The following is a 65,985-nucleotide window of genomic DNA, read 5'->3' as shown; positions in this document are numbered from 1 at the left end:
AACAGAGCACTGTAGCAGCACGTCTAGGAGGAATGCATCGTGCAAGGAGGGAGCATTGGAGCGTGGACTGCAAGGAGGGAGGAGTGAGGGTGGAGGACACTGGAGGGTGTGTGAGGGCTATGACTCTGCGAGGAGTGTGAGGGTGGACGATGTGCAGCCCAAGAGTTGTAATGGGGTGGCACATTGGCGACATTCTAGCTCGGTAGCTGGCAGTGTGTTGATTGCATTTCATGGTGTGCAGACTATAGACGTAGCATTTTCAAAATTTCCTCCTCCCTCCCCTCGCGACAAGTGGCAATTTTGCTCTCCCTCCCCTCACGATATGTGGCAAGGTAAGCTCTCGGCCCCTCACGACACATGGCAAGGTAAGCTCCTCCTCCCTCCTTAAGATATAGTATAGACGGGACTACACACGTATCCCATAGACCCCACTACAATCCAGACCTTTTTAGAAGTGAAGGTATGACCATGGCATCTCCAAGTAAAGTGCTATGTGTCTTGACAAAGGCAAACTCCATGAATTTTTGCATCTTAACCCGAATAACACAGACCTCATAAGGTCTATGCTCCCAATGATTCAAGGAGCAACATCTCCATGAACTGTAGGAGCATATTGTAGATACTCCATGAGAGCAAAGGTCAGAATGGAATCTAGCACGTGGTTGTATGGACTTCCCTCACAAGGGACCATGTCCACAAACTAGCAATGTCCAGCTCTAATTCCAAGGCATTAATACACGAGGCATTAACACATCTCTCCATGGAAGCATGAGCTTCGATGGTGAAAAAATACATACATTATTTGACATTTACAACAATAACAATCAACAACGTTGTACTTTGTTATTGGATGATACAACAACACCTCCCACATTAAGCGCATTACACCAGAAGCAAGAACGTTGTCATTATATGTGGTGGTCCAAGGAAGATGAAAGCATCTTGCATTGTCTCGTACATCAATTGCATAAAATTAATGCCCTTGACATTGCAAACCTATATTCAACATAGATCCCACAAGGAAAGTACAAGTTCGAGAGTGTGGTAAGAAAAATATATCAAATAAGGAGATAGGTCAATCATACAGGAGCCAAACGGGAACATGTTGCAGGCTGTCAACGTGTTCAGGAAGAGCATAATGAAGTCACATCAAACCATAGCACAGAAATCACTTTACAAGACATTCCTGGGCCAAAACATGGAAAGAGAAAGCTGTGTTAAACTGAGCATACATCTCTTACAAAAGGAAAATAGAGGATAGTCCAATGTTTCCATGCCTTTCTTGTGGCACGTTGACATTCAAATCGAAGTTGAGCCGCATGTTGATGACTAAACAATTCTTGGAAAGTAATGACTTCAGCATTAAATCAATAGACAGAAAGGAGCATTGTCTTTGTAGCATTTGCAAAAAACAAATACAAAAAAGCCAAGTGCCAACACTTTCAGAGAAGAACATGCTACTATCAACCGCACTACCATTGACGATGAATTTGAATAATGTCGAGGAACGGTTGGTGGCAATTAGAATACGGTTTGCACAAATTAGGGAGTTGTCCTATGATGGACAACTAGGGCTTCATGGTAGTGTTATAAATGTCTTTGCGGATGTACAAAACAAACTACCATGTTTCATTTTAGACTCGGGAATAGTGATGGTTGCAAATAAAAGGAAAATGTCGTATAATCATAACTACATTCGTGGTGTGGCTCGCCCAAACATAACAATGAGATCTTAGAATTTCTATTAACCCCTTTGTACATTGAAAACAATGTCAAAATGAATCGATTGTGGTTGGCACACATTAACAGCAACACCAAAATGACATTGAAGAGCAAGAGCAAGAAACGAATGATACCATCAAGCAAGTTGACGAAGAACAAATCCAAACTGACACATTGGTGCATGGTATATTCTCAACGCAACAAGTGGTTGACTGTGAGGGTAACCCCATATGCATAGCACGAGTAGAAAGCTACTCTCCCATGAGCATCTTTAAAGACAAACCCTGCGAGGAGTTTTCCTTTCCAAAATGATTTTATGGGTACCATTGGAAGTACAGAATTCCTGATAGAACATCATACGAAGCGATTGCGTGCTGGGAACTTACACCAAAGATTTGCAATGTCTATTGAAAACCTCTTCTTCAAGACAATGAAAGTACTTGTCCGATAGGTACTCTCGTCAACATGGGTCCGCATGCGAAGGATAGCTTTAGGGCAAAACTATAACAGCAAAGGAAGCTGCAATGGACACAAATATTGAGAAACTGCTTCAGTCCAACATTGGTTATCGAGACTTGAATTGTTGGCGCATGTCCTTTGATTACAAGCACAAATTGAAGAAGAACTTATTTGCCATGGTGCGGCAATTAGGCCTACCCACATTTTTCATTACTTTGTCCAACGCAAAGAAACTATGGCAACCACTTACAAATTGCTTACTAGAACCACAACATAAGCATAACGATGAAAACAGAGTGGCAGAGACCACCAACTTGTGACAACTCATCTGATTAGATCCCATAACAATAGCACAATCAGTGTTCACCAAAAACTTGCAAACCATATACAATGAACTTGCAACATTTTAATCTTTGCCCGTAAAACATATTTTCTCAATTTTGTAAAATTTGCAAAATTTTAGGCAATTTAGTTATATTTTAGCTAAAAATTTGATAAATTCTCAAGAAAAACCTTCAAAATTTGAAGCCCCAACTTTTATGATTTGTTGAGAAAAATGTTTTCTGTGAACACCGAGCACAATGATATGTTCATAGGCTCCAAGCATTGAAGATGCTTATAAGACAAGACACAACAATCCTATGTGAAGTTAAAGATTTATTCTTCGTGAGACAAAACTCCAAAACAAGAGAAGCCAACATGATCATGGGCTGGTTTGGATCGTCGAGCACCCACATTGCAAGGGTCCGACCTAAATGACATTGTTGATTTTATTGACAAGCACATAAGCATGGACAACTCCACAGTAGATGAACGGTTGAAGGACTTGCAAACTCACAAGCACAAGAGGACATGCAAGCAAAGGAACAAGCTCTATGGATTTCATTTTCCACACCCACCGATGGATAAAATAGTGATTTTGTTCCCATTCGATCATACCAATGAACAAGAAAAACACAAGAAGAACTTCAAACAAATCACTGAGTCAATGATTAATAGAAGCATGATGAATCTTCAATTCCAACAGTTCTTGCATTAGTTGCAACTTCGAGAAGAGGACTATATTTTAACATTGCGATCATCAATCACACAACCAACTATATTTTTAAAAAGAAATCCGTCTGACATCTATACGACCAATTTCAACAAAGAGGTAATAGAATTGTGGGGAGCAAACACCTCCGTGCAATTGATATTGAACCCACATGGAGTGGCAGTGTACTGCACTTTGTATATGATAAAAAATGGGCAGCAAGCGATGCCGTCAATGCAGCCATGGTTATTGCACAAACACAGATGCACCTAAAAATGAGAGAGTTCAAAAAGTAGGGAACGCGATACTGAATACCCAAGATGTCAGCATGCAACAAGCAGCCCACCATCTATGCCTCTCCCTCTCATTAACTAGCCGCACTCGGGATTTCAAATACATTGACACAAGCCTAATGGATAAAAGAACACTATTACTAAAAAGGAAGGCATAAGTGTAAGATATCGACCCAACAAGCACTGACATATGTTGTGAAGAAATACAAAAAAAGGCCACCACATCTCCACAACATTTGCCTAGCACAATTTGCCAACCAATATGATGCCGTGGCAATGAAAACAAAGAAGCACAAGCGTGGAAAAATATTCAATTTAACAATTACAACAAAAGGAAGGACCCAGAGAACCATTGTAGCGTGATGTGCCACCTATACCTACCAATCCACGTCACAGAACACTCCTTAATGATAAACACAGCAACATGGCACGATTATTATGTTGGGAATGAGAATACATTCGAACTTAATCATAGCAAATATACTAAGTTCATACCAAATGCATCCCACCATAAAAAACACAACATAGAGCTACTTAGGCGACATCATCTGGCAGTGAAAACATCGAGAAATGAAATTGTCATAAGCATAGAGATGAAACACGGCAAAGACAATGCCAAATAGAGCACGATGTTGCACAAGACATACACAATCATGTAAAATGTGGAGTACTATAAACAACTACAACAATTAAACGATGAGCAATGCCTAATCCTCATCGACATTCTCCTTGAGAAAAGAAAAAGTCCACAAAATAAAATACACTTGTTCCTGTTAGGAAACACTGGAATAGGAAAAACATTCACATTGCTCTTAATAGTGCAAGCACTCTTGTGTAACTATACACATCGTCACACTATAAACATCGAACTACCCCATGCACTATTACTTGCTTATATAGGAAAAGCAACACATAACATAGGGGGGACAACAATTCACTCCGCACTACATCTACCGATAATAATGGGCGACTACAGAAGCCTTGTAGCAAATACATTGCAGGAGTTGTCAACTTGATACAAGAACTTGGAGTTGCTAGTCCTCGATGAAATCTCCCTAATAGGGCAAAACACATTCATAGAAATAGACACGAGATTGCGTGAGATCAAGCACAACCATGACCAACCATTTGGTGGGGTGGATGTTATACTCTACGGGGACCTCAAGCCCTATGAAGTGTGCTTGGATCTTTTATGATAAGCTAAGCACATTTGCATTACTACCTTTATACTAAACAAGATAAGATCAGGGAAGTGAAACCGACATACAACAACTAAACAAATCCTGCCATAAGTTGCCTCCTAAGGGTGTTATGGTACCCCATTTGTTGTACACATACAAGGATAAAGACAAACACAAGGAAGATGTATTAAAAAATATGGCAACAGAGGCACACGAAATACAAGTGATCGACACAAGGCATAAGACATGTAGCAAAAAAGTACAAATACCAAATGACTCAAAACTTACTATAGGACTACATGGACAGTTACATCTAAAAAAGGGGGAATATGCTCAAGAAACCTTGACATTCCTAATGGATTGGTCAATGGAGCTGAGGCATCTTCATGCACTCAGAAACGAAAGAAACAAGATAAATTTCATTCATGTGGTTCGCCAAGAGAGAGAAAGAAGAAGAAGAAGAGAGAGAGAGAAGAAGGAGAAAAGAGATAGAGAGAAAGGGGGAGAAAAAGGTGAACAGTATTCAATGGGCATTCCCAAAGTGAGAGAGAGAGAGAGAGAGAGAAATGGAAGAGGAGAGAGAGGGAATGAATGCACGCCCAAAAAAGCAAACCTAAATTTAACACACAAACCAATCAAGGAATTTGCAAGAAAAACCACATCTCTAAAATGCTAGAAATTATTTTTGGCATCTCAAAGTTGAACCTTCACTAAGGCTACCTAACAATAGGCCCAAAACACCCATTGCATGGATACAATTTCAAAACACAAACATTGGAAAACAACCAAGAACAAAACATAAAAACTACTACGATGAAAACATTTCCCACTCCTGGGTGCCAATATTGAGAATTGATCGAGAATTCCAAAGCAGAAAAAACCATCTCAACACAATCACAAGGTGACAATTACCGATACAATCAGTAGTAGCAAGAACAATACATAGGGCGCAAGGATTGTCCATGGACAAATTAGTGGTTGACACCTCTAACATAAGCACACATGGAGTGGTTTATACTGCACTGTCACGGCATACATGACCCACAAAACTCTACCTTCTCAATGAAATTAATATGAAACAAATAAAAATTGATTCAACTGTCATAAACAAAATTGAGAGATTACGTACATGCACTCCATGGACGTTCGATCAATTAGACTTCTCCGATCAACCGCCACAATACTGTGTGTACAAGAAACACATTGCAAATGCAAAACGGATGTTTGTCTCCCTAACTTTCAACATGTGCACAGACATGAAGGCATGGGGATATGCACATATTACAAAAACAAAGCCAAAATACGGGAGTGCCACTATCATAACATTCAAGGAGCGGATGTATTACTCACAACATTTGAACTGCCAGAGCATCAAAAGATAGCAACAATAGGTAAACTTCATCGATGCCATCACACAATTGCTTCAACAACTACATGTACACATGGAAACAATCATCCAGGGAGACTTCAATATAGATTACGGCATGCACACAACTATAAAAAGACAAATACAACAAGCACTGGAACAATTAATTATTAACAATACAACAATGTATGGATCAACAATAGATCAACTATGGACAAACAACAAAAACAACAAACACTATGATAGGAACTAATTACATATACTAGTTTGACCACAGCCTCATATGCCATGCAATTAAAATAGGGCAGGCTACTTGAATATAATTCAACTTGTTCTCTCTCTCTCTCTCTCTCTTTCTCTCTCTCTCTCTCTCTCTCCCCTCTTGACCTCCACACCTGCATCACTCGTAATCCTTCATGCTTCCTCTTTTACTATTGTTGTTTTTTGCTGCTGCTTTTGCTTTTGCTTCTGGTTCCACCAACCTTTTGGACAAGCCTTATGAATGACAGGAGTCATTTATTTATTTCAAGTGTTTGCCTCCGCTGATTGAGACGTAGTCTAAGAGGTAATTCCCGCGTAGGAAATGGCTAGCATATATGCCAATGTTGCAGCGTTTAGGAGAATTCGTCCCTATGCCAATGTCAAAGTCTCGCTCATGTTTGCGATTCAGAGCAAAGTTGGGGCATGTCAGCGATGCAGAGGCAAAGGTGGACGTAGCAATGTGTGACATTAAATGGTATTTGCATAAAAAAGCACTCAACCCCGTATTGCCGGGGTGGAAAGGAAGAATTTCCATCTCCACGGGAGCAACGGCAATGCCACAATTTTCCAGGGGTTAAACACGGGAGCAATGCAAGCGATGGCATAAACCGGCAAATCTGACAGAAAATGCTCTAGCGAGAAAGCCCGGTAAAGTGATGTAGCCAACTTCCAACTTTGCAAGTCGATCAAATGCCAAGGGAAAAGTGGTCATTAAATGGAGGAAGCGTGGGGGGGTTGACGTAATATGGATCTACCAAGGGAATCTGGCCTACGTCAGATTCTATCATGCACCTATAAATATACCCACACCGCCTTTGCTTCTTCATCTTCTTCATCGTCTTCCTCAACAAACTCTCTTCAAAAACAACCCAATTCAATACACGCTCACACACGGTCATGGACCCAACTGCAGCGCGACGGACCTCCGTGCTCGCCCTCCACCTCTCCTCCCCCTCCGCCATAGCCCACTTTTCTCCCCTTCACAATTCCCCATGCTTCGAGTACATCCCCCCTGAACTCCACTGCGGTACTCTCTCTCTCTCTCTCTCTCTCTCTCTCTCTCTCGATTGTATCTGCAGTGTGTAAGAGATCTCCCGGACCAAACCCAATCAAGCAATTATACGAAATTTGTGTATGGGTGTGTTGGGAGGGGGGGGAAGCGGGGCGGCGTGTGTGTGTGTGAGAGAGAGAGAGAGAGAGAGAGAGAGAGAGGTTTGAAACGCTTAGAAAGTTTAATGCATAAGTTCGCCGCTCCATTCCGGATATTTATCAAATCCTCTCGGTATCACGATGCCTTCTTGTTGGTTTTAACACCCTTGAATCCCACTCATTATGCCATCTGGTTTCTTTAATCAAGCTTGCGCATTAATTTTACCTACTAAACAGCAGAGTCTCGCGTTCATCTTGATCAATATTTTCACATCACTTGATATCCAAACATCTTTCAGTTTATTTTCCAACGACTACTTCTAACCCGATGCCGGCTTTGCGATCAGGACCACCGGTATTTGACACTCCCATTATGCGGAAGCTATTAGATGGTCACAATGTTGAAGAGCGCGATGCTATATTCAATTTGATGGCTAGCACTGAGCTATTTCGCTACAAACAATTTGGGAAGGACATTTTTATTGGTCAGGATTACAACCAAGTAATGGAGGCTCATAGGGAAACGACTATGAAAAGGATTTACTTTTTGCTCAGCAAAGGAATTTTCAAAGGATGGCTCACAAACAGCGACCCTGAATCTGCACTCTCAAGAGCTGCTATATTTGAGTGCTTTGGGATTTTTGACCATTCGTTGGCGATCAAGCTCGGCGTCCATTTTCACTTGTGGTAAGGTTATGAAGCTTTAGTGCTGCGTGTACAGTTCTGAGTAGGGTAACTGGGTAGATGCCTAAGCTTTTTCTGTTTGTACGCTTGCATCTCTTTCTATTTCTTTTGCTTGTGTGGCGACTCCACATGCTGACTCTGTAATCTGGAGTTAGGGGGGGCGCAATTCAATTTCTTGGGACAGCTCGTCATCATAAAAAATGGCTGAAACCTACTGAGGATTACATTGTTAAAGGATGCTTTGCCATGACTGAGCTTGGACATGGCAGTAATGTGAGTCCAGAAGTCCACCTCAAGCTCTCACCTTGTTTCTCTTGAAGTTTTAAAAACTCTGCACCGTCTGCATGCCGTTTTTCTACTAGCTGCAATCTGGACTTGTTCTTGCTTCTATAGGTCCGTGGCATTGAGACGATCGCTACATACGACCCGTTTACCCAAGAATTTATTATAAACACCCCCTCAGAGTCTGCTCAGAAATACTGGATTGGTGGAGCAGCCAATGTAAGTGCAGTTTACCGGCTTGTTTCCTTTATGAGTGCTACCTTGCATATGTTGCACAGGTCTCAATATATCATAGCCTAACTTTTCTGTTTTTGATTACAGGATGCAACCTATGCAGTCGTTTTTTCACATTTGCATATTGGTGGAAACGGCGAGGGTGTTCATGCATTTATTGTGCAGATAAGAGATGAAAGGGGGAACGTGTGCCCTGGAATTCGGATTGCTGATTGTGGCCATAAGATTGGCTTGAATGGTGTTGACAACGGACGAATATGGTGATTTCACGTTTCTTGCACGTCCTCTTGTGTTTGTTTACGTGTTCAGGCTTCAGTGCCCTGCTGTATATCATGTATGCCTAGATTTATGAAGTCTCATAAATGCTATTGTATCAGGTTTGACAAAAAGCGTGTGCCTCGTGAGAATCTGCTCAATTCAGTAGCAGATGTCTCAGAAAATGGACAGTATATCAGTTCGATATCCGATCCTGATCAGGTACGTACTCTCTTTTCTCTCTGCACACTGAGTTCTGTTTGACTTGCAATGAGAGCTATTAGCAGTGGATATGCTACGGCGCTTTTAGTGCTCTGTCAAAGATGGTTGAGTAGTGTTTCTGTTGCACTGCAGAGGTTTGCTGCTTTCATGGCTCCTCTTACGTCTGGGCGTGTTACGATTGCAGTGAGTGCTGTCTATGAAGCCAAGGTATGTGCTGACGTAGTAGATGCATTTTTCTTTCCATCTAACATTTATGATTACCACTTAAGCAAAGGATGGGTTTTTAATGCTGTTTGTTGAATGTGTTTGGCAGATTGGACTGGCTACAGCTATTCGTTATGCTTTGACAAGAAGAGCTTTCTCTCTCACCCCCACTGGGCCGGAGGTTTTACTTCTTGACTACCCCAGTCATCAACATCGTCTTTTCCCTTTATTAGCTAAAACGTAAGTCTTTTGCTTTAATAAGTTTGGGTTTTGGTGGAGATCTGAATTTCAGATCAGGGAGGGTAAAATTCAGGGCAAGGAGACACACAAACCATAAAGTAGTCCTAAAGCCTAATGTCTGAAGAGTCAATTTCAAACAATCACTCCTTCGCTTGTGACTTTTCCTCAAAATCAGAAGATGTTGAGAGTTCACGCTCAACATCATGTGATCATGTGTGCATAGCACCATCACGTGATCATATGTGCATAGCACTAACCTTATAGAGTGCTATAAAGGAAAGGGTTAGATCCCCTTACCCTAACCCTAAAAGGGTTTGTATATATTCTATTTTTTCAACTAAATCTAGTGTACAGTTAGTCATTTGTGGTGTGCTCTCTAGCTGTGCCCTCTCTCCTCATCTCCACTCTTCTCCTCTCCCCTCTTCATATTTTGTCATGGTATCAGAGCTCCCTTGCCTTCCGCTGAGGCATTGTGATCCTTGAGAGTGCGAGAGAGATTGAGAAATTGAGAGGTTTCTATCTTTCATTCCGTTGATGAAAGATTTCCGTCCATTGAAAGAAATTGCAGTCATTGTTCTTGAGAGATTTCCATTGTGAGAGAGTCTGAGATTTGAGAGAATTTCCGTTCTCTTGTGAAAGTTCATTTCTTTTAGAGATCTAGTTTGTGAGACAAATCTGTGAGGAGTAGTTGTTCTTCTTCTTCTTAGAGGGAGAGAATAGACATCCTATTGTTTGAGAGAAAGAGCCCGAAGCTCTATCTACAACCATTTCAGCTTTGTTGTGAGAGAAACAGAGCTTTGTGTTGAGAGCTTTGTCTTGATTTATCAGCATCTCGATTGCATACGAGCCAACAAGATCAAAAGAACTTTGCATCTACGACACAGTAGTCAGACGGCAACAACACCTTAGGCTCCTGCAGCTCCCTGCGCCATCTCCAACGACTCAGCAGCAGCGGCGGCCTCCTACAATCCTCTACAACTAAGGCAACTCCTACCATCGACCAAAAGCTCACGCCGCACACAACTCAGCCAGCCGACTCTATCAACGGGCTGTAGCTCCTTCTAGCACCTCCTAGCTCTTATAAGGCTCCTAGCTTTGACTAAGCCAAGCTCCAGCAGTGACTAAGCAACTTGCGTCGCCTCCAATGACCTCTCCATTTGCATAGTTCGCCTCAACGTTCTCCAACGAGCCGGCCTAAGCTTCATCAACGACTCGAGCTGCAAGCAAGGAGCCCCACAGCCTACCGAAGGCTCCTCCAACCGGCAGCGAAGGAGCTCCAAGCTCACAACGCCTCTCTCCAACAAACAACTAATCTTTGGAGCTAGCGCCTGCCTCGACTCCATGCCGCCCTGCCTTTGCCATCGACCATCTCTCCAACCTACAGCCTCCTGAATCCGATGGACTCCCGAATTAGTCTAAGTTATCTGCCTTCCGCTCCAAACGCAACGACGGCTATCGGCCTTAGTCCAGTTGTAGCTCAACAATGAGAACCTTGCAGCGCCAACGAGCTTCACACACCGCCAAACGTTCTCTGCACCGACGAGTCGTCAATGAGCCTTCACGTCCACACTGACCAACGATCCGCTCAGCCGAACGGAAGCTCCAAAGCTCCTTCAACAAGCTTCTACGCCACAGAGCCTCCATCTGTGCCTCCATCTGCACACAGCTTCCAGCTCTCCAACTCCGTCGTCTTTCTTTCTTTTATCTATGTTTATAAATTATTTTGAATTCAATTATTTATGTAAAAAAATATTAGATTAAAAAATAGTATCTAGAAATATAAAAATATATTTGAACTTTTGAAATTTTAATTAATTTTAAATTTTAATATTTAAATATTTAAGTAGCAATTTTTTTAATATTTATCTCCCAGTATTATTTTTCATCTCCTCTTTTCCCACCCACCCTTTCCTCCAAGATGTTGACTGTACTCAAGATAGCTCAGAATAAGGTCAAGATCCTCATCTTACACACCTTTCCAGTTGGATGGAAACAACTACGGCGTATGGAGAGTGATGATGGAGTTAGTTCTGTAGTTCTACCTTCCTCGTGGGAGTTGCGAAGCCAAATCCACTTGATAAAACCACTTCCTTCACGCACATTTGCCTCTACATCGACGCATCTGACCCAGCACTTAAAAAGAACAAAAGAAAAGGAATTATTTGCTGTTCTTTCATCGATCGATGGTTGGTTTAGATCTAGATCAGAGTAGACTAGATCGCCATAGAGGGGACGCTTTGAATTTCCCCAAGTTGCCAATCTAAGCCATGCCCGAAATTCCCGACTAGTACCTACTCGGAGTCAGTCCATACGCTCACATACCGTTTCACATCATTACATTACCTGAAACCTTACGTTCATCAGTTCAGTGAGCAGACTTTCAGAGTTCAGAGGCATTGCAAATTGATTCAGTGGGCAGATAGCATTTGATTTCACACACACATGCCACCATTGTAAAGCCTATTCGGCTATCTCACGGCATCGTGCACATCATTTCAGCCTTGTAAAGCCTCTTGGCTATTCCCGGCATCATTGCCACAAGCCTTGTGATACAGATAATATTTTATATATAGCAGTTCTATCTTCACCGACGGTACAGAGATTTCACTTGGCATATTCAGTGTATTTGCAGTTGATTCATACAGAGATCTTCACGACACTTTTGAGTACATTTCTTGCACCATGTCGACTAGCAACCTCAATCTGGAGGCATCTGCTAAGTTAGACAACTCCAATTACGGTACATGGAAATACCGAATGGAGACCATTCTTGTGCTTCATGACAAATGGGAGTATGTCGATGGGTCTACACCTAGAGCATTGGTCGATCCAGCTACCAGTAGCTCTACTCCATCTGTTGTCACAGCACCAGCAACGGAATCTACATTGGGATCTACATCTACACAAATAGTTTTCGCACCAGTAGCAGATCCTACCATTGCCCGAGCTCAAGCAGAATGGGATAAGAAAGACAAGTATGCCTATCACCTGATCAAGCAAAATGTGCAAGATGTCATGCTAGGACGACTTAACACAGTCAAGACATCAAAAGAAGCATGGGATATGTTCGCAGCTCTCTACGAGTCCAAGAACACATCCAGGATTCTCACCCTAAGAAACCAGATCAACCAGAGTTTCCGCAACAGCAGTGAAACCGGTCATGCTTATGTACTCCGCATAAAAGACTACAACAATCAACTTGCATCAGCAGGAGAGACTATGAACCCCGCAAAAATGGTTCAAGTCATTCTGAACGGACTAGGAGAGGGATACGAGAATCTAGTCCAGAGTATTGCCATCCAACGGCAAATTCCGACACTGGAAGAACTTTAGTCAGTCCTACTTGGTGAAGAACTCAAGACTCAGGCCATTCAAGCACGTAAAGGTGATTCTAATGATCAGGCATTCACAGCTTCAGATAGAAGCAGAGGCAAAGGCAGAAACAGAGGTAGATCATATCAGAAAAGTGATCATCATCAACAAAATCAAAGTCAGAATCAGCATCAGCAGCAGCATCATCCTCAGCAACATCAGAATCAGCAAAGAGGAAATCATTCCAATCGAGAAAGATTTCAAGGACGAGGGAATGCATCCACCAATGTGTCAAACATTCAGTGCAACTACTGTCACAAGTTTGGACACTATGAAAGAGATTGCCACAAGAAGCAGTACGACCAAGGCGGTCAATCCAGCAGTAATCGAGGGAATTCCCGAGGAAGAGGAAATCATCGTGGTGGACATTCTAGTCACAGTCATTTTGCAAATGAACATGGGAATATGTTTCTTGCAGGCGAGGAACTGCATCAGACTGATACAATGCACCTAGACAATGCACCTAGACACTGATTTCAATCCCAAAGAGGATTTCAGCTATCAAGTCGACCAAGTGGAACAGGATCCTTGGTACATCGACAACGGTGCATCATCTCATATGACAAATCATCAGGAATGGTTCACAGAAATGAAACCATTAGAAGGTCAGAAAAATATCATCTACACAGCAGATAATACACCGAATCCAGTTCAGGTGTTATTCCTATGAACAATTTCACTAGTACAAAAGGATTAGTCAAAGATGTGCTATGTTCCGAAGCTCAGTAAGAACCTGTTGTCAGTAGGTCAAATGACGGAACACAATTACAAAGTCATCTTCGATGGTGATGAATGCATTATCAGAGACAAATCCAAAAGATGTTAGCTAGTAGCAAAAGGTGTCAGGGAAGGACGCTTATATAGAATGCTAGCTACAGTACCAGATAAGCATGCCATGTCAGTTCAAATGCAACAGATGCCACTATCTGCAAAATGGCACAAGAGATATGGTCATGTCAATTTCAAGTACTTGTTAGATCTCAGGAATCAGAATATGGCAATTGGGATTCCGAAGCTACAGTTTCTTGGAAAAGTTTGTGAAGCATGCTGCTTCGGCAAACAAAAGCGAACCAACTTTGTCAGAAGTACCTCTTGTGCACGAGGTATTCTTGATTTAATACATACAGATGTATGGGGTTATGTCCAGACCCGCAGCATCAATGGTTCGCTTTACTACTTGACCTTCATCGACGACTACAGCAGATATTGTTGGGTCTACTTTCTGAAAGAGAAATCTGAAGTGTTTTCCAGATTTCAAGAATTCAAAGCCATGGTAGAAAACCAGACAGGCAGAAAGATCAAGGTCATGAGATCAGACAGAGGAGGTGAATACATGTCTTCAGCATTCATGAACTTTTGCAGAAGTCACGGCATACGAAGACAATTCACATGTGCAGATACTCCTCAGCAGAATGCAAGAGCTGAAAGGAAGAATGGGACTTTAGCAGACAGTGCTAGAGCAATGCTTAGTGAAAAGCATCTTCCAAATTAGTATTGGGCAGAACCAATAGCTACAGCAAATTACTTGCTTAATCGGCTTCCTACCGAACCGATACAAGGTATGACTCCTTATGAAGCATTCATTGGACAAAAGCCACACATTGGGCATCCCCGCATATTTGGTTGCATAGCATATGCCCACATACATGATGATCATCATAGGAAATTGGATGCAAAGTCACGCAAATGCATCATGGTTGGCTACAGTGAAGAAAGCAAAGCATACAAATTGTATGATCCCATCAACCGCAAGGTCATTATCTCCAGAGATGTAATGTTTGATGAAGAATCAGAATGGAAAACCTCACCTACACAAGAGATAGAAGCATCGACTTCACAGTCATCTACAGAACAGGTTGATGAAGAAGAGCAAGAATTGCCAGCAACACCCCAAGCAGAGCCACAGTAGCGCAGACGGTCTACTAGGGAAAGCAGACCTCCAGCCAGATTGACATATGCTAAAAAAGGCAAAGCAATTCAGGTGGAAACCACCAACTATGCTCTTATGACTACCATCATGGCTACAGAAGAGCCAGTGTACTTCGAAGATGCAGTAGACAAGCCAGAATGGCAAACTGCTACGAATGAAGAAATGGATGCTTTGTATAAAAATATCACTTGGGAATTATGCGACCTTTCACCAGGAAAGAAGGCCATAGCCAACAAATGGGTATACAAAGTGAAGTACAATCCAGATGGAAGTATTCAGAGATACAAAGCCAGACTAGTTGCAAAAGGATTTGCACAACAATATGGTCAAGACTATGATGAGACTTATGCTCCAGTAGCAAAGATGGATTCCATACGGTTCTTGATATCACTAGCGACACTCAGCAAATGAAATGTGTATCAGCTTGATGTCAAGAATGCATTTCTCAATGGTTATCTAGACGAGGAAGGCTACATGCAACAACCAGCAGGTTATGTTGAACCAGGAAAAGAGAATAAGGTTTGCCATCTCAAGAAAAGTCTCAAGACTTATCTGCAGAGTTCGACATGAAAGATCTTGGACTTATGCACTATTGTCTTGGAATTGAGTTCTGGAGAGATTCAGATAGCACATTCATGAGTCAGCTCAAGTATGTTGACAGTCTCCTGAAGAAGTTTCATATGGCAGATTGCAAGATTGTAGCCACTCCCATGGAACATAGTTTGAAACTTACTAAAGATTCAGAAAAGCCTACAGTCAATGACAGATACTACAGGGAGCTCATTGGATCTCTTATATATCTGACAATCACACGGCCAGATATTTGTTATGCAGTAAGCTCACTAGCACAGTTTATGGCAAATCCAAAACAGTCTCACTGGAATGCAGCCAAAAGAGTCTTGCGATACATCAGAGGAACAAGACAGTTTGGGATAAAATACAAAGGAAGTCATCCACGGTTGCATGGATACTGTGACAGTGACTATGCTGGAGATCATGAGACCAGGAGATCGACACAGGGATATGCATTTTTCCTTGGTCAAGGTGCTATATCATGGTTGTTAAACAAACAGCCAATTGTTTCTTTGTCTTTGACTGAAGCAGAATATAGAGCACTTAGTACAGGTGCATGTGAGGCTATATGGCTCAGAAGACTATTGTCAGAAATAGATTACTTTGATGAGTCAAAACCAACCACAATATACTGTGATAATCAATCGGCTCAAGCATTGGCAAAAAATCCAATATATCACTCCAGGACAAAGCACATTGATGTCAGAGAGCACTTCATCAGAGAAAGAGTGTTACTTGGTGACATCACACTGCAGCATTGTGATAGCAAAGAAAATGTTGCAGACATCTTTACCAAACCACTCGGTAAAGAGCTATTCGAGAAACACCGACTAGCTCTTGGTTTAATGCAGAGGAAGGACATTCCCATTAAAGGGGTGTGATGAAATGTAATGCTCAGTCCTTCTTCGATTCCCCAGAATCATCATCTTGAGGGAAGGCCTACTTCATGATGTTGATCTTGAGGGAAGGTGTTGAGAGTTCACGCTCAACATCATGTGATCATGTGTGCATAGCACCATCACGTGATCATATGTGCATAGCACTAACCTTATAGAGTGCTATAAAGGAAAGGTCTAGATCCCCTAACCCTAACCCTAACCCTAAAAGGGTTTGTATATATTCTATTTTTTCAACTAAATCTAGTATACAGTTAGTCATTTGTGGTGTGCTCTCTAGATGTGCCCTCTCTCCTCATCTCCACTCTTCTCCTCTCCCCTCTTCATATTTTGTCAGAAGAGACTTAGGTGTTTTTAGGGGTTCGCAACCCCCCCCCCCCAAAAAAAAGAAAAAGAAAAAGAAAAACCCAAAAAAAAAGAAAAAAGAAGGAAAAAAGAAGGAAAGAGACTATATGATGCATGTTACCACTACCTGTTCCGGATGTACAGAACGTTCCATACGCTCAGCCCATTTGGCATGCGTATTTATGCAACCGTGGATATGGTGCTGGAGGGATCGTATAACTGGTCACTCCACAAACTATGCCCTTTGTTGTTGATAGGATGATGTGCAGGATACAGTGGCTAGCACCACAGCTTGCACAGTTGGGTGGCCTACTGTGTCAGCTGCTGAGACTGCTTGTGGGCATCCGGTTTGACATCGTTCATATCTATGTTTGGTGTGGTTTTGGGAGGGTTCTCATTGAGACTGTTAGCATTTTCTCGATGCCTAGCCTGTAGGAACCATTCACATTTTGTCAGATTGTGCTATAGCACGAGCACAATTTCCAGCAATCAACTCAATCAACCTAGAACTTAAGTAACCTTTAAAAGTAAAATACAAAATTCGGTGGACATTGGCACCCAATAGGGTGTAAATGTCCCACCGGTAAGCCCCCCAAATGAGGAGAGCATGTTGACATGAAGCCTGCATAACGCTGGGGGGCATGAGGAGCTGCCATGTGGGCATGGGACAAAGATTCCACACGGGCAGATCTGGGTGGAGAGGATTATCCATGATGGCTGCAATGTGGTCAGCTCAAAGGAGTGTCTCAAATCAGGAAAAGTGGACACTGGCACCCAATGGAATATGAATGAGGGTACCTCAAGTCAGGAACAGGCTAGTAGCGCGAATCAAAACCAGATGAGATCATCAGGCCAGATAAGTAGAAAGTGTCGGCATAGAGAATTTGCAAGCAGGAGAAGCCTAGATGTGTTAGCAAAGAGGAGAAAAACAAACTGCAGTTTGCCTAGGAATGTGTCTGCTCCTGCTATTTGCTGTCCATTGCCCAAATCAGCAAGTGTGTTCACTTTGTAGACTCCTGGAATGCTCAGCATAGTTCTTGGTCAAATCGCAACTAAGGAAAAGGGTTACCAGAGGATGCACATGTGTGGGGAGAGCTGAGGCATGAGTGTGACAGGCTGATGTGGGCTTGCAAGAGCAGGAAGATGCAAACAAGCCAAATCGCATTTGAGAAGGGAAGCTGAAAGCTGAATTGAAAACACTAATTTAGGAGCAAGGCAGCCTTGGAAAGCTGGAAAGCTGAAAGCCAGAAAGTAAGAAAGCTAAATTCAAAAATTCGACTTTTATATTTAAATATTTATTCCAGGTTAAAATATTAATTAATTAATTAATTTTTAGTTATCTTTTTAATATTTTTTCCCCATTACTTAATTTGGTTTCCATGTCTGTTGCAAACCTCTTTCTTCCCTTGTCTCTGTCCGTCTCATTTGTCCTTGTGCTCTTTTTACAAAATTTTGATTTGTGGATATTAGAACGTATGAAGGTTTATAATGGGATTTTTCAAGTTTCATATCTTTATTTTCTAACGTTGTGATGGAATTGGTTTGTGCTTTCTTTGTTGGAATGCATAGGTATGCCTTGAGCTTTGCAGCGAATGAATTGAAGAGGATATATGTAAATCGAACATCTGCTGATGCAAAGACTATACACGTCCTTTCAAGTGGCTATAAGGCAATGTTTTCATGGCACAACATGAGGACACTCCAGGTTATTTTCTTTCTGCTCATTACTAGTCTCTTTTGTAGCCCTTGTGATGATGCTGTTTTCCAATTTGGAAGGAGATTATGTTCTGATCTTTCTTACGAATTGATCTGCATGCAATCACCCAGCCGCTTTGTGAAGCAGATTTCATAATTTCATTAAAGGAGAGTATGAGCCTTTTGCATGGTTACTGAGATTGTGTTGGATGTGATAGGAATGCCGTGAGGCTTGTGGAGGTCAAGGTTTGAAGACAGAAAATCGAATAGGTCAGCTCAAAGCAGATTTTGATGTGCAACTTACTTTTGAGGGTGATAACAACATTCTCATGCAACAAGTAATTGCTTTTGGATGTACTTCAAGCTTTTAATCCTTTAGGATGCTCCATCTTTGGGGCTTTCCTTTCTGTATTACACTTGACATGTTTAGGTTGTTTATGAAGGTGAGTAAAGCATTGCTGGCAGAATACTTTGCAGCTCAGAAGAAAAGAAAGCCATTGGAATCTTTTGGAATGGGGCATATGAATGGTGCCCTTTCTCTCAGTCAAACTGCATCCGATACCTCTGTTTTGCGAGATCGAGATTTCAATGTAAAGTTGCTTCTCAGTACCTCTAGACTTACATTAAGAAAACTCTTTAAATCACGGCCATGGCTGAAGCTTTTCTTTCTTGAAAGCAGACCTTTAAATTTGGGTATCTTTGCTCAAAAGATAGTTACAGATTTATTAAATCTGTTCAAGTGGGGTGCTTTTTTCAGGTGTCCATGTTTCACTTACGTGAGCGAGATCTACTGCAGCGTCTAGCAGGAGAAGTTTCAATGAAGACCTCCAAAGGAATGTCCTTGTCGGATGCGTTGTTGTCTGTACGTCTCAACTCTTTTTAATTTTGAAACCTTTTTATCTGTGTAGTCCCACACACACACACACACTTTTTTTTTGTAGAAGAACCTTTCATTAAGAAGAATGTACATGCATAGCTGCCTCAACGTGAGACAGCTACTACTCATAAACTAGGAAAAAGTGAAATAAACCATCATAGCTGCTCCAGTGAAGGACAGGTAGACAACAAACCTAGAAATAATGAAACAACACTTCTAGCTGGGCCGCAGGAAAGTCGCCCATGAAATGCGTGTTCTGAAGGGAGTGATGCAAGAATGGAAGAAATGATGAATATCCACACAGGAGTGTCCATACATCCTAGAGTTACGAGCATGATATAAAGACCACAGTGTCCAATAATGACACCAACTGAAGAATTGAACATAGTTAGGTGTAGAGGCCAGTGCTAGGAAAAAAGGGGGGGGCTGAATAGTCCGTTTTTCTTTAAGTTTCAAAAGAGAGTTTGATTGAGTATGCTTGTGCTTTCTAAGTTAGGAATGTAGTTTTGCATCTTTGTAGGAAGCGGCACATACGTGTAAGGGGTCCATTTAGTTTTTTATGTTTTAAATAAGAGAGAGAGAGAGAGAGAGAGAGAGAGAGAGAGAGAGAGAGAGAGAGTTTTTATGGAAGATTTTGTTTCTTGATTTGCTTAGTCATCTTTCCTTTCTTTTTTATTTCTTGTTTTCTTTCTCTTTTGTTTATTTGATGTATTCTAGTAAGCACTAGGTTTGCCCAAGAGACTCCGCGGGTCTTTAGAAACCAAGTATAGCTGCTTATGCTTGGGCACTGATGACGACATAAGCGTTGCTTTGCTTGCTAAGTATGTCTTCCTTTTGTTTTTCAAAAAGTTTTTGTTACCTCTTTTTTCTTCTCTTTCGTTTTCTCTTTTATTTTCCGTGTAGATTTTTGGACTTTAGAACAACAGAAAATCTAAATTTGTATGATTGGATATATTATAGTCTTACAAAGGTATATTTTTCCCAGTCAGTCAAATTAAGGAAAATCTCCAAGTCATGCCATTTTTCAGTCTCAAAAAATACACATTTGCCGGTTTTTCCACTAAATATTCAAAATCTCAGCCGGTATTCTAAAGGCACTGCAAAATTTTAGTTGATTTTATTCAAATTTAGCTGGTGCAAAATACACTAACGGGCAGTTTTTTTCTAGCATTGGTAGAGGTATATCTCCCAAACATCCAAAACTACTTGCCAAAAGTGATGCGAGGAATCAGGCACAAAGATAAGTCCCCAATTTGGAAGAAAATCACGGGCAACTGGGTAAGTTCAAAGCAGATGCGAGACTCTATCCCTCGGATGTGAATAAGATGGCCTTCAAAGAAGCCCATATGCAAAAACGTGCACACTCTTTTTTTTTTGGGTAATACTTTATATTACTGCATGAGAACAAAAAAGAAAAGTACAAAAGCAACACGTATCTAGAAGAGACATGAGATGAAAATAACAAGAAACCAAAAGGGAAAGGAGGAATATATGAAGTTACACGCCTCCAGGTGGCGACATAAAAACAATATCCTCCAATGTGATCCCGTGTTGAACCAGAAAACTATTGTAGTGCCATCTATGAAATGCAACTTCTTTTGACCCTTGTGATTCTACTTGACATAAGTAGGAAGACGGAAGCTTTGAATCACCAGGTCAAAAACTTGTTGTAGCTGAAAAAGTGCTCCTCTGACTCCACCTCATGGCGCTCACACAATGTGTATATACAACTCTCCCTAGGTATCCCTCTGTTCGCCTGCTCTTGATACGGAGTTGGTAATTGTCCAAGGGCAATCCTGTCGCGTGCGGTAGAGGTTAATGATAGTCTCGAATGCTGCATCTAACTGCAGTGGGGATGCTCCAAACTCAGCCTGAATGATTTGCTTAGGGACAGATGGCTTGTTGCGTATCATCTGCGAGAGTAGGAGAACTTGTAATCTCTCCACTCGAGTCCACTCTGTGTTGGAGAGGTTTGGTCCCCAACAAGTGCTTCCATACATGCCCACAGGTTGGACCAAGGAGTCGAAAAGAAGAACCTTGGTCCTGAAAGTGTGAGTGGAAGCACTGTCTCTCCAGTCGGGCTAGGGAGGCATAACCTCTACTAAGGCATGCCTGCATTGCCGGTCTCTTCATGAAGATAGGTCCAGAAAACAGAATCCCCAAAGTATGTGTATGATGAAACGATCTCAATTGGTGCCTTGTCAAAAGTAAACCGCTTTCTGTGTGCAGCCGCCTTGGAGGTGTTGAAGATCATAACCTTAGTTTTACTCAGGTTGACCTTCAAGTCATGTGACTCTTAAAAAGCCAGTAGTACATCTAGGTGTCTCTGAAGCCCCTCAGCAGACGAGGCTACCAATACCACTTCATCAGCGTACAAAAGAATTTGGAGCAAGTAACGGGTAAGAGAGCAACCAGCTCCAGTGTCCTCATAAAAGACTTAAGCTCATCTATGTAGAGGCCAAACAAGGTCGGTGAGAGTGGACAACCTTGTTTGACCCCAATGGTGCTCAGGATCTCATCTATCCATCCGCCCCCCACCCGGACCTTGCCAAAAACCCTCTCATAAAGTGCCATAACAGCCCAAACTACCTCCGGCCCATATCCCAACTCTTGTAAGGCGTGCTTGAGGCATTGTGTCAAAGGCTTTGCGAAAATCGACAAAGCAGAAATATACCCTCTGTCTCCGTGTCCTGGCCTCCTCTATGACACTCCTAAGTGTTGGGATGTGATCCATGGTCCCGTGGTCACGTCAAAAGCCTGCCTGTCCATCTGCTCTGAGTCCCTGCATCTCTGCGTAGCGACTGACCTCCATATCTAGCACTGAAGCATATATCTTGGACATGACATGCCCGATCATAATGGTCCTGTAGTTACTTGGATCCATGGGATCCCCTGCCTTGTGGATAGGTGTGATAGTGTTGAGGGTCCAAGTGCGTGGGAAACCAAGACAAACTACTTTATTAAATAGCTTTGCAAGGATAGAGGCTAGGATATCAATCCCGTATGCAACAAACTTGGTGCATAATCCCTCATGATCCTTTGCTCAGCCATTATGAAGTTTCATGACTGCATCTTTGATGCCCCCCTTAGTGATTGTGTCAAACTTGAGTGTCTGTGAGTGGTGAAGTGGACCGCCATTCAAGAAATCTTTGCCAAAAGTCTTTGGAATTATTACTGAAAAGAATGTTCAGTAATTCATCCTCGTTTTGGAAGGAGAGAGAGAGAGAGAGAGAGAGAGAGAGAGAGAGAGAGAGATTAACGTCCTCGGAAGACCTCGCGGGTCTATGGGACAAAATACACACACCAAAAAACTTAGAGACTGAGAGTCTGTGGGGGAGCACAACAACTCAGCCCCATATTATTATAATAGCATAGCATAACTACATTCAGGTATTATGTAAGAGTGATTTGATCAACATCTGTTTAAGACTGAGAGTCTTTGGGTTTAGGTTTGAAATCTCTTATCAGTGCTTGCCCATCTCGGTAGACCGCCCATTTACCTTCCTTCCTTGCTTCTTTCACCTTGATGAGTTCATTTGCCCATTGTTTGAGTTGGGCCATAGTGAGCTCTTTAGATATCCAAATCCTAGTACCTTTCAGCTTGTTGGTTTGTGTAAGGATCTTGACCCTTGAGCTTTTTTCTTTGAAGTAAATCTGTGCCTGGTTACCCTTTCTAGTGATGAAGCTTATGTCATTCTCATCCCAATCAACTTGTGGTACTGGCTTCTTGAGTTGAATGATCTTGCTCTCATCAATGTGTTCCTCTTCCTCTTCCATTCCAAAACAGCTAAGGCAGCTGTCTTGCAATCCTGCAATGCGTAAAATCTTCTTGTTACTTACTATGGTTTGCTGCTCTCTTACCTCAGTATAGAGATCACATTTGTCGACCTTGTTGTGTATTGCTGCTGTAATTTCCTGTCCCATGGATTTGAGCTGAGTGTTGACCATTTCTTGGACCTTGACTACGAGCTGTGGTGTCGGAGCCGCGGTATTGCATTGCTGTAGGACTTCTTGTATTACCTCTTGGCTGCCTTCATTCTTTATTTCTGAAACTATCTTCTCCAAAGAAGCAATGCGGAGCTTTGCATCTCTGAGTTCTTGCTGTAAGAAGTAAATCGGTTCGTGTGGATCAAGCTTACTTTGAAATCTGTGATAAGTCAGAGCATAGGGGGAAGGCGTTGATGCCATGTCGGCGTAGGATGGCTTCTTGGTGGCTAGAGTCAATGGGAAAAGCTTCGTTTTCGGGAACTCCATATTGAAAAAGACCTGTGCAATCAGAGAGAGAGAGCATTAACTGAAAAGCCATTCAAAAAATTATCTAGATGCCAGAAAACCCACCTAAATTCAACATGATACATCTGAATAGCCCCTTGATTTTTCAAGAAGCATCATCAGAAGGGAATGTATGCTTCTTTGAAGGGTTTGCCTCTGAACATGCCTTGCCAGGCCCAATTCCAAACTAAATATAAAACTTTCATAACCACCTCTTTCCAAGAGGAGAATATTTGTGCCCTGAAAGAGATTGCTCCAAAGATCTTTTCAAGTAGAAGGATCTGCTTGATGGTTTTCCTTGTTTATCGAATTCCAAAACCACATCTTTCCAAGAGGAGAATATTTGTGCTTTGAAAGAGATTTCTCTACAGATCCTTTTCAAGTAACAAGATCTTATTGCTTGATGGTTTAACTTGTCAACTTTAAGGGTTAGACAATCAATTCTCATATAGTTACATTTCCCCCTTCTTGCTGAATAGAGGATAACATTTAAATATCAAGCTTTTGTTTATTTTCTCATATTTTATACTGGCATTGAAAAATAATATTTGGATTGTGGAGAACTTGTATGATGTTGTATATCCAAGTGCAGAATATTTGAGGGCTGAATGTTGTTTGATGTAGAGCTATCAACTTGCTGAAGACTTGGGTCATGCTTTCTCGGAACGATCGGTGTTGGAGACTTTTGTAATGGTAGAGGAAAACCAACCAATGGTCTCTATAAAGGTCTGTTCAAAAGAGAGCATCCTTGCAGAAGATACTTATTAATTTGTAGGGATTTTGAATTTTCAGTTCCTAACAATTTTCTAATGTGCAGTATCTGCTAGGTCTTCTGAGAGCACTCTATGTTTTGAGTTCAATCGATGAGAATCCTGTCTTTTTAAGGTAAGCATCACAGCAAATTGTTCATTTGCTTGCAAGCTTTCAGACATTTTCCCAGTAGCCTATTCATAATTGGTTGATAAACACCCAACCTCACAATGCTAGGTTAGAGAGCCTTTTTCCCATCAATCGAGTACTTGCAGCACTAGTTTGTGGTAAATTTAATCACCCAGCATAACGATTGATTTGTTGTGGCGGAGGCATATTGTGGCATGGGAGGGGACAACAGAAATTTTGTTACTCCTAGAACTATAAGGCCCTTATCTAATCCACACATGCTTCAAAAAAAAAAAGGGTGCACAAAGTATGCGTGGGCATTGCCTCCTAGTATAGTGGTAAAATGAGCAATGGGAAAAAGGAAATGATTTTTTTAGTGCATTAAAGGATGATTTAAAAAAAGGTGGTTGAAAATCACAATTGAATGAACTTTTTGTAAAAAGTTCATGTGGAAATTCACAAAAAGGAGAATCCAATTCTGCACTACCTCTAAGGAGGCATTACTACGAGGTTTTTTCCCACGATATGCTAGCATAACAAAAATGCCATGGAATGCCAAGGAATGAAATGATTCACTTGTTCTCGCCTATGGCCCCAGATGTGTTGATGCCAAATCTGAGCACCTGCAATGCCCTATTGGAGACGTGAAAAATCACTCCTTAGACATCTCTTACATCCAAAAATGGGGAAAAAATGTCGCTAATGTTAGAAAACCTCTTTGATCTATCCTACAGTTCTCTTTGTAGCCTCTCTGACCTTGTTGTGGGGAATGGATGCTCTGCTCCTTCTGGCTATGCCAAGAGCCCTGGCATATTTGCCGACAAGGCCATCCATGGGAATGTACCTCTAAAATCGTGTTCCTGTGATATGCCAGGCCAGCAAAATGGCCAGAAAATGCCACAGAATGTGAATGCTTGAGCTGTTCCTGCCCATGGCCCCTGAAATTTTGATGCCAAAGCTAAGCATTTGCGATACCCCATTGGAGATGGAAATATCCCTCTCCACGTGGGCATTCTAGGACTGAGGCAAGATATAAGGCCCGGTGCACTCGAAGCCCATAGTGCGGCATTGGTGGCTAGTTTTGTACATTACAAAAAAATCGACTTGGAAGTGGAGTGCCACTGGTTCTAGAATTTCCACCTCATGTTGGAGGCTGCATTTTTGGGTAACAGTTCTCTATTTCCACTCCAACCAATAAGAAGCTCGCATGTTGCGCTCATAGTAGGTGGACGTACATTCAATGCTCCCACAGAGATACAGAACTTGGTGGGTAAACCAATGAAAGATTTTTTAGCACTAGTGCTCCATTTCTGCTCCAATAAATAAGAAGCTTGCAATCATTATGGAAACAACCACCAAGTTTGAAGACATGATTTTTATCCTTAAAGGTTGACCTCATCCTCTTTAAAGGCTTCATTATCACTCTCATGGTATTCATCCTCCACCTATTTGGTACCATGTCTCCATGCTCTCTTGATGTGGAGGCTTACAGGTGGGACAATGGACTTTAATTTCTAACACGCACTGACATTGTCACACTTTGGGTCCTCAATGACCCAAAAGATGTACATACTCGAAATGTTTTGAAATCAAGTCCTGATACCAACATGTTGTTTACCTCCATGTCCAGGTCCTTGCATCTCATAAACCAAGCCGGTACATGGGGTGCAACCACAACACCATCCTCTACTAATGGCACTATCTTATGCCATCACGAACATGTCTGGCTCACCATACAACTCAGGTACAACCTCTGAGTGCACGTAGATGTCTCCCTTTGAATTTGGGAACCAACCAAACCTTGAAAAGCACCAAGTCCCATGGGTTTGTTGCAACCCTGTTATGCAACCTGCATGGGCATCCAACAACCTGAAATCACTCCAGGATGTCTTTAGACACAAGCTTGAATTGAGCTCTTCTCCTCAAGTCCAAGCCATGAGTCCACCAAGGTACATTAGTACTCCTATCGATAGATGCCTTGGTCCTCCTTGAGAAGTCTTCATCATCAGTATCACCTGAAAGTACCAACTTTGAAGGGCTACCCATGCCAACTAGGTCCACCAACCTCCAAGTGCCTCTGTCAAATTGCTCCTCCTATATCTGTTTGAAAGGTTTTCAACCTAACAAGCGTTAGAGTGCCAAGCATACTACTGTAATCATCACTTCAAGGTGCTATATGGTGTACTCACCAAGAACTCGTATAACATGAGCTGAACTTTAGGTTCTTCTCCCTTGGACTTCTCCTTTTGCTTCCTCTTTTGATCAGCCTTTTCTTCCAGTAAGTCTCTTGTCATATGTCTAGGCATATCACAATAGTAGCACTTCTTTGGGCTCTCTTTTGTTCTTCTTGTCACTCTCGGAAGTGTCCTCATTCTCGGAAGTGTCCTTTTTCTTACTGGGCTTGCCTTTCTGTGACTTGCCCTTCTTTACCTAGCGATAATGAGTCCTTTTTGTTGGAATCGGAGTCCTAGTGTGTGTGGTCCTAGAGTCCTAGGAGTGTCCTACAGTTGTGTGAGTGTGAAGAGTCTTGAGGCCACTTGTGCCACCTCATGTGGTAGGTGTGATTCCTCCCCTAGATTATAGGATCTAGATTCTCTTGTGTGTGACCTCATCTATGAGGTGTCTGTGTGGGAAGATAAGGCTTGCCCAGCCTATAAAAGAGGCTATGTACTTGCTGTGATTAATCAATCAATCAACATCAGTTTGTGCCTCAGCTCTTGTCTCCAATCATGTGTCTCTCACCCTCTCCCCATTTTCAACAGTTGGTATCAGAGCAGGTCTTCCCTGACTGAGCCTTGCCTCACCAACGGCCAATCCTTTAGTCAGCTCCGAAGCCTCTTCATCGACCTACAAGAAGATCGTACAACCCATTGCAAATCAGCCGTATAGCCTATACGGCTTGACTGCCGTACGTTTTGTCCTGCTTGCCTGCCGTTCGTACTGATGGGCCATATTGTCACAACTACTGCATGATCTACATTGACATGTGCTAGTGATACTCACGCTGGATGTGCTGCCCATTATCTTCTTGAAGATGTTGCGCACCATTATCTCTAGTTACTGCCCGACATATCCTTTGAAGTTGCATCGCTTATCTACAGCTATTCATCGCGTATCTCTTGGGCTGATCTCCTGAGTACAGGTAGCGAGGTAGGCAAAGGTTTTCTACATGGCTGCTCTGCGTTTGCATTCTTCCCACGCTTTCCTCTGCAAACTACCCAGTTCGTGATTACCTAATTTGCAAGCTGGAGTCTAGATTCTGATCTAATGACGTTCCTCTTTCTCTATTTGGAGCTACGCTGTTGATTTTCTTCAAACGCCTCCCTTGCAATCTGCTCATGCATCCCTTGTAATCCTACCCGCTACCTCTCTCCTCCGCTGGGCCACTCTAGTTCTCCTCTCCTTCCTCGAAGCACTCCCTCTTCTTCGTTTGCCTCTCCACATGAGCTCCTACCCAAGCCTCATCATCGATTGCTCTTTAGCCTCAGCATCAATGTACAAGAGCCCGTATCAGCCCGGACCTATGCCTCTCCATTGACCAGCAAACAGGCCGTACAGCCGTACGGACTGTACGGACTGTTGCGCCGTACAAACAGGCATGCTGTCCGTACGCTTTTGCAGTACTGTCCGTACAACCGGCCTTGAAATGTGCGCTATCTTCTGCAAACAGTCCGTCTGAGATATTCTGCCTACTCTCATGCTCACACTTTTCCTGCTGCATATCTGAGCCCAAAACCCTAAATTGCGCTATTCAAGAATTTTGCCTCATTTTGGGTGAATTTGTTGGGGCTTTTATGGTCTGAAGCTTCCCTAGTATTGCTAGAACACTATGCTCTAGGAAATTTTGAAAAGCCCCAACTTTCTGCAAACCCTAATTTTGCAGCAACCCTAACCCAAAATTTAGGGCTTCTCTGTCCTGTGTCTTCCTTTGGCATAATTGAAGCTTCTACCATGTAAAATTTGGGCCTTTTTTGAAATTTGAGTAAACATTGTAAGGGATTTAGACACTGGCTGTAATAACAGCTAAGACCTTCCCACCAATGGATAGCATCAAAAAACTCCTCGTTCATCGATAAATTCTTAGGGAGCAATTTCCCAACTTGGCAGACGAAACTCCGGCTTCTTCTTATGCGAGAAGGGATATGGAATATCACCAATGGCAAGGAGCCAAAACCCCAAAGTGATGATGCTAGAATCAGTTGGTGGGAGAACCAAAATGATAAAGCAATGGCTATCATTGGCCTAGCTTTAGCTGACAACCTTATCCACCATGTGGATTTTGATAAGACTGCAAATGACGTTTGGGAAAAATTAGAGAATTTGTTTGGAAATAAGATCAATAATTCCAAAGTATTTCACAAACAAAAACTCTTCAAGCTCAAGATGAAGGAAACTGAAACCCTCAATGAACACTTGAGCAATCTTGGGTCAATTCGGTCAATTCTCCAACAATTATCTGCCATCCGAGCCATTGTTGAAGATGATGATCAAGTCGCTGTACTTCTCTCAAGTATTGAAGACATTTCCAAGTACAATGAGATCCTTGCTGTCCTAAGAGTCAGCCGCAATATGAGCTTTAAGGATATGGTAGCTCATCTCATTGATGAGGACCGTAGGTTTACAGAGAAAGCAGAATCTTCCTTCGAATCTGGCAAAGCATTCTTTCTCAAGAATAAGCCCAAGAAGAAAGAAAAACCTCTTAAATGTAATTACTATCAGAAACTTGGCCATCCAGAGGATTTTTGCTTCAAGAAGATGGCAAAGGTACAAGCCAAAGAACATGCCAATTTGGTTGCGGAGCCGAGCGAGGACGAAGATGATGAAGCTACACCTTCTGGACCTGAGGAACAAGCCTGCACTGCTGCTGTTTCTGGTCTATCCCTCCATGAGGTGATAGATGAAGAGTGGGCTTTCTAGAGTCATGTGTGTTAGGTACTCTGCCTTGGGTAGTCCCCCTAAAATGATGTAATAGTTTGTCATTTTGTGTGCCTTGTCCTATAAAAGGCTCCACTTATTTCCATGTTAGGAGACAGGGGGTTGTTATGTCTTTCCTTTATCAGGCCTGGCCGAGTTCCAGGATGTTGGTGTACTCCCTAGACCTATGAGTTGGTCATGCATCCATGCTTAGATTTGAGTCTCTGATCACGTTGACACCTAAGCCATGAGAGTGCTTGGTTCAACCTCTGAATTATGCTCAGCTATTAGCCTCTGAAATTGCCTGGGATGCACAGTCTGGAAGATGTCATAGTTTCTCACCTCACCCTAGCTCCGAAGGGGGGTTTGTTGGAATCGGAGTCCTAGTGTGTGTGGTCCTAGAGTCCTAGGAGTGTCCTACAGTTGTGTGAGTGTGAAGAGTCTTGAGGCCACTTGTGCCACCTCATGTGGTAGGTGTGATTCCTCCCCTAGATTATAGGATCTAGATTCTCTTGTGTGTGACCTCATCTATGAGGTGTCTGTGTGGGAAGATAAGGCTTGCCCAGCCTATAAAAGAGGCTATGTACTTGCTGTGATTAATCAATCAATCAACATCAGTTCGTGCCTCAGCTCTTGTCTCCAATCATGTGTCTCTCACCCTCTCCCCATTTTCAACACTTTCTTGCTGCCATCATCCTTACACAGCCTCTGCCTTGCTTCCCCTTGGAGGAATAAGGGACCAAGCTCCTCGAAGGTCAACGGCTTTGATCTCTCTCCAGCTATTAGGGTTGTCACTAACGCATTAAAGCTCCTTTGCAATTTACTCAGCATGAGAGCGGTCAAATAATTGCTGTCCAGCAGCCCATCGATCCTTGAAGACTTTTACTTTGCCTAGATGATCACCCACTTGGTCACCTTCTTCCCGATCCAGCATGAACAATTGACTTTGGAGCTCTATGATGTGATTGGTATTCACCGTCTCATACAGCATTGTCCATGCCTGAATTGAGGGTTCCACTAGTTGAAGTGCGGAAGCACCAAATCTGGAGTCGTCCGCAATGAATCAGCATCCTTGTGCATCCATTCTTTTACGTCATTAGGATCTGTCCTCCGAGTGATCTTTCCCGACGCATCCTTTTGATCCACCCATTTTTTATATCTCAGCCTTTAGTTATATCCCACAGCCCATGTGCAACCATGTGACTCCGTATCTTGATCTTCCTGTTCGGGTAGTTTGTTCCATCCAGCATCCTCGTCGAACCATTGGCATGTGGGTCACCGTGTGCATCTGTGAGATTTTACTTCAAAGGGTTCTTTAAATAGACACTGACCTTATTGTTGCACCTTAATGATCAGGGGTCACCTTCCTCCTCTAGTTGTCGAAGTCAATCTCTTCATAGATGGCGATCACCAAGGCATATACCTCCTGGCTTCAGATCTCTCCTCCACTGAAACCCTAGTCTCATAGATCTCACTTCCAAGCACACCACTGTTGCATAGCTTTCCAGATAGGTAGTTATGGCTTTGATACCATGGTAGAAAAACCTAGTCCCTATGGCTAGTTTCTGAGGAAATAGTAGATGGTTAAGGTGTGTGCAACGGAAAAATTTGGAGAGAGAAGGGAATGCTTTAATTCAAATCGTTGACTTTATTTGTTGACAAGATAGGACTCACAAAGACCAAACCCAAGAGATAGACAATAGTAGCTGCCCTGGACACTCAATGGTGAGCACAAACTCTGCTCCTAGTTGTCCTTGCACTCTTTTGACCTCCATGAGCTTCAGTGACCTTTGTAGTGTGTGTGTTTTTTTCCCCAGAAAAAGGTAAACTTCTATTACTGCTTGAAAAACACCATATAACTCAGCTTCCAAAAGGAGCGAAGGATGGTAAGTACAAAAAGAAACAGCTGGCTATCGGATAAGAACCAGCCTGTTTCCTAGAGAACCCAGCACAGTGCCTAGGGAATCTCCAGAATAGGGGCTAACGGCCAGGGTGGTGGTCTATGGATAGCACCCACGGAAAGGGTGTAAAGATGCCTGCAGACCAAGCATTGCAGAAGGACAACACCCTCCCGCAGACGTGTGCTCTCCTACTAGCTGTAGGTATGCATCAAGAACTGTTCCAAGCAGCAAGGGCTGCTTGACCCCACCTGTAACAGCTGCTATAAATGGCCCAGAACAGGCGCATTTTGTGCCATGTGTCGATCCTGCTCCAGGTGCCTTATGCTATGATCCTGGCAGCCCCGATAACCTGTCCAAGCATGGAGTCTTCTGCTTCAGGCTGGTGCTGATATCATCACAGTTATATGCCAGCTCTTCCTGCTGTTCTTACTGTCCACCTCTGACAGTGGACCTCTTGGCAGCCATGTGGATGATCCTGGCATCCCTGAAACCTGTCCAAGCATGGAGTCTTCTGCTTCAGTCTGGTGCTGATATCATCACAGTTATATGACAGCTCTCCCTGCTGTCCTTTACTCTCCACCTCTGACAGTGGACCTCTTGGCAGCCATGTGGATGACCCCTTCCACCACCATGTCCCCATGCTCTCCTCATGTGGAGGCTTGCAGGTGGGACAATGAACCCTAATTTCCAACACTCCTATCATTGTTATAGGTCTTTTCACTACACTTGGAGCCTTTGCCATCATCCAAAGGTTTTGAAGACTTCATTTTGGGAAATTTAGGAATAGGCTAATTGGTGACTGTCAAAGCTGTAGGATGAGTTCCAAAGGAAGTATAGGTCTTGGTGAAGGGCCTCTTATAAAGTGTCTGTCCAAGAAGGTTTGCTGAAATGCCCAATACCTGTTGATTTATCTTTATATTCAAACTTGTCATCAACACTCTTGACAAATAAAGATGACCTCTAGAATTGATGTATGTAGCCCTAAAACTTAGCCCTGCTGCATACGATGAGCATGCATATTTGTCATCTCTTGCTTCAGCTCATCCCATGTGGATTGAGCGACTGTGGACATCATGGAATTATTGCCTCCACCAAGTTTGAGCATACTCCTTCAAATATAGGACTGCTGTACGCCTGAGCTTGAAATAGTCTTTTAACGTACCACTCTTCCAACTCAATGGGTGAGCTGGTCTCCCCGTTGACTTTTTGCAAAGTGATCTTATCCTTATAATCGTTGCCCGAACCCATGTCTTTACCCAGGTCCTGCTAGATATCACTGGAATAGACTTGACAAACTGGAGTAGACTTGACAAACTGGATGTCACTGGAATAGACTTGACAAACGCATAAAGGACACGGCAGACCCCACATCTGGGTCCTATTGATTATACGTCTTAAGCTGATGTGAAAATATCTTCCCTCGCTTGAGTGATGCTTATCTATACCATCCCTGGCTGTGTTTGGAATTTGTCCACCTTTTAGATAAAGATTCAAACCTGGAGGCACATTTGCACAAGGGGAAATATGTGTTGGCCCAGGAGGCTTCTGCAAACAGCTCTGGTTGGCCTCATCCATCAATCTATACTTAGAATCCTTCACGATTCACAACATGATAATTACTTTCTATTTGTCTTTAGGATGTATCATGGTAAGGTGAGATATATAGGCTTCTTTCCCACACAGTTTTGAGCAAGAACTTCCCCATTAGTGTATGGGCTATTTGGGTGATTTTGATTACCCCAAGGCTTCCTTCCTCTTGGCATCTTGTAACACCCCGGCTTTCCTTTCTCTCTTCTTAGCTGCATTAATCTCAACAGTCTTCATGCTAGGCATAGGGGCATGGAGTCAGTGAGAGGGGTGTAAGAAAATTTGAAGTACAAATTTTCTTGTTCGAATATCAGTTTGTCTAGCTTTTCTAAGGCACCCACTCCCTTATCTTTCTTTGAAGGATGACCTCAAACCCCATTGAGACTCTCCAAAATGTAAAGATAGCAGCTAGCTTTGTTAAACTCATTTTAGACAGGTTGCAGCGGCAAAGAGCCTATATGGTAGATTTGTATACGAAAATGTGAATTTCTTGTTGGAATATCACCCACTCCCATATACTTTCTCGAAGGATGACTTAAAACCCCATTGAGACTCTCCAAAATGTAAAGATAATCCCTTTGAGGATCAGCCTGCACCCCTATTCAATGAGCGAAGCAGGAGGAATAGACTTTGTGCTATGTATGTTATTTCTACTTTGTTTGATCATTGAGCATGATGCCTTGCAAAAAAACTCTTGAGCATCTGTAATTGCTCTTAAATTGTCCTCATCATTTATTATGTTGGAATTTGTTTTGTTTGTATGTCTGTGAGCATCCAATGTGTGTGCCCAAGCCTGAATCTTAGTTCAGAAAGTATGTAGGAAGCCCTTGAATAGGTGATTTGAACTTTTTAGTCTTCAAGGAAGATCTTGTGTACCCACATTGCAGACAATAAGGATGAGGATGTTGATGACTGTCCTAGACAAATAGAAGATTGACATGGTGCCGTGCGGGGTAAAGCCACGACCATAGAACAGTTTTTTAAGAGTTGAAAATTTTTGGAGTTTGGTTCCGACCAAAGCAACATTTAGGCATAGATCAGAAGGATGGCTGAGAGTATTTAATCTAGTTGTGAAGCTTTTGGAGCTTAATATCTAAATTGTGTTGCCTTGTTTATGAATCATCTTCTAGTTTCTTAAACCAAATCCGCTAAAGTTTTGGTCTTTAGAAATATGGATGCAGAGGATATTGTGATGGTTTTCAGAAATATCAAATAATAAGTTTCAATGGGAAATGTATGGGTCAGAATATTTGTATTTGCATTATACTTTTGCTCCCTATATGGTTGGCTGGAATATTAACTTAGTTTTGTATATTTTGGGTTTTTTCCTGCTAGTTTGTGCACATTTTGATTAATGTTCTTTAACTAGATGTTTCGCTTTGGTGGTTTTGACAGATATGGTTACATCACAACACAGCAAGCCCAAGCCATACAAAAAGAGATTACACAACTTTGTGGTGATGTTAGACCTCATGCATTGGCGCTTGTGGACTCTTTTGGCATTCCTCAGCCATTGCTTGGCCCTATTGCATTTGATTGGATCAAATATAATTCTTGGGATCATGTAGAAAGCTCATCTACATGAGTCGAGATCAACTGCTTGGTAACTTAGAAACGTGGCTGTACTTGATCCTCCTGATTTCAAATCCTGGTACAAAGAGAGAGTAACCATGCCTGGGACTGTTATTATTCACATGCTTGCATATTAGCCGGAGGAGAAAACCTTGGCTTACCAATCAGTGTAGGATTCTAGCTGCTGGTTGCATTGTATTATCTTTCTAATTAGCTGGAACATGGGGTAGGTCCTTACGAGTCATAGGAACATCATGCTGTATTAGCTACCCAATTCGTCCTTAATGCATCTGTGAAAACCACCAGCTTTTTGTCTCTTGTGAAGTCACAATGGCACACCAAAGAAATTGCTTAGGATTTCCGTGAGCAGATGTATATTAAAGTCAACAAGTTCAATAAAAGGAATCAGAAGCATTCAATCACTGTCATGAACAAAAAAAATCAGGATAAGGTTAAATGGAACTTCGATAAAGTTTACACAATGCACGCACAAGATAGAGGAGTCAAGACCCTCCCTTTCTTGGATTTTGATTTTTTAGTTGATGATACAATTGCTGTAGATTTATATGATGGTCAGCAGTTAAGTGAGCACCAGTTTCTATGTTTTTGGGCCTGTTGAGGTTTGTTATAACTAGATTCGAATGTAGATCATTCAGCTCTTGGATATGTGGGATTCATTGCAGCCAAATTCAAACATGTATCTCTCCCAGTGAAACGGGAGTTTGACATGAAAAGGTTGGAGTTCTTCATTCAGTCTCTTGTTTTTCTGTCTCATCACAATTGAACGTATCCATCTATTGGAGAGAGAGCATGCAAATTCAGTTGCCAGTCAAGTTAGGTAACGGTATACGAAATCTTTCCAGGTTTAGTTTTAATCGCAAATAGGCGCAGAAACTTATATTCTTCTTCAACTTTTAGGACTTGATATACCTAGGAAAGGTCGCAATGTTGATTTCCTGCTTTGGCTTTCTAATTCGCTGCATGGTCATTTACTTTTGTCAACTTTTCGGCCTTGATATACGTAAACTTTTAGGCCTTGATATACGTAGGAATGACCCGAGAGGGATTTTTACATTCCACAATAACGGGCATTTAAGAAACAATACAAAAGTGCCGAACATTGAAGACTACCCAACCAAAGGTGACGAAGTCAATCGATTTGAAAATTCCATCCGATGATCCGTTCGTTGTTCGGAACAGATATCAAGGCCAAAAAGTTTACGTATATCAAGGCCGAAAAGTTGACAAACGTAAATGACCATGCAGCGAATTAGGAAGCCAAAGCAGGAAATCAACGTTGCGACTTGCATTGTTTAAACGAAATCAGATAGCCAGCAACTAGGTGAATTACTTCACTGCTGTCTTTTAAACTTGTAGCTTAAATTCATCCATGCATAGACACATAAGGTACATTGTATTCGCTACATAATCGAGTATGACCCTTTTTTCAGGATGGCTTGGATGACCAAATTCTGTAAATGCAAGCCAGAGATAAGGGATTACTGGTCAGCATAAAGACCAGGCTACTAGCTATCGTGGTGCTCGTTCTTTCAGCATTACTAATGGATCTGAAAGGGCCTTTGTATGGATAGACTCTAGGATGGGAGAAGAGTTGAAAACTCAATCACTATTTTTGCGGAGAGAGAGAGAGAGAGAGAGAGAGAGAGAGAGAGAGAGGCCAGAAAAAATTTCAATGTTCGGGATCTTGGGTGTCTTATACGTTCCTAGAATTCTTGGAGATCCCAATGTTAGAGCTCATGTCAGGTGTGCTCGAGGCGGTGATGCTAGATTGAAAGAATCTCGGATTGGATGAGTCCTTGTCGGCCCTATAGCCAATCTTTGTCCTTTTAGGATTATTGATGGATCTTTGTATGGATAGACTATAGGATGGGAGAAGAGGTGATCAAGGAAATCAATCACCATTTTTGGGGAGAGAGAGAGAGAGAGGGCGAAGAAAAATTTCAATGTTTGGGAACTAGATATCATGTGTCTATGCTTGGTGACGATAAATAGAAGAGTGCATGTTAGGCTTGATTGGAATGATTGAACTCATATCTAGAAACCCTTGTCAAATAGACAATGGTGTTTGTCTTGGATCAGGATGTTTGGAGTTGGCCCATGACTATGTGCTTGGTGTGTGAGGTCTATGAGATACTCAACTGTTTGGATGAAGCCATCCTTAAGTGATATTAAGGTATTAGAGAGATCCATGTTTGTGGAGTGCTACTATTGTGTTATTTATGGAGCATCAAGGGAGTGTTGGTATGGAAGGGTGGTGTGTCAAGGGACACGCCCGAGAGTTGAACCATTCGGTACTTACATACCCTCCTCATCTCCATAAGCTAGGAGCTACATAGACTATGAGCAAGTTCTCTACAGTCATCTCTATCTAGTTGCATCATGTTTTCATTTACTTTCTTGCTCTAAAAACTTAGAAAGTATGATATCATGTGGAGTACATCTCTTCTCTCGAATCACGCATGAAAAATCATGACTTGCAATATCTTTGTCGCAATCCCCTTAGGCTATATGAGGTCTACCCCCAAAAAGCACTAGCATAACGATGCTACAAGTTTCACTAAGGAATTAAAGAGAAGGGACTATGTATTGAAATGCTAAAGATGGTTGGAAGCATTGTTTCTAGATTGTAAGGCATGCCCTCTAGTCAGTTGGGCTCAAATTATTGATTTAATTTTACATTGGGTTTTATGAAGATGCATCATGAGTATACATAAGATGTGTCAATCTCAATTTGTGCTTGTTCCAAGGTAAATGCCTTTTGTTGGAGTGGGCATTGCTAGTGGTTTTTATCAAGGTTGGCCTTCATATACTGGCTATCAAAAAATGCACAAAATGCTAGTTGGCTTTGCAACCCTAAACTCTGGGAACTAGTAATGGCAAAGTAGAAGTAGCATGAGTGTCCACCAAGTGATAAACCCTGTTCTCTACCAAGTAGAGTAGAAGTAGCATGAGTGTCTACATGGTGATAAACCCTATTCCCTTAACTATCAACAAAACATTTATGTTTGCGGAGGGGGATAGAGTACATCCTTTCTTCACAATAATAGTTCAATAGTTGCCAACGTCCATAGGGTCTCCTACTTTATGAATGGGAATGATGGCGTTGGTGGTCTAAGATGTGGGAAAGCCGTTAAAGAAAGCCTATATTAAAGAGCTTAGCAAGGATTGGAGCAAGTGTTTCTCAACCATAAGGGAATTTTCTTTAAGGCCTTCATGATCTTTTCCATGTTGTAGTTTTTAATTGTTGCACTTATAATTTGTAAAATTTGAGTTCTTACACTTACTATTGAAAGAATATATACGTATGACAAAATATTAAGAGGGGAGAGGAGAAGAGTGGAGATGAGGAGAGAGGGCACAGCTATAGAGAGCACACCACAACTGACTAACTGTATACTAGATTTAGTTGAAATTGTAGAATATATACAAACCCTCTTAGCATTAGGGTTAGGGCATCTAACCCTTTCCTTTATAGCACTCTATTGGGTTAGTGCTATGCACATATGATCACTTGATGTTGAGCATGGTTTCTCAACACCTTCCCTCAAGATCAACATCATGAAGTAGGCCTTCCCTCATGATGATGATTCTGGGGAATCGAAGAAGGACTGAGCATTACATTCCATCACACCTCTTTAATGGGAATTTCCTTCCTCTGTGTCAAACCAAGAGCTTGTCGGTGCTTCTCGAAAAGATCTTTACAGAGTGGTTTGGTAAAGATGTCTGTAACATTCTCTTTTTTATCACAATGTTGCAGTGTGATGTCACCAAGTAACACTCTTTTTTTGATGAAGTGTTCTATGACATCAATGTGCTTTGTCCTAGAGTGATATACTGGATTCTTGGCCAATGCTTGAGCCGATTGATGATCACAGTACATTGTCATTGGCTTTGATTCATCAAAGTAATCTATTTTCGACAATAATCTTTTGAGCCATATAGCCTCACATGCACCTGTTGTGAGTGCCCTATATTTTGCTTCTATTGAAGACAAAGAAACAGTTGGCTGTTTGTTTGACAACCATGATATATCATCTTGACCAAGGAAAAATGCATATCCTTATGTCGATCTCTTAGTGTCATGATCTCCAGCATAGTCACTATCATAGTATCCATGCAACCTTGGATGACTTGCTCTGTAATCTATTCCAAATTATCTTGTACCTCTGATGTATCTCAAGACTCTTTCTGTTGCATTCCAGTGAGATTGTTTTGGATTTGCCATAAAATGTGCTAGTGATCTTACTACATAGCAAATATCTGGCCATGTGATAGTTAGATATATAAGAGATCCGATGAGCTGCCTATAGTACCTGTCATTGACTATAGGCTTTTCTAAATCTTCAAACTCTGTTCCTTGGGAGTGGCCACAATCTTGTAATTTGGCATATTAAACTTCTTTGGGAGACTGTCAACATATTTTAGCTGACTCATAAAGGTGGTGTCCAAATCTCTTCAGAACTCAATACCAAGACAATAGTGCATGTCCAAGATCTTTCATGTCGAACTCTGCAGATAAGTCCTGTTTCAACCTTTTGATGAAGCTATCATTGCTTCCGGTCACAATCAGATCATCTATGTACAAATTGCAATAGTAATGTCTTTCCCTTGAACGTTGTAGTAGAGAGTACGTTCTACATTGAATTTCATGTATCCTAGATTAGCAAAATACTTGTTGATTCTGCTGTACCAACTTCTAGGAGCTTGCTTTAAGCTATAGAGACTTTTCTTGAGAAGGAAAACCTGATTCTCTTTTCCTAGTTCAACATAACTTGCTGGTTGTTGCATGTAGATTTCCTCCTCTAGGACCATTGAGAAATGCACTCTTGACATTTAGTTGATACACATTCCATCTGCTGAGTGTCGCTACTGATATCAAGAACCATATGAAATCCATCTTTGCTATTGGGGCGTAAGTCTCATCGTAGTCTTGACCATATTGCTGTGCAAATCCTTTTGTAACTAGTCTGGCTTTGTATATTTGGATGCTTCCATCTGGATTGTACTTCACGTTGTATAGCCATTTGTTTGCTATGGCCTTTTTCCTGGTGGAAGGTCGCATAATTACCAAGCATTATTCTTGTACGAAGCTTCCATTTCTTCATTCATAATAGTTTGCCATTTTGGCTTATCAACTGCATCTTCGAAGTACACTGGCTCTCCTGTAGCCTTGATGGTAGTCATAAGAGCATAATTGGTGGTTTCAACCTGAATTACTTTGCCTTTCTGAGTATATGTCAATTTGGCAGGTGGTCTGCTTTCCCTAGTAGACCGTCTGAGTTGCTATGGCTCTTCTTGGGGTGCTTCTGGCAATTCTTGCTCTTCTTCATCAACCTTTCTTGTAGATGACTGAGTAATCAATGTGTCTATCTCCTGTGTATTTGAGGTTTTTCATTCTGATTCCTCATCAAAGATTACATCTCTAGACATAATGACCTTTTGGTTGATGGGATCATACAACTTGTATCCTTTGCTGTCTTCACTATAGCAAATCATGATGCATTTATGTGACTTTGCATCCAATTTTCTGCGATGATCGTCATGTATGTGGGCATATGCTATGCAACCAAATATGCAGAGATGCCCAATGCATGGCTTGTGTCCCATAGCCTAAATCGGTTCGGTCGGAAGTCGATTCAGCAAGTAGTTTGCAGTGGCTATTTCTTATGCCCAGTACTGATTAGAAAGATGCTTCTCATTGAGCATTATTGTAGCACTGTCTGCTAAAGTACCATTCTTCATGACATGTATTCACTTCCTCTATCAGATCTCATGACTTTGATCGTTCTGCCTGTCTGGTTTTCTACCATGGCTTTGAATTCTTGAAATCTGGAAAAGACTTCAAATTTCTCTTTCAGAAAGTAGACCCAATAATATCTACTGTAGTTGTCGATGGAAGTCAAGTAGTAAAGTGAACCATTGATGCTACGGGTCTAGGCATAACCCCATACATCTGTATGTATCAAATCAAGAATACCTCTAGCTCGAGAGGTGCTTTTGCTGAAATTGGTTTGCTTTTGTTTATCGAAGTAGCATGCTTCACAAACTTTTCTAAGAAAATGAAGCTTAGGAATTCCAATTGCCATATTCTGATTTCTGAGCTCTCTCAAGCTTTTGAAATTGACATGTCCATATCTCTTGTTCCATTTTGCAAAAAGTGGCATCTATTGCGGTTGAGCTGACATGGCATGCTAATCTGGTACTGAAGCTAGCATTCTAAACAAGCATCCTTCCTTGATTGCTTTTCCTACTAGCTGATATCCTCTGGATTTGTCTTTGATATTGCATTCATCTCCATCGAAGATGACTTCATAGTTGTGTTCCGTCATTTAACCTACTAACAAGAGGTTCTTGCTGAGCTTTAGAACATAGAGTACATCTTTCACCAATCCTTTCGTACCAGTGACATTGTTCGTAGGGACAATGCCTTTCCATTGAATTGGATTCTGTGTATTATCTGCCCCGTGTGGATAAAGTTCTTCTGTCCTTCTAATGGTTTCATCTCTATGAACCATTCATAATGCTTTGTCATATGAGATGATGCACTGTCGTTGATGTACCAAGGATCTTGATCTGCTTGATCGACTTGATAAATGAATTCCTCTTTTGAATTGCAATAAATGTCTAGATAGAATTTTTCAGTCTTTTGCATATCCTCGCTTGCAAGGAACATATTCTTAAATTCATTGGCATAATGAATGTGACTGGAATGTCCACCACAATGATTTCCTCTTCCTCGAAAACTCCCTCGATTGCTACTAGATTGACTGCCTTGGTCGTACTGTTCTTGCAGCAATCTCATTCATAGTGTCCAAATTTATGATAGTAGTTGCACTAAATGTTTTATACATTGGTGGATGCATTCCCTCGTCCTTGGAATCTTGCTCTGTTGAAATGATTTCCTCTTTGCTGATGCTGATGTTGTTGAGGATGATGCTGATGCTGATTTTGACTTTGATGCTGACTTTGTTGTTGATGATGACACTTCGCTGAAATGATCTACCTCTGCCTTTGCCTCTGCTTCTACCTAAAGTTGTGAATGCTTGATCATTGGAATGACCTTTGCGTGTGTGAATGGCTTGTGTCTTGAGTTCTTCACGAAGTAAAGATGATTGGAGCCCTTCCAGTGTCGAAATTGGCAATTGAATGGCAATACTATGGACTAGATTCTTGTATCCCTCTTCTACTCCATTCAGGATGACATGAACCAATTCTGCGAGATTCATGGTCTCTCCCACTACTGTGAATTGATTGTTGTAATCCTTGATCCTGACTACGTAAGCATGACCAGTTTCACTGATGTTGTGGAAACTTTGGTTTACTTGGTTTCTCAGTGTGAGGATCCTGGAAGTGTTCTTGGACTGATAAAGAGCTGCGAACATATTCCATGCTTCTTTTGATACCTTGACTGTGTCGAGGTGTCCTAGCATGACATCTTGCACATTCTGCTTGATCAGATGATATGCATACTTGTCTTTCTTGTCCCATTCTGCCTATGCTCGGGCAACGGCAAGATCTGCTACACGTGCGGACACAGTTGGTGTAGCTGTAGATCTCGCTATAGATCCTATTGCTGGTGCTATGGCAACAAGTGAAGTACAGCCACTGTTGGCTAGATCATCAAATGGTCTAGGTGTAGACCCATCGACTTACTCCCATTTGTCTCGAAGTATAAGAATGGTCTCCATTCGGTATGTCCATATGCCATAATTAGAGTTGTCTAGCTTAGCAGCAGATGCCTCCAAATTGAGGTTTCTAGTCATAGACACGGTGCAAGAAATGTACTCAAAGTGTCTGTGAAATCACTGTCTGAATCAACTGCAAAACACAGACTGTATCAAGTGAAATTTGAACTATTGGTGAAGATAGAACTCAATATACGATCCAATATGTCACAAGGCTTGTGGAAAATGATGCCAGGAATAGCCAAGAGGCTTTACAAGGCTTGAAATGATGTGCACAGTGCTGAAAAATAGCCAAATTGGCTTTACAACGATGACGTGTGTGTGTGAAATCAAATCATGTGTTATTTGCCCATTAAACAATCAGTCAATGTCTTTGAACACTCTGAAGTCTGCTCACTGAATTGTGGAACATCAGGTTTCAGGTAATGTGATGATGTGAAACTGCATGTGAGCGCTGGGACTGACTTCAAGTATGAACTATTTAGGAATTTTTTGGCATGGCTTCGATTGGTTGCTTTGGAGTTCTCTCCACTATGGATGATCTAATCTACTCTAAACTAGATCTAGACCAACCGTAAAGTGATGAAAAAGCAGCAATAATTCCTTTTTTTAGGTGCTGGGTCAGATGTGTCAATGTAGAGGCTGATGTGCATGTAGGAAGTGGATTTGTCATTGAGGCTCAAAAGTGTGTGATACTTGCACCGAAATGTGTGCGTGATGTGACAAGCATGTAGAGCACAAAAAATTGAGCATTTTTTCTTTCTAGGGCGCCCTCAAATTCATCTTGGATCAAGAGATACGGCTTGATCTAGGTGGAGGGTCAAAAAGGGTAAAAAGTGCTCAGTGATGATGTGGCAATCAGAGTCACATGCAGAGACTGTGCCTAGGAAGGGGTGTGCTTGTGAAGCACTATGTGATTAGGTGTCAGGTCTGTGCACATGCAAGGTGCCAAGTCTGCCAATGAAAGGGCAACTGTGCCTGGCGGGGCTCAATGCCACATGGCAGTGATGATGTGGTACTTTGACTTTGACTTGATGATGTGGTAGCTTGACCTTGACTAGATGATGTCACACTTTGACTTGGTCAATGCTGATGTGGATGCTGACTATACCAATGAGTGAGAAGATGACATGGACAGATGAGACGGTTGTTGGTCACAACATTGATGATGTGTCAGATAAGGGTCTGCCTGCATGTGATTTGCCACATGTCATTTGATAAGGTGACATGGCTAATTGGTCTACCATGTGTCACACTTAGATGATAGCCTTATGTGCCATGTGTTAGAGCATGGGCAACTTGTTTTTGGTGGATTTGGGCCACTTGAAGCGTAGCTAGTCTATGCAATTAATGTATGTATTTGAGTGCACTTGATGCCTTGCATTGACTTGAAGCATAAGTGACAACCGGAATCATGACGGAATCAGTTTGAGATTCCAGTTAGACGAGAAGTTTTTCCATCATCTTTGTGGATGAAGGCGAGCAAAGTTTCCATCGTGAGCTCATTTGCTGCCGTCGCTGCAAGAGGTGTTGGAGTCTGTAGAGCTTGTGGTCGTTTTTCTGATCGAAACAGTGCTTAGGTCGCTGTTGGACGTAGGCGTGGACATTGTTGATGGAGCGCCGTGAGCGGGCTGAGTCGATGAAGACTTTAAAGTCGTAGTAGATGCTACGAAAGGCCATTTGTAGAGGCGGTAGAAGGTCTCCTGTTGTGGCTATCGTTGGGAGCTTGATGCAACGTTGAGGGAGCCACTTCGTCTGGTCGCCGAGATGCAAGAGCGTAGAATCAGTTCGTTGATGGCATAGTTGCTTTGCCCGTGTGGTTGTCTACACAGTAGGTCGGAGAGGGTCGGCTGGCTGCCCGTTGTTCGTTGGCGCAAATGGAGCGGTGCTACAGGTAGCTATGGAGCAGCCTGTGCGGATTGGAGGTGGCACAGCTGTACATGGTCCAGCCCATGGCTGTGATTTATGCAAGTTTTGGCTGTGACTTATGGAAGGAGCTGCCCTTGTTCGATGAAGCCGGGGCTGCCAGTGGAGGTCAATGCAGTGTCATAGAGTCGTAGTAGAAAAGGCTACTTCATAGAGACTTGTTGAAGGAGTCGTTTGGGCCGTCGAGCTGTGATAGGTCGAGCTTGTTGAAGTTTGGTAGCTCGAATCTGTTGTAGAAGCCTAGACGACATGCAGTCTTTCTCTCTTTCTCTCTCGGATTTCTTTGAGACACACTAGAAACTAATCTCTCTCGCATGAAAGAACCTCTTCCTCACAATGAATATCTCACTTCTTTCTCTCAAAGACGGAAATTCTTCCAAAATGAACGGAATTTTTCTCTCACGGAAGAGAACACTCAAGATCTCTCGATCTCTCACACTCTCGTACGAATCGCAATGCCTCACCGGAAGGCAAGGGAGCTTTGATACCATGACAAAATATGAAGAGGAGAGAGGAGAAGAGTGGAGATGAGGAGTGAGGGCACAGCTAGAGAGCACACCACAAATGACTAACTGTGCACTAGATTTACTTCAAATTGTTGAATATATACAAACCCTTTTAGGGTGAGGGTTAGGGCATCTAATCCTTTCCTTTATAGCACTCTATTGGGTTAGTGCTATGCACATAGATCACATGATGTTGAGCATGGTTTCTCAACAACGTACTATTTCAATTTTATGTGAATTAGTTTTTGCATATTGGCATTCTTACAGTTACTTTTGAAAGAATATTTTTAATTCTTTAATAGCATTTGAATGAATGTTTTACAATTCGCATTCTTATGCTTTCTAACTCCAAAATTGTATTGACAAAAGATATATACAAGGGAAGAAAAAATCCGACTGCCTCTTGCAGAGAGGCAAATAAAAACTAAACCCAAACTTGACCTAAAGCCCTAAAAACCTCATCCCTTTTACCAAGAAATTGTAATCTCTTGAACTCTTCGATAATTATAGACCAAGCAACTTCCCATGCTGGGGTCTTTGAAAAACCACATCATTCATGTGCTTCCATAGATGCATAGTAACTAAGCCCCTGATCACCTACCATATATCATATAACGAGTCGTTCAAAGTCCCCTGGTCAACTAATATGGCTATCTTCCACTTAATCTTAATCTAAATCTGTGCCCTGCTTAGGCTTCTGACTATTTCCTTCCAGTTAGGAGTGAAAAAATAGTCCCAGAGCAAATGCATATGCATCTGCCTGCAAGTTTTTTTTGTCTTTCTTTTGGCAAAGAGGAACCTTCTATTAATGCTTGGAAAACTTCATACAAAACAGCTGCCCCAAAGGTGCTGAGTATGGAAAAAACTAGATAAAGGCTGAAAGAAGAAAACCAACCTATTCCAGAGAAACCCCAGCTCACTGCCTAGGGAAACTCTGGTACAGGGGCTAACAGCTAGGTGGGGGGACTATAAAACCAGAGAATCCCTCGTGGAGTGAATATGTAGAAAAATCTTGCAAGACAAGCCTTGTGGAAATGTGCGCACCTCACGACAGTTGCCTATGCTCCTAGGTGGAGTGCAGGGTGTAGAAGATATCCTGTAGATGGCGACCAAGGTAGCCAAGGATGGAACCGGATGCTCACCTATCACCAAACTACAATGAGCAACCCAAATGTTCCACGCCTTGATACTGGCTACTACCTCCCACATGCTATCCTCTGGAGGGGAATGGGGATTCGGGCTATCAAGAGGGATTGCCTCATGGAGCTCTATCCTTTGAATGCTCTGACCCTATATCCAGTAAGTTGGAGAGAGACTTCATCAATTTTGGAATGCATGACCTCCCTCAATTAACCAGGCCACCATCCCCCAGGTGTAGTCCCTTTGAAGGCTTTGCATGTGGCTCATAATCCTGAGGGCTCCCATCTAGATCCTCACTGCAGTATGATAGATCAAGAGGCAGTGGGGGATCGTCTCCAAAAATCCAGCAGAGCAGCAGTGACACTACCCCTCCACCCGCATCTGCTCCAACCACGGGCCTCTGGGCAAGCCTCCATGGAAGGCTAGCCGGAAGAAGTAGGAGATCTTTCTCGGCCACAAATTGGACCAAAGACACGTCCAAAACCTAGAACAGTGGACCTCTTGGGGCACCCTTTAGGCTCCCTTGAAGGGGTCCAAGATGAAAAGTCCAAATGAAGCCTTTTGCCAATCTGAGTGGTATAGGAAATGAAGGTCACCTCATCCACCTACTCGACAAAGCCGATCCTGGAAGGCCAAAACCACTCTCTTGAATCCCACTGGACCTCCTCACGAGACTACCTTCCCAAAGACAGAGGCGCCATCTAGGGGCATCCTGCTCTGAGATGCTGGGAAGATCAATGTGCCACTCCTTCCTCCATCTGCCCACCTCTTTGATCATCTGCCAATGGATCCCATCTAGACTCCCGTCCATCTCTAGGTCTCTCTCAGTGAGTGCCTGAAGTAGGCCTCTAGGCCCTACATGGAAGAAACCAGGCTTCATGATGCCTTGGAGAATTGAGCTTTGCCTTATAGGCTTAGGTATTGTACAACAAAACCAAGCCAGCTTCCTTGATGTGACCTTAGTGATGATGTAAGACAAAGGCAATCCCACTGATGTAGGGATTGATTCCCACTGATGTAGGGGCTGATTGCCACTATGTAGGGAAGGTATTACCTTCTCCCCCTTTCTATAAGAGAGAGTCCTCTCTCTCACAATCATAATAGAGATCTATCATCTTTCTTTCATTGTGCTCTCACACCTCTTGCAAGATGCATCTATTTTATCCTACGGGATTCTACATTAGAAGCTATGACTTGTTGTCTGACCTTAAAGAAAAGGAAGCTCATATCACCTTTGGTCAATTACTTGCTTTGTCTCCAAAACTACAGAAGGAATGGGGAAAGCTAGCAAGCACACGAGTGTCAAAGAAGAAAAAGAAGAAAAGCGCCATTCCTGTTGTTCAAAATGTAGATATAGAGGTTCATGATAATGTACTTGTGTTTGATGTGATCATTGATGGTCAAGTGATTTCTAATGTTTACATTGATGGAGGTGCATCGATTAATGCCATGAGTGAGAAGACCATGATAGATGCTGATTTAAAATACTCTAGTACTACCTCTCCTTATTGCATCAAATTGGTTGACAACACTAGGGTTAAGACCTTGGGAGTTGTGAAGAATCTAGAAGTGGATGTATGTGGAATTTCAATGCCAAATACTTTTCAGGTGATCCCTACCAATCCAGATGCACGTGCCTATCCATTGATTTTGGGAAGGCCTTGGCTACGCAAGGTGAAGGATGTTCAAAAGTGGGCTACTGGAGAATTGGTTTTGCAGAGAAATGATAAGAAGGTGTGCTACAACATCAAAAGTTGCAAAAATGAAGTTGTCAAGGAGGAGTCCTCAACATCAGAGAGTTCAAGCTCTGACTTAACTGATGAAGAAGAAGAGACAGGGTGTAGCTCCGAGGAGTCCAGCTTAGGGGGTAAGGTGGAAGGAGTGGCCTTTGGTCTTTGTCTTGGTGCTAATTGGGATGAGTCAGGAGGTGAGTCAGGAGGGAACAAGGTGGTGGTACAAGAAGATCTTGTAGAGACACTTCATGTGGAGGAAATGGAGCACACTAAACGATGCCAGCACAATGAAGAGCTTCTTGGTAATTCTCTATTAGGTAGTGAGAAGCTCCAGTACTTGGATATGCTAGATGATTTCCCATATCTCTTTGCAACAAGCTATTCACAGGTTCAACCAGTCTCTCTTGTGGCACACAAGGTTGAGTTGAAGCCAGAAAGCAAGCTAGTTGTGCAACGCTTAAGGCGATTGGGGGTGATCCAAGTTGAGGCACTAAATAAAGAGGTAACACAACTACTTGAGAAGGGATTGATCTTTCCTGTTGATGATTCAGAATGGATATCTCCTATAGTTGTCACACCAAAGAAAGAAAATAAGTGGCGGGTTTGTGTGGACTTTCATCCTTTGAATGCATGCACTAAGAGGGATCATTTTCCTTTGCCATTCCAAGATGAAATACTAGAACAAGTAGCAGGGCATAAGATGTATTCTATATGTGATGGGTATTCTAGGTACATTGAAATTTGTATTTGGGAGGAAGATCAAAAGAAAACATTATTTGTCACACCTTGTGGAGTTTTTGCTTACAGAGTGATGCCTTTTGGGTTGACCAATGCATCAGCTACATTTCAAAGGCTCATGAGTCAAGTGCTCGAGCCTTACTTGGGAAAGTTCATAAGGGTGTTTTTTGGTGATTTTTGCATTTATTCTTGGCGCTTAGATCACATGGAGAAGTTAAAGATGGCCTTAGCTAAGGATTGATGAAGCAAAAGGGTGTCTAAATCCTAGCAAGTGTCATTTGGCTCAAACAAAAGTAGTCTTGTTGGGGCATATTGTGTCTGAAGAAGGCCTGGATCCTGACAAGGTTCAAGCAATCATGCCATTGCCAAGTCCTAAGAGTGTCAGTGGTGTTTGCAGAATTATAGGAAAAAGCAAGTATTATCAACGCTTTTGTGATGATTTCATAGAGATAGTGCATCCCATGAACTTGTTGACAAGAAAAGGAGTTTCTTTCCAATGGGGTATGGAGCAACAAGAGTCTTTTCAGCAACTTAAGGAGGTCATGAGTAAGGGCCCAATATTGAAGCCCCCTGATTACTTTTATGTAAATCCAAGTGTATCTTTGCATTCAGTTGGTGCTATATTGCTACAAAAATGAGAGGCAGGTAGAGTGCAACCCATCTATTATGCTAGCCGACAGCTTACAGAGGTGGAAACAAGGTATGAAGAAATGGAGTAGTAAGCCCTCTCTTTGGTGTTTTCAGTCAGAAAGTTTCGCTCCTATTTATTACCTTGGCCATTTTTCTTCCTTACCTCTTAGTCTGTATTAGCATATCTAGTTCGTAAGCCTAATCCTAGGGGGATATTTGCAAAATGGTTGTCAGAGCTTCAAGAGTTCTCTTTCTCTTTTGTCACTAAAAATACCACTAGGTCCACTATGGCAGATTTGCTCACAGGACGGCAGGATCTAAGAGAAGAAAAGAAATATAAGGAGGACATTAATAATGAAAGGGAGACACCACCAACAGCTTTTGTCTTGTATTTTGATGGGGCTTTTAGTCCTTCATGCCAACAAGGAGCCAGGGGGATGGACTTGATGAATTTTGAAGGTCAAGAAGTATGGGCTTACGCAAGAAGAAAGATATTGCAGAAGGAGATTTGGTCATGAGATTTGATAGCCATCTGGACAAGCGGCTAGACAAAAAGTTTATTAGCAGATAGGAGGGACCATATCAAGTCAAAAAGAAGTTCATGAATGGAACTTATCAGCTTGAGGATGTTGATGGAATGGTGATACCCAGACGCGCCAATGAGTATCGCCTTAAATTCTTCTATGCTCAACCACCTTGAGGGCCAACAAACCCTCTTTGTCACTAGAGAGGATCTGTTGGGGGGGAAAAGATGTGACACAAAAAATTGATATTTTTTATTTGGCATTCGTATTGTTTTCTTCTATGTTTGATAAGAGTTTAAGTATCAAATGATAGCCTAGCGGCTCTCACTTATTTCTATTTTCTAAGATATTGTATGGGATTGAGAGGATGAGTGGAATGGATCATTGTCAATACCATGTGTATGAATGATAAATACCTTGGTATGGGGTGAGAGTTATTTGTGTATGGGATATTATGGGGTTTTTGGAAAATAGGAAGAGTGAGTCATATAAAGAGGTGGGCTCATGTCCATATGTTCCAATAATATAAGAGAGGCCACATGCCAAGCGTGCGGAAGGCATGTGGAGGAGTGTGGAGTCAAGAGGAATCCTTCTAGAATTCCTATGTGGAATAAGGAGGATGTGGACATATGGAAAAGAGAGGGTCCCTATGGGCTCCATGTGGGGAGACTCTTGACTTTCTCAATATTTTAAGAGTGTTGAGCATCTTTTGATGGGACACATGGCAAGAGTAGCCAAAAAGGACGTGGATGGTGACATATAAGCTTATGTGATTGATGGGGAAAGGAATCTACAAGCAGCAATTGTAAATGGGTGAAGGAGGGTGACAAAATCTCTATAAAAGGATCCCTCCTCTCCCTTGTACATCATCTCTTCCACCATTAGGTCTCATGTTGCTATAGCTCTAGTCTCCTCAAGCCTCTTCCATGAGCCTTCTCTCCCTCTTGTAGATATTCTCTTATGTAGACTCTTGAGTCCATCTCTCTCTAGTTCATTCTCTCTCTATGAGTAGTCTTGGAGCTTCCGCTCCCTCTTGTACATATGAAATCTCTTCTTCTCCCTTGTGTTTGTAGTATTTTGAGTTGCATTAAAGTGGAGTCTCACTCTATTGGTAATGAAGGTCACTTCAGTTTCTCTCTCTTTAGTGACGTAGAAGAGGGAGAGAGTAGGAGTTGAGTGAGGAGAGGAGACACACCCACAGTAGACACCAATAGGTGGGGATAAACAATGAGTGGTACCTCCCCAAGTACACACAGTAGTATATATATATCTTTGGATAAGGCTAGGACCACTAGGCACTAAGTACAATGCATACTTAGTGTACTTAGCAGTACTAGACTAAAAAACTGTTACATAGGGTGGCTAGTGCCTTTACCCCAACAACCTCCCACTTAAAGGCAATGTGCCCTCAAGAGAAAGAAAAGAAAAAAAAAACAGCATATACATCATAATATACAAGACCAGTAGACTGGCCTTAACCTATACCCATTAGCTGTCTACAATGTGCAAACCGCTTAGCAGCCAATCCTTTGGTCAACAGATCTGCTGGATTGTCATCAGTGTGAACTTTCACAAGCTGAAGTTGCTTGTTCTCAAGCACCTCCCTGATAAAATGATACTTCACGTCGATGTGCTTCGTCTTTGCATGAAAAACAGGATTTCGTGCCAACTGTATGGCACTCTGACTGTCACAATGCAACAATGGAGTATCACTAGAGTAGCCCAAATCTGCCACTAGCCGAGATAGCCATATAGCTTCCTTGCATGCCTCAGTGGCTGCAATATATTCAGCTTCTGTAGTAGACATAGCAATGCACTGCTGCATTCTAGATACCCACGACACTGCACCCCCAAGTGAAAGTGAAAACATATCCGGTAGTAGACTTCTGGGTATCAGGGTGACTGGCATAATCAGAGTCTGTATAACCCTGCACTTTTGCATCTTGACTGCCGAAACATATACACAAGTCCTGTGTACCCTTTAGGTATCTCATGACACCTTTCACTGCATCCCAATGCTTCCTGCCAGGTTTAGCCATGTATCTACTAACCAGTCCCACTGCAAATGCAATATCGGGCCTGGTTGCAACCATAGCATACATGAGACTGCCACACGCTAATGCATACGGAATCTTTGACATCTCAGCCCTCTCGACATCTGTCTGAGCGCTGTCCAAAGCACTGATTTTCACATAAGGCAATGGAGTACCAATACTCTTCCCCCCCTCTATGTGAAATCTCTGCAAGACCTTGCCAATGTATTCCTTCTGAGACAAGTATAGCAACCGCTTTTCCCTATCCCGAAGTATCCGCATGCCCAGTATATGGTTGGCATCACCAAGATCCTTCATATCAAAGGTTTGGTGCAATCTTTTCTTCAAGGCATTGATCTCCTTATGAGATTTTCTAGCAATCAACATATCATCCACATACAAAATGAGGATCAGTAAACTGCCATCTGAAGCTTTCTTGGTATACAAGCAGTGATCAATGTCACTTCTCCTATAACCTTGGGTTCGCATGAATGTATCAAACTTATGATACCATTCTCTGGGTGCCTGCTTAAGACCATAAAGACTTTTCTTCAGTCTGCACACAAGCTTCTCCTTTCCCTTCACTATAAAACCTTCTGGCTGCTGCATAAAAATCTCTTCATGTAAATCACCATGAAGAAATGCCGTCTTGACATCCATTTGGACCAAGTCCATATCTACATGTGCAACCAATGCTAATACAGTTCTGAGAGTTGTCATCTTAACGACAGGAGAGAATATCTCATCAAAGTCAACACCATATTCCTGCTTGAACCCCTTGGCAACCAGTCTGGCTTTATGCCTTGGCTTTTCACCAGGTGTGACTTTAAGTCGATAAACCCATTTGCATGGCAGTACTTTCTTACCAGTAGGCAAGGGTACCAATTCCCAAGTGCCATTTTTGTGAAGACTGTCCATTTCAGACTTCATAGCAAGATCCCATTGAACCTTGTCTGCCCTCTGCCTAGCCTCTCTGTAGCATGAAGGCTCTCCAAAATCAATGAGCATTAGATAATCAAAGCCAGGAATAAATCTGTCTGGCTGCCGTGTCGGTCTAGTTGACCTTCTAGCCTGATGACCATCATCATGAGGTGGCTATCCAGCCTGTTCATCACCCAGTGTTGGCTGCATTTGCATGTCAAGAGGATCATCTAACTGTGGTACATCCATTGGGATATCATCTGCCATATCTGGCTGTCCATTTGGACCTGCTGCAGCATCATTTAATGGCTGATTATGCTGCTGTTGTGGCTGATTTACAGCCGGTCTGTGTTGCCCATGATGCCTGTCATCATCAATAGTTACTTTTAAAGGTCCCTGCTGTACAACAGGTTCCTTGAACATGATGGTTTCATCAAACACGACATCATTGCTGCGTATAAGTTTTCTGTTTGTGGGATCCCATAGTCTGTAGCCCATCTCACCTTTGTCACCATACCCTAGGAAAATGCATTTCAGAGACTTTGGATCTAATTTAGTCCTGTCCTCCCTGCGTAGATGCACATACGTGACATAACCAAAGACCCGTAGGTGTTTGTAAGACGGAGGATTACCCATCCATGCCTCTTCAGGCACACCACCACATAATATCTAATTCGGTGACCTATTTATAAGGTGCACAGCTGTCTTTACAGCTTCAGCCCAAAAAGTGTGGGGCAACGCAGCATGTGACAACATAGATCTGACCTTTTCTTGAATGGTCCTGAACATTTTCTCAGCGGTACCATTCTATGGTGGATCATACGGTGCAGATAACACCCTTTGAATGCCCTTTGCCTCACAGAATTCCTGGAACTCTTTGGACAAATACTCTCCACCATTGTCCGACCTCAAAGCTTTCAGTTTCTTGCCTGTCTCATTTTCGACTAGTGCAACAAACTTAGTGAAAGCAGTAAAGGTATCACTCTTTCTTTTAAGAGTGTAAACCCACACTTTGCGGGTGGCATCATCTATAAATGACAAAATGTACTTTGCTCCTCCTAAAGATACAGTAGGCATCTCACATACATCGGTATGGACAAGCTCCAAGAGCTGTAATTTCTGATTTGATGCCCTCTTATGAGGAATCTGTACTTGACCACCGTAGAGACAAAATTCACATTTCTTTAAATCTGAAAATTTTAGACTCGGCAAGTAACCAAAATGAGCCAGTTGCTCCATTCCCTTAACACTCATATGGCCAAGCCGGCTATGCCACAATGAAATCTTTGGCAGCTCGGCGGCATTTACATCGGAATGTGGACAATGTCCTACATGAAGTGAATACAAAGTATCAAGTTTAGGACCTCTGGCTATAGCCATTGCCCCTTTGCTGATTTTCCACTTCTGATTACTAAAGGTGGTATGATAACCATCGTCATCCAACAACCCTGTGGAAATCAAGTTTTTCTTCACCTCAGGAACATGCCTGACCCCTTTGAGCATTAACTGTTGGCCATTCTCAAGAACAAGCCTGACATCACCTATGCCAATGATGGGACATGCATGGTTATCACCAAGAAAAACAACTCCCTTTTGCCCACCTGCATATCTGACAAACAGATCTCTGTAGGGTGTCACATGAAAGGAAGCACCTGAATCTATAATCCAGGAAAGCATATCTGATCCATCTCCAGCATGAAGTGTATGAGCCTTCAGTGATGAAGTGAAGCATACCTCACGTCCACTGTCATTGTCACTAACATAAGTAACATGCATCTCCTCTTTTTCTTTGCCCTTTGACTTGCCTTGAGCCTTGCCTTCTTTGGCTCTTTCGTCGTTCTTTTTCTGAAAACATTTTTTCTCTACATGTCCCTTCTTGCCACAATAATTGCAGACAAGATCTTTCTTCGAGCGGGACTTGCTCCTTTCTCTTTCTTTGTCTTTACCACATGTCTTTGACCTGCTGCGTGCATTCAAGGCATTTGACTTCCCAACAGCATTATTCTTTCTATTCATCTCTTCCTGTAGAAGAGCGCTCTCCACCTCTGCAAATAACAGTATGGTATTCGAATTGCTGGTAGAAGTCCTGAATGTATCCCATGACTCAGGAAGAGAACATAGGATAAGTGTAGCCTTCAGCTCATCATCGAGCTTCAACCCTTGGTTGATCACCTGGCTGAAAATGCTGTTGAACTCAATAATATGAGTGGACATAGGTGTCTCCTCCTTCATCTGAAGCCCAACAAGCTTCTTCAACCAGTAAGCTTTGCCCGTGGCACTTTTCTTGGCATATGTATCCTCAAGACGCTGCCACATTCTCCACACAGTAGGTTCATTTCTGATGCCTACAACCAGTGAATCAACAACTGTAAGCATTATGGTTGACATGGCCAAGTTGTCCATCTTCTCCCACTGCTCATCAGTAATGTTGGAGGGCTTAACACCCTTCTCCTTTATAGGTTTGTACTGGTCCTTCTGCATCAACACATTGTAGCATTGTGTCCTCCATATGTCGTAGTTTTTAGCTCCTTCGAGCTTCTTTATCTGGAACAAGGACGACACGTCCCTGCTAGAACTCATGGTAAAGAAAGAAGAGTTTGTTCCTCAATGGAACTGCCTGACTCCCTGTATAGGCGTGCAATTAAAGCACAAGTCACTCCAAATGAATCTCCCGCAGCGGAAGTGAAGTTGAAAGTGATCTTTCACTGTTTCAGTGGCACAAAACCACCTTAAAGTCTTTCTCCCACTTGCTGCAGAAAAGGTACAGCAAGCTGTTCCTGTGATTTTCACTGGCGAAAGTGCGGTACAGCTGCGTCAAGATGCTCCAGAAAAATCCCAGAACAGTTTGAATAAAAAACAGCAGTACTTTTTGGCTCTCTGATGGTCAAAATTGGTCAAACCTGCTGTGTGACAGTCCCGGACTGTTAAAAAAAAAACAAGAAATCTCTGATTTTTGATGAAAATCCTTGATTTTAGACCTCCAAATGTTCCAGTAACTTCCCCCCCAACTGAATATACAGTCTAGAGGTGAAGTGGCTCAAAAGCCCTCTGAATGCGTGAAGATAATCAGATATTTGATCGTAAAACCTGATAAATTTGACTTTTGACTAAAAGCCCCAAATTTATTTTGCACTTTCAAGGCATAGATGCGCTCCACGAGACAAGAGAATTCATCCTGAGTACTCCCACTGGACAAATTGTCGGTCAGGCTACAAAAGCCCCAATTTGACAAAAGTCAAAGTTGGACAAAATTGAACAAATCTGCCCACTGCGTGAAGGTACTCTCCGCATAAAAAATACAGCAATACTTCAAATCACTGTAGCATCAAAAGCCCCATGTTGGGATGGCACATTCCGTGCATAAACACTGCAAATGTCCTCCACAACTTATACAAGGCATGTGATTGCAAATCCCTTGAATTGCATCCAACAAAGGCATACACTGCAAGTGTCAATCAACAGATCATGCAAATGCATACACTACACTAATGGCTGTATTCGAATGATTTCATTGACGTACAATCACTGGCTAGGTGATAGACCTGTCTCGACACTGTTTGCGGCATAAGCTAAGCCTCAGTGTGAGTAAAACCCCTGCCACAAGTAGAACCCCTGGCTCAAATGCCAATGGCAAAATGTGATAGAGTAATGTTGTCTCGTAGACAACGAAAAATTAAGAAATTCCCCTCCTCGATATATGAGCCCAAGTAGGACTCAGTAGAAGATCCTCCATGTGTGATGAAAAAAAAAGATCACCATCAAGAAGCAGGAAGACACGAAACACAATATGTGTGCTTCCCTCGAGATATGAGAAAACACAGAAATGCATGCCCCTAGGCACTCGATGCCCTTGCACCACGCACGCTTATACTTGTGCAATGATGTGTCTGAAAGCTCCCACGATGTCTGTCGTACACGTTTGCAATCTGTCGGCCGTTGGCTGGCTGAGAACAAGCGTGACCCGTGAGGATGGAGAGGATGGAGGGGATCGGGAGAGGAGTAGTAGAGCAGTGGCTCTAATACCAGTTGACGTAGAAGAGGGAGAGAGTAGGAGTTTGGGAGTGAGGAGAGGAGACACACCCACAGTAGACACCAATAGGTGGGGATAAACAATGAGTGGTACCTCCCCAAGTACACACAGTAGTATATATATATCTTTGGATAAAGCTAGGACCACTAGGCACTAAGTACAATGCATACTTAGTGTACTTAGCAGTACTAGACTAAAAAACTGTTACATAGGGTGGCCAGTGCCTTTACCCCAACATTTAGTGTCTCTTTCCTTTTTCCATTGTTTTCTCTTCCAAAGTGCTCAAAAGTGTTGTCTATTCGATCACTCATTACGCATACATGGTTTATCTATTTTCCAAGCCACAAAGGGAGCTCTTACTTCCCTCCTAGGCAACCTCTATGGGACTTGGATCGTTGATGAAGTCTAAGCATGGAGGTAGTATTCTCCCAAGTCAGCACCAGTAGAAGGAGTAGGTGTTTTTCATGACAGTTTGACCCCCAGTCAGTATTTTGCTCATAACTTTTTGCTCCATCATCCGATTTGGACAAAAATTATATCAGCACAAAGCTCTCTTCAAGGAGCATCATGTTGTGTCTTCAGTTATTGTATTAAAATTTAGACAAAAAATCTATGACTCTCTGTAAGTGACTGTTTCTTTTTTAGATAGTTTTTACCTCCGTCCAGTAAACTGCCCATATATTTTCGACCGCTTCTTTGTTTCTGATGAAACTTATATCAAAGCGAAGTCCATTTTAAGGCACATCTGGATATCTATTTGAATATTTTATATCATGTCTCTGCTGAAAGTTATGGGTCTTTGTGTCTTATGATAGTTTGGAGAGTTTTTTGAGCTAGGTGTAAAGGTGTCTATGAAGGAGGTGCAATGTTTCCTCGGAACCTACCCATCCGACCCATCAATCAGCCCCTTCAAACTTCTCGATATATATCAGTTCATGTCATGTTGAGCCACAAGATCTTCTTTCAATAACATATCTCTCTTGTCTTTGGCACAGACTGGCTTGCTAAGATTGTGGCATCCACTGATCCTTCCCTTCTCCTATGCTTGAGTACAACATCACTTGGGATGTTACCATCTTCATTTGCATCTAAGGGAGGAAAGTATGGTGTGGTCTCTTGGTATAAAAGCTTCTTTTTAATGTCCTTTTCCTAGTGATAAATATCTCTATCACTCAATTCAAAAATAGTAGGAAGTGAAGAGGTGCGTGAAGTTTATTACCCCCAACTTCATGTCACAACATCCTACCCATTGGTGAGATACAAATTTTGAAGTGGCTACAGACACCAAGCAGAAGTTAAGGGATGAGTAGATTGCTAAGTGAGTCATTGTTTGCTTGGGTGTGACCATTTTTGGTGAGGTTCAAAAAATTTTCTATATATAGGTATCTTGCATGACCCATAACTTATGCATTGCTCAATAGAATTCGAAAAACTTTGTCTTCAAGTTGTAGTAAACATTCCAAAATTGACCATGAGACCAAAAAATTATGGAATAAAGATTTGGAATGAGACTAATAAAGCATTACAAGTGATATATTGCATGTGAAGAATGCATCTTGAAGATTATAGGATATAGCAATTTATTCAAAAACATCAAAATTTTGTTTTGCACATACATGCCACCAAGTAATAATTCAAAAGTACACTATGTGAGTTTCTCCTAAACCTAGGACACACCTAAATGAGAACTTTAGGTATGGGTTAACGGGCCTCCAATGTTGTGCTAAAGTGATGCAGACCATTTTAGTGCACGCTTCATAAGTTTTTTTGATTAGTTGAAAGCCAACATGGGTCAAAAATTTGGAATCCAACCTAGTGGGACTTCTGCATGCTGGTCTTAAAACAATAATAGTTGTTGATATTGGTATCTAGATTCACCCTAAAATGGAAGAAGCTAAAAATGTGCAATTTGTGCATGTGCAAAGATCTTTTAATAAATCCAACACTATTTACAATTTTGAGTTGTTTCTTTTTCCATGTACTTGCTTGCTAAAGGCTCAAAAGCATGCGAAAGGTCATTGTATTTGATAATACACAACATCAAACTCGTAAGCGTTCCCTTTGGCCTATTTGTGTTTTGAAGCATTTTAGGCCACATTGGACTTGTTTGGGATATACAATTCTACTGACGTGTATCGTGGGAGGGGGGAAACCTGGAGGGTGAAAATTTCACTACTCCCATGAATTTCCAAATTTTAGACTTCTTGCCCATTGAATCTTGGAGTATTAAGTACTTGCAACCTTCCTCCTCCTTGCAAATGTCCTACAACGGAAGAAACTTTTGCAACATTTTTGAAGGGAGAAATAACAAGAAGAAAGAAGACTCCTTATAGACAGGCAATAAGTAGTTGCAAATGCATGCATTCAATCATTGGCATCATAGTGAAGAGCATGAGCTGTGGTGTCACAATTGGTGGGAGCATTCATGGCAACAACATCAAGCCATTCAGGTGAATACTAGTCTTGAGTCCTCACAAGTTTGAGACTGCACCCTAAAGTTCCTAGAGTAACAACCCTACCAACACCTTAGGAGATGCACGCCCAAGAGGCGATGCTCTCTAACCTAAGAAATGGCATACAGAAAATGAAAGGGTTGCACAGCTTAGATCAACTAGCTGCAAAGAGGGAAACATTAGCTATGTTGATTTCCCTTAAAACAAAGGAGAATTGGGTGCACAATGTTGAAGATGTTGTCAATTAGAAGGACCAACATGGTTCTAGTGATTGAATGTAGAGCAGAAGCAATGCACGATCATCTCGATGTGAGAAGTCTATGGGCTTCAACAAAATGCAAGAAAAGGAGAGACAACTTAAGTGCGGAAGTCATTTCTAGAGCGATGACTATTTTTGGCATGAAAATACAAGAGTTTCTCTAAATAGAAAGGACATATATAAAAAGCTTACGGGACACAAGGTGGTTGATAAGCACATCATACACACAGTTGATACAACACAGGTGAGTGGGTGCCTAAACCAATCTGGTGGTTGTTTGTGATTGAGCTTTGGGATAGTTTACTTGTTTCATTTCTTAAACTAGGCTTGTACTTAATGTAATTGTGTCAACCATTCCGGTGGTTGGAACACCATATTGTTATTGTGCTAAACTAGTCCAATGGTTGGGAAATCATGCAATCGTGGCTGGTTTAGCTCAAACACCAGTTATGTGGTTGTCCTAAGAACCACCATGGTTGAGAAAATGTTAACAATAGTATATTTTGCCATAGAACAACAATACATTGTTATTTTACTAAATGAGCTTGGTGGTTGTGGAACATCATCCAGTCGTGGTTGGTTTAGCTCAATCACACCAATTATGTGATTGTCCTAAACCAGCGTGGTCTAATAGACGTTAGTTGTTGACCAGGCTATGCATTGGGAATGGATGAAAAAAGAAAATACCCATGTGAAAAATATAAAACAACATTGGGTGTGGTGAGATGGTGCTGCCTCTCAATTTAAATCTGCCCATGAGTTCTACTTTGTCTCAAGGTTCAAATCCTGGATTGGTCTAGACACGATGTGGACATGATGGATGTGGTGCTGTTATTAAGCAAGATTTGTTTAAACACCAATTAACATGCACTCAAGAAAAGCTCAATGGTGCCCATGATGCTGTAACATGGCTTACAACCAACCTGTCCACAGGTGTACATTCAACAAACAAAGCCTTAAGAATAGTGTAGTACATAGAGTGTTCCATGAAGTGAAAGTGGATGAAGTGCAAAGGAGAAGCTAGCATGATTGTGAGAAAATTAAAGGAGTTCATGGTTTTCACAACATATTGTGAGAACATTGCAACTGTGAAGACATGGGAGCGTGTTCAAGTTTTCCCTCTACGTTCAGATGGAGTGACAAAAAATGGAGAGACAAACAATGATAACGGGATTTTTTTGTGGACTAATATCTTTTTGTATTGGATGAAAATGCCATGTAGGCCATAGATAAGAGCGCTCATGTGTAGGAGAAAGTACCACTGACAGGCTCATGTGTAGCTTGTATGGATAGGGTAGGAGGTGATAGCCACCCCACTGTGTAGCACAACAATAGTCTCTTTTATTTTCTTAGACAATGTTTTGTATTGAATATATATTTTATAAATAAATATGTGCTTGTATGGAGAAACTTGATTGTAGGAAATGATAACAAGACTTTGATGCCAATAAGATGATTGGATAACCATTGGAGCTTGGATATGGACCTTACAATCTCTACATCAATGGATTCAAAATGTGTACTAGAGGAGCACTAGATGTGAAGGGGCAGTGAAAGGAGTGGTCACTAAGATGTTGAAAGAAGAACCTTCATTTTTCTTGTAGATTCAAATGGGAAGATAAAGGAAAGGGAACGGCAATCAACCTAATCAGAGTGGAGACTATTCTAGAGATTATGCCACTGGCAAAGAGAACAAGGAGTGCAATAGGAGAAAATGGACCCTCTGCAAAAAAAGGGAAGCATATGGAATTTGATCTTAGCCCTCAGTCTCCTAAAAAGAAAAGTCGGAGGTCCAGGAAACATTACAAAACTTCAGATTTGTATATGGGTCAAGGACAAGAGGAATACACACTAATGAATGATTTGAAGGAGAGGACAACCAAGAGAGAATGGAAGAAGTTGGCCAATCCCAGAAAAAGTAATGAGAAATAACCTATGAGAGGAGAAATGGAGATGATGTCCGTGGAAGATCTTCCAGATTTATGCCCTGCAGTGGATGCATGGTGTGGAGGTATGAGTGTTGGAGAGGCATATGTTGATGGCGTGCATAGATAAGTTTCATGACTCAGGCATGTATGGAGAGATTGGGGCTAAAATTGAATGCACATTTAGATTTTAGGCTCCGATTGGCAAACCATGCGAAGGTGAAGTGTCTGGGTATATGTACAGGAGTAGTAGTAGATGCATTTGGAGTATCATGTTGCATTAATTGCCACATTATGCCTACTAGTTTGGGAGCATACCTGCTGATTTTGGGCAGACCTTGGCAAGTGGGAGCAATACAAAACTGGAAGATGGGCACAATTATAGTGCATAATAAGAAGGGCAAGGCCAAGAAATTTGATATGAGCAGCAGATGGGAAATAGAAGAAGAACCAGAAGAAACAAGCATGGAAGAGGAGTCTGACAGTGAGACAGAAGAAGAAAGTACTACATCTGAGGAGGAGGGGCAAGTATCATTTATGTCGAAGGAGTTTGATGCATATGAATTACAGGCAGTAGAGATACAAGAAGATAAGGAGGAGAGTAAACTTGAAGATATGGATAACTTGATGCAACCCCCACCTTTCCAGACAGAGATAGAAGAGATATTGCTGTCCATGCTGAATTCCAGTCTGGAAGAAGTGGAGAAGGAGGAGTATATGAAGGCCATTCATCAATATCCTCAGCTATTTATTACCTCACATGAAGAGATTCGGGGTTTCAGATTGAGCCAATGCACATTGAGCTAAAAGAAGGCAGCAGGCCTGTTTTTTAGAAACTAAGGAGGAGGACATACAGAGAGATTTTGCCTGTGCTAAGAGAAGAGTCAAATAAGTTGCTCAAGGCGGGGCTAATTTATCCAGTGGAGCATTTACATTTTCATTCCTAAGCACACAGAAGGATGGAGAGTACGCATTGATTACAAACCTCTCAATGCGGTAACAAAAAGCAATCGTTATCGTCTTTGTTTTATTGATGATATATTGGATAGAGTGGCAGGGTATGAGAAATACAGTGTGTGACGGATATTCTGAATACTTTCAGATTTCAATTGTAGAGGAAGATCAAATCAAAACTACATTCATCACACCCTGGGGTTGCTTTTGTTATAGAGTAGTGCCATTTGGATTGAAGAATGCACCGCCATGGTATCAGGAGAATACTGATGAAGTGTTAGCCCCTTTCATTGATAAATTTGTGAGAGCATTTCTGGATGATATATGTGTGTATAGTTCCAAGAGAGAACATGCATGGAGGCTGGATCAAGTGTTCCACAGAATGGATGAAGCAGGAGGACAATTCAATCCACAGAAGTGTCATCAGTTGGGATGCTCCAAAGTGAAATTATTGTGACATATAGTATCTCAAAATGGCATTGAGCTTGATCCAGAGAAGGTGAAAGCCTTTATCTTACTTCCAACTCCCTCTACATCAAAACAGTTGCAGACTTTTGTATAGAAAGTGAAGTATATGACAAGGTTCATACATTTAGTCTCTTAGCTGTTGTATCCTTTGCAACAAGCTATGAAAGAAGAACCTCTACAATGGAGTGAGGATTGTGAAGCAGTGTTCATAAGAGTGAAGGAAGTGTTGGGAGAGATTGCTTGTGTGAAAGCTCTAGATTTCTCTCAGACATTTTATGTGAACCCTGCATTTGGACTAGATGCTGTGGGAGCCATCTTATTGCAGAAAGGGGAGGAATCCCGTTATATGAGGCCTGTATATTATGCTAGTAGAGAGGAGATACACAGAGGCAGAGCTGATTTTATCAATCTTGGTGTATGCTTGCAGGAAGTTTAGGGCATATCTTATCTCGAAATCATTTGTGGTTTTGACTTGTTACCCTTTATTGCCTCAGCTTGTTAATAATTCAACACTTTCTCGAAGCATGATGAAGTGGTTAGTTGAGCTACAAGAATATACCTTCTCATTTCTAGTGGAGAGCACTTTTAGAGCCACACTAGCAGATCTGTTAACATACAAAGAGGGTCCCATTTTGGTGAAGGAAGTGGAGAAGAAGATAGATAAGGAGGAGCATGCTATCATTCCAGGAGCATCTATCTTGCAATTTGATGGCTCATACAGGAAGAGTTTACATCAGGCTAATGGAGGCTATGTGATTACTGATTCAGAGAGCAAGTTGATTCAGAAGGAGGGAGTTGAAGCAATAATGAGGCGGAGTATGCAACATTATATGAGGGGTTACTAGTTGCACTTAAGCTGAAAATTTAGAAGATAATGATCAAGGGAGATTATTTACTAGTTGTAAAGTAGGTCTTGGGAAGTTGGCAAGCAAGAAACCCAAGGTTGAGAGGGTATCTAGCCAAAGTAAGAAGACTGCTTCAACAATTTACAACATGGAATATCCACCATGTGCAAAGGGAGGATAATCAAATGGCACATGAATGGCTCAGGAGATGAGTGATTAAGATCCAGTGATAGCAAGGCTTGAAGATCCACTGTACAAAGGGTGAGAATTCCTGGCTCTGATAGTAGATTTCTTACTTACTGGACATCTACCTCAGGAGCTTAAGAAGAGTCAGAAATATCACTTCATATGGAAGAGTAGACGGTATATGATGATTGATGATGAGCTTTACATGAGGGGCTGATCAAATTTTGAGGAGAGTGCCCTGGAGGGAAAAGATATATTATATACTCATGAAGGAGCTTGTGGAGGACACTATGCTTTTAAGATTACACTGCAGAAAATGCTTCTGGAGGGTTATGTGTGGCCTTCAATATAGAAGGATGTGCAACATTGGTGTAGATCCTGCCATGAATGTCAGAGAATGGGAAAAAGAATTCTTAAAATGGAGCCAAGAAATATTGTGTTGGTTTATGATATTTTTGAAAGATGGGGAATAGATGCAGTTGGTCCTCTACCCAGAACTGCCAGAGGGAAATGTTATATGTTGACCACGGTGGAGTACTTATCGAAATGGGCAGAGGTGAAGGCAGTAAAAAGAGTGGATAGCAAAGGGGTTTCTGGTTTTATATATGAACACATATGCTGCAGATTTGGAATTCCCTTGGAGTTACTTTCAAATAATGGTTCGGGATTCAGAGGAGAAGTGACCGATTACTTGTGTAATAAGCTGAATATAAACCATAAGTACATCACCCCATATTACCCTTAGTGTAATGGGTTGAATGAGAATTTTAATGGAGATTTCAAATTGACGATGACTAAGATGATGGGAAGCCATACCAAAAACTGGGACTTGGAGATGAATCGAGTCTTGTGGGCATACAAGGTAGCGGTGAAGCATAGCACTCAATTTTCTCCATTTCATTTGGTATATGGGAAAGAAGCAATACTACCACTGGATGTGGAAATACCAGCCTTGAAATTTTTGGTTGAAGAAGGATACGAGCCTGTAGACAGTTACAAGGAGAGATTACTGGCACTGTAGGTGATGCAGTTAGACAGGGATTTGGCTTTTGAGCATTATGCCCGAGTGCAAATACGGAGGCAAGAATTGGAAAATGTAAAAATTAAGAAAAAAGAAATTGAAAATGGAGACTTAGTTCTGAGATATAATAACAAAATGGATAGTACTTTTCATGCTACTTTTCAAACCAAGTGGGAAGGTCCATACAGAGTGGAGAAGAAATTTGAAAATGGAACTTATCAATTGATTGATTTAGATGGTAAGAAACATAAGAAGAGAGTTAATGGTGTTTGGTTGAAGAAATACTTTGCACGGTTGATGTTAGCACTGAAAGAGGAGGACCATGAAGATAATGAGCTGTGACAGAGTCGGTGGAAGTCAGTGCAAAGTGAAGAAGAAGAGAATTTGGATCTTACATCTCTTTTCAGCTCACTGCTAGACATGAATGTCACAGTAGAAGAAAGGGGTTACTAGAGATGTGTGGATAAAAAAGTAAATATGCTTTTTACTTGTTGCATGCTGATGGGTAGGTGCATAGCTATGTATATAGCTAGTTGATGGTGGCTTTGAGCCATGGACACTCTCATGAAAGACTCTACACTGATGTAGATATTTTCTTGAGATGGTAAATACTTCTACAGGGTTTTTTTGGGATGTGATGAAATGCAATGTGGGAGCACCAGGATTATCCAGATCATGGTTTCCAACATTGTCTATATGGTGATGTGATATCATGTGCTCCAAAATGTTATCCTGTGTCACATGTTTATAATGTCATGAGTGTTTTTCCTTTTGTCTTGAGTCACATGAGTCGAGTTGGTTTGATGTTAGGAGATTAGAAGAAGCATGCAAGTGATTGAATGCCTAACTAGAACCGTGTGTGCATCAACGTCTAAGGTTTGGAAAATGAGCATTTGATGCTTGGTGTATGAATTTGGGGGAAATCTTTGAGAGTGGTAGAATGTCATTGTTGAGGTGGCTAAATGGGGCTAGGTGGCCGAATTGATTTGGAAGGAAAGGTGTGCATGTGAACGTGATCACGTGAGTCTATTCTCAAGCTTTCTGGATGGCGAGGTGGCGACTGAGGGTTTCGCTACTTGGCTGCCTCTCTCTCTGCCTAGAGGAGGTTCTGATTTGGTATTCGTTCTTAGGTCCAAAAGGAGATGGAAGGTTTTGAGGAGGATTGCGTCTTGGTGGGTGGTTTGTCATGGGATACGATGGAAAAGACTTTGGCGAATATATGCCCGGGATGCTGAGAAGACCTTTGCATGGGAGGTTCCCTGAGATGGCGATTTGTTTGTAGTTGGCTGAGCAAGGTTACTTCATAAAACGACTGTTGTTTGTACGTGAGCTGATGCAGGAGAGGCTACGAAGACTTAACGTCATGAGAAGGAAGATGGGTGATAAGAGTGGTGGAGAGAATTAGCGTTGGCTGGCGTTATCATATGAGGTGTGGTGTCGCTACTCTGGAAGGCTTGCAAAAGACGGTGGGCAAGGAGAGACTTGAGGAGCTAGAGGTACGTGAAGGAAAAGCTTGGTAGGAGAGGCACAACGTTGGAGCTATTGGAGGTCCATGATGGCGCAGGGAGAAGGATACCATGGTTAGACGG

General features: G+C 41.9%; 1 protein-coding gene across 1 annotated transcript; it reads left to right on the top strand.

Moving 5' to 3' along the window:
• The first annotated feature begins 7,157 nt into the window (after positions 1–7,157).
• On the top strand, positions 7,158–34,773 carry LOC147891697 (acyl-coenzyme A oxidase 3, peroxisomal-like). The gene is made up of 15 exons (XM_087388340.1): positions 7,158–7,342; positions 7,812–8,151; positions 8,304–8,421; positions 8,542–8,649; positions 8,752–8,924; positions 9,042–9,141; positions 9,274–9,348; positions 9,455–9,585; positions 18,271–18,406; positions 18,615–18,734; positions 18,840–18,986; positions 19,154–19,258; positions 24,170–24,271; positions 24,363–24,430; positions 34,222–34,773. Exons 1-15 carry the CDS (start codon positions 7,213–7,215, stop codon positions 34,409–34,411), a joined length of 2,043 nt encoding a protein of 680 aa, XP_087244466.1. The 5' UTR covers positions 7,158–7,212; the 3' UTR covers positions 34,412–34,773.
• The last annotated feature ends 31,212 nt before the right edge of the window (positions 34,774–65,985 follow it).

The sequence above is a fragment of the Dipteris shenzhenensis genome, chromosome 17, assembly GCF_047967505.1.
Source record: "Dipteris shenzhenensis isolate YYH24624 ecotype China chromosome 17, Dip_SZ_1.0, whole genome shotgun sequence".
Taxonomy (NCBI): domain Eukaryota; kingdom Viridiplantae; phylum Streptophyta; class Polypodiopsida; order Gleicheniales; family Dipteridaceae; genus Dipteris; species Dipteris shenzhenensis.
The sequence above is the reverse complement of the archived record's forward strand: the minus strand, read 5'-3'. Positions and strand labels throughout refer to the sequence as shown.

Coding starts and splice junctions, on each gene's coding strand:
- LOC147891697 (XM_087388340.1), top strand. CDS start 7,213: ATGGACCCAACTGCAGCGCGACGGACCTCCGTGCTCGCCCTCCACCTC. Junction 8,422..8,541: donor AGCTTGGACATGGCAGTAAT/GTGAGTCCAGAA, acceptor TTGCTTCTATAG/GTCCGTGGCATTGAGACGAT. Junction 9,349..9,454: donor GTGCTGTCTATGAAGCCAAG/GTATGTGCTGAC, acceptor TGTGTTTGGCAG/ATTGGACTGGCTACAGCTAT.